Source organism: Saccostrea echinata, unplaced genomic scaffold (genome assembly GCF_033153115.1).
Source record: "Saccostrea echinata isolate AGI-Se365-2 ecotype Australia unplaced genomic scaffold, CSIRO_AGI_Sech_v1 ptg000006l, whole genome shotgun sequence".
NCBI classification, from domain to species: domain Eukaryota; kingdom Metazoa; phylum Mollusca; class Bivalvia; order Ostreida; family Ostreidae; genus Saccostrea; species Saccostrea echinata.
The window spans coordinates 10,284,358-10,356,446 of NW_026889755.1; positions in this window are offsets into that span (position 1 = coordinate 10,284,358).

The window sequence follows — 72,089 nt, forward strand, 5'->3', positions numbered from 1 at the left end:
TGAAAAACTTTAACCTTGGCCATAACTTTTGAACAGTTGGTGCTTGGGGTTTCAAACTTCACATGTGTATTCCTTGTGACAAGACCTTCCTCTGGATATCAACCTCTTTGACCTTAACCTAGGAGTTTGACCTACTTTTAAAAAACTTTAACCTTGGCCATAACTTTTGAACGGTTAGAGCTAGGGCTTTCATACTTCACATATGTAATCCTTGTGACAAGACCTTCCTTTGGATACCAACCACTTTGACCTTTTGACCTTGACCTCCTTTTGAAAAACTTTAACCTTGGCCATAATTTTTAAATGGTTGGTGCTAGGGCTTTCATTCTTCACGTATGTAATCCTTGTGACAAGACCTTCCTTTGGATACCAACCACTTTGACCCTTTGACCTTGACATGGGAGTTTGACCTACTTTTAAAAAACTTTAACTTTCGCCATAACTTTTGAACAGTTGCAGCTAGGGCTTTCAAATTTAACATTTTTGTCTTTTGGTCTGGATTTTGACTTGCATTTGAGAAACTTTAACCTTCGCCATAAGCTGCCATACGGGGGAATCAGTGTTTCACAAACACATCTTGTTGAAAACACTGCATATTTTAGAAAACAGTATGATTATAAATAGCTAATCAAGGTGTTTTGAATAGCAAAATCAAGCTATCAGACTATACCGGTATAGCTAATTCAACCACAGAGCTTATTCAATTTCAAAATGCAATACCTGTTCAACTCTTAATCATTCTCAAACTATTTACATCATCATTCAAAGGAGAACAAGACATATAACTAAAAGACTAATAAAAAAGTACATGTATGTAGTGAGAAGGGTAAATAATGATGACAACTCAGACGGCGGATTAATATTCACAAATTTTAGGAGTTTTCAGCAATCAAGGCATGCAGAGATAACTCCACCCCCCCCCCCCCCATTTCCCTTTCCCAGTCCCCCAGTTTGTTCATGTATGCTAACCAATACTTTGTTTTGAGATATAGATAGATAGATAGATAGATAGATAGATATAGATATATATTCAACAATAGGCCCATGGGCCAAATCGCTCACCTGAATAAGTTTGGCTATGCTGTGCTTTACCAGATCCCCCCTTGTAATACCTACTGTGGCCCCACCCTACCCCCAGGGGTCATGATTTGGACGAATTAATTAGAATCTACGCTACCCCAGGATGCTTCCACATAAGTGTCAGCTTTTCTGGCCCAGTGGTTCTTCAGAAGAAGATTTTTAAAGATTTTTCCTATATATTTCAATGTAAAACTTCCCTTTCGTGGCCCGGCCCTACCCTCGAGGGTCATGGTTTTAATAGCGATTCTCTGTAACCACTTGAACTTGTTTGCCACGCATGGTCACCGATTTTGATGAAACTTTGCCTATTATTACAACTTGACACCAGAAACATATATCAAATAACATTAAGTTGCTATGGGTCTTGGTTGCCATGGTAACAACCAGAAAAGTTGAAAAAATTGAGATTTTCAGCTACATTGAATCTTTATTAAGCCTTAATAAAGACTAAGAAAAACCATTCTCCCAAAAACATGACACCTTGTTGCCACTTATGCTATAAAGAAACTATTTAGAATTTATCTTTAAGTAAGTGGTAACCATGGGTACATTTGGAATACGTTTTAGATGCTGAAAAACGCTCAATATTCACAAATGATAGATGTTACATGATCAAACTCAACCAACAACCTAAGAAAAACAGTAAAAAATATTTGACCTTGAGTAATTAGGTATTGGCAATATTATTCTAAAAATAACTTTCATGGTTGCCATGGCAACACGGTGTTACCATGCAAAAGCTGTTGCTATGATTGGGTTAATGCTACTATCTTGAGGAAAAACAATAAAATTCATGACTGGCACATATACGTCTTTAGGACCTCACAACACCGACAACATAAGAAAAATTGGGTTTAATTGTTACTTTGCAGTGTAACCATGGAAACAACGTACAAGTTGTTTAAAGTGATTTTTTTTTTGCTGCTTTGGGAATTTACTTACCTTTTAATCAAGAAACTTATTATTTGACTCACTTTGAATAGTACTTATCTGGCAGAACAAAAGTTGAATATTATATATTGATAAAGTTTATTGAAAAATACAACACTGTTGCTATGGTTACCAAGAAGAGAAAATGTTCGATTTTGTTAATTTTATGTTAATATTAAACCCTTTGTGCCAGCTTTTTGCATCCATTTAGAGATTGGGTGGTAGTCAAAATTGGAAGTCAGGTTAGTTGTTCATATATATCAATCATTAAAGTTTTGGGAATCTACATACAAGGGTATGTATCCAAGGAAACAGAATATTTTTCAGATATTTGTGCATGTTTTTTCGCCTTATTTCCATAGCAACGCTCTGTCTAAAGACTTGAATTTGAATTTTTTGAAATGTGAAAATTAGGGTCACACCAACGCCTTAAAAAATTGATCATCAGTTACAAAGAAATATGCTTTTTAAAAAGATATGATAGGATTAAAACACTAAGAGAGTAAATTTAAAATCCCTTCGTGGTATTGAAACCATGGCAACCATTGCCCACCTATAAGAAATATCATATTTCGTCCTTGGTATATGTTACAAGGATCTCTTATCTATTATTTGCTTGCATTTCAACCTATAATTGTTTTTCTTCTTAAGTGTATGACTTCATAAAATTAAATGAACAAAATTATTACTTTTGAATACTTTGTTTCCATAGTAACGTATGTAATAGCTGATTTACCAAACATGTTTATCATGCATTTAAGACACCGGGCCTTGAACTTTCAGAAACAGTCATTGCCATTTGTTTGCTTTGCTTCAAACTTTAACTGTGGGACTCTGAACATGTTGAAAAATGCCATTTTTCAAACTTTAGGACATGTTGCTATGGTAACCATGATACGTAGCAACCAATTTTTGCCTGATTTGAGTTTACTGTATCAAAGACTTATATAATAGAGAGTATGGAGAAATTCTGAGACTATGCTTGCCACAGCTCCTATATAAAAGTTCAAGTCATTACAGAGAATGGCTCTTAACAATTTAGAATCTACATTACCCAAGGATGCTTCCACCTAAGTTTCAGCTTTTCTGGCCCAGTGGTTCTTCAGATGAAGATTCTTTAAGATTTTTCCTATATATTTCAATGTAAAACTTGATTCCATATTGTGGCCCCGCCCTACCCCCAGGGGGTCATGATTTTCATAATTTAGAATCTACATTACCCAAGGATGCTTCCACCTAAGTTTCAGCCTTTCTGGCCCAGTGGTTCTTGAGATGAAGATTCTTTACGATTTTTCCTATATATTTCAATGTAAAAATTGGATTCCATATTGTGGCCCCGCCCTACCCCCAGGGGGTCATGATTTTCACAATTTAGAATCTACACTACCCCTGGATGCTTTCATATAAGTTTCAGCTTTTCTGGCTCAGTGGTTCTTGAGAAGAATGACCCCATCCTATTTTTGCCTTTTCTTGATTATCCTCTTGCAATCGGACTTGGCCCTTCATTTTAACAATTTAAACCCCCTTCACCCAAGGATGCTTTGTACCAAGTATGGTTAAAATTGTCCCAGTGGTTCTTGAGAAGAAGTTGAAAATGTGAAAAGTTTACAGACTTACGAACAGACAGACGGACAACGGGTGACCAGAAAAGCTCACTTGAGCTTTCAGCTCAGGTGAGCTAATAAAAAGTGAATATATACAAAAATGTGCACAAAGTTCAATATTGCGTCTCTAATTCTAGGAGGGTGGGTTGACCCAAAATCATAATGGAATGTCAAGCAATCTTATCGGTGATGCACTTTTGAATTTTGTGAACAACTCAAGTTCCAGGAGATAGGGATTACCTCCAGGGGTTTATAACCTTTAGACCATTAGATACATAATTTTGTATGGTCAAGGGTAAATTTTTCAACCATTTTTGAGTTATATGATCATTTGTAGTTTCAGGGACAGAGGGTGGCCACTTTTGTACACTTTTTGATGAAAGCCTTCGGCTTTCATAAAATGTGCGATTCGTTTTTTAGATTAATTTCTCGATGAACAAAGTAATTTATATAGTCAATCCTATATTCTTTAATTTCAGGCTGCTAATGAAATTAGTATATGAAGTACTTACCTAAGAGGCCCATGGGCCACATGTTGACCTGAGCATTTTATGCTCGATTTGACAAATACAATACTATGTAAATTATAGAATTATTGTGCCTTTTTACTTGGTTACCCAAATATGAAAGAGTGTGCATTTAGAGGCATATTAGTGCGGGTATTACTGTCTTATGGCAGCATCTAGTTAGTTTCTGAATTTGAGCTACACAGACAATCCTTGCCCCCCAGTAACAACTGTTCCTTCTCGCCATAATCTTTGTCGGTTCCAGATCTTTGAATGAATAGTAACTTAAAAGTATAGAATTGGGGTGAGGTGGGGGTTCTGACGCAAACAATGCTTGAACGTAAATAAAAATACAAACATGATAGCTTTGGTATAACCGCTTGTTTACAGATTCTCAATAAGAATTTGTGACTTTTTAGGAACTTAGTTTGTGCACCAGTTTATCTATATTCTCGGCTTTGAAATATAAGAAAACGAGACTCGCAGTAATTTTAGCACATTAATATGCAGAGTCCCTACAAAAGAGATTGATACTTCTTTTTAACAAGTCTATGTCGTCCTTCATGGAAAAACGGAACATTTTTCCTCGACATGCTTTCATTTTAGTAATTACTGTTTGTGTTTATTAATACTAGCATTGTAACTGATTATTATTTTCATCATATACATGTACATAATAGGAAGATCAAAGAGACATAAACTCCATATGCAGGTGATAAGGATATATTGCTACATAACTAAGGGATTTGACGAGTGAAAAGTTGAAGTCATAACGGAATGCATTAAAGGCGATTGAACAGGAATTTGGTTTTTACCCAATGTTTTTTGGAGGGACAAGCGAGGATCAGAAAGAGTTTGAGACGATACTGGAATAGTACAGGAACCAGAGGGTTTAATGATATGTAGGCTATATGGAAACGACTGTATTGTCATATTCCATTGACGTAACACGTCCTATTTTAGGACTCATCGTTTTCATCGAAGCAAGGATCATGAGTAAAGACCAGAATTACAGGAATCTTTAAAAAATGGGTGACTATTTTGTGGCACTTTTAGGGAAATGCATATCAAGATTTTTAAGGGACTTTTCTTATTTATGTTGACATACAAGTTTTTTATGCCCCCGGATCGAAAGATCCCGGGGGTATATTGTTTTTGTCCTGTCTGTCTGTTTGTCTGTTGTTAACTTTAACCTTGCCCATAACGTTTGATTGGTTGGAGCTATGACTTTCATATTTCACATGTGTATTCCTTGTGACAAGACCTTTCTTTGGGTACCATCATATTTGACCTTGATCTTGGAGTTTGACCCACTTTTGCAAAATTTTATGAGACTTTAACCTTGGCCATAACTTCTGAACAGTTGGTGCTTGGGGTTTCAAACTTCACATGTGTATTCTTTGTGACAAGGCCTTCCTTTGGCTACCAACAACTTTGACCTTTTGACCTTGGAGTTTGACCTACTTTTGAAAAACTTTAACCTTGGCCATAACGTTTGAACAGTTGGTGCTTAGGGTTTCAAACTTCACATATGCATTCCTTGTGACAAGACCTTCCTCTGGATATCAACCACTTTGACCTTGACCTAGGAGTTTGACCTACTTTTGAAAAACTCTAACCTTGGCCATAACTTTTGAATGGTTGGAGCTAGGGCTTTCTTACTTCACATATGTAATCCTTGTGACAAGATCTTCCTTTGGATACCAACCACCACTTTGACCTTTTGACCTTGACCTAGGAGTTTGACCTCCTTTTGAAAAACTTTAACCTTGGCCATAACTTTTGAATTGTTGATGCTAGGGCTTTCATACTTCACATATGTAATCCTTGTGACAAGACCTTTCTTTGGATACCAACCACTTTGACCCTTTGACCTTGACCTAGGAGTTTGACCTACTTTTGAAAAACTTAAACCTTGGCCATAACTTTTGAATGGTTGGTGCTAGGGCTTTCATACTTCACATATGTAATCCTTGTGACAAGATCTTCCTTTGGATACCAACCAATTTGACCTTGACCTTGACGTTTGACTTTTATTTAAAAAAATTAACCTTCGCCATAACTTTTGAACAGTTGTATCTAGGTCTTTCAAATTTCACAGGTGTATTCCTCGAGACAAGACCTTTCTTTGGGTATCAACATGTTTTATCTTTTGGCCTGGATTTTGACTTGCATTTGAAGAAACTTTAACCTTCGCCATAAGCTGTCATACGGGGGCATCAGTGTTTCACAAACACATCTTGTTTATCTTTAATTCTTACGGAGAAATCTGTAAACAGCTTAGGGTGTAAATAATGGCCTATCAATTAGTATGTTTGTGTTGACATATAAGTTTTATCTTTAATTCTTACAAATAAGGACTGTTCTGAGTTACGTCAAATAGAACGCACAGAAAGACGAAAAAGTGTCTTATGCTTTAATGTTCAATATGACGTATATACAATGGGACATGTGATAGTTTTATAGTCATTGCCCGAAACAATAATTTGAAATGCCAAGAAATGTGAGGACATAGTTTGAAAAAAAAAAATAGAACCCGTATCAGACATTATATAAATGGGGAGAGTCGTCTCATCCGTTTCCAAAAAAATCACTGAAAACCAAAGAATATTAGTGAAAAAAAACTTGAGGTGGATTATCCTCCGTGGATTGTGAAGGAAATTGAAAACCTGGAGAAGGCATATTAGTCTCCGAGGGTCTCTACAGCCCAGTAGCTAAATACTCCGGTACTAACTTGAAAATACGGATATATATTTAACTGCTGTGGTAAAAGTTAGAAATTTATTTCCAAATTAAGGATGATATCCCTCATTCATAGCTCTGATCCTTCGACGTATTTGGCTCCATTCTTTGGCACCTTTTTTCAGCTCTTCGAAGTTTTTTTTATTGTTTTTATAAATACGTTAAGAACGAAGAAAACTTCAGAAATGTAATGAGGTATTATATATGTGCAAAATATTTAAGACACAACGAAAGGATAGACAAGTTTGCTTCTTTATGGTCTCTGCAAAAGGAAAAATACTGAACAAGGAACCTCTGTGAAAGAACCCCAAAATCCGGTTAGTTAATCTTGTTTAAGAATAACTTTCAGAAAAATGAAAAAGGAGACATGTCGAAAACTAGTCATAAACTTTTTAATTTTATTTTCAGCCCGAGAGACGATCAAGACGATCTATTAAAATAAGAATCCATCCAAAACAAAACCCATGAGCAAAGTAAAACCGCTCAATCTGATAGTTATAGATTAGAAAATGAACAAAGTGCGGGAGACGATTCTTCTCAACCGGGTCCTTCCACGTCTTCTTTAGATATAGCGTAAGAGGACCCTAGTCCTTTGTAAAGCGATCACAAAATTAAAAAAAAAATAAATCATAAAAATATTAAAAAAAAAAAAAATTCAGTCACCAAGAGGGCATTTAAAGAATTTAATTTTCCCCTAGCAAACTTTGAAATGACATACGAGGACTTAGAAAATAATTGTAAAATAATTACCGATCTGAACATCATTTTTTAGAATTATGTTTAGGAATTGTTTTAAGTCTGTTATTTTTATGCATCTAAAATATCGCCTTTCTAGAACACTTGCAGATTAAATAAAAGGAAATGGAAATCTTTCAAGAAATTGAAGAAGAATTTCGTTATTTTAATGCATCTAAAAATAACGCTCTCTAGAACACTTGCAGTTTGAAAAAAAGAGGAATATAAAAACATTAATGTTACGGTTACGAAATAATTATTTATTACAGACAGCATTACAATCTCGCCAAAATTCCGAATGTTCGGTATATGTAGTAACCAATACTCGTTGGGTAGTGACCAGACCAAACTATATTTTAGGAGCAGGACAAAAACTTCCTGAGTATGGAAAAAATGTTTTATTCCTCTGAACACGAAAATTAATGACGGGGCTTTAATATAATTATGCGCATTTCATAGTTTGGTTTATCACCGCAATAAGAAAAGAAAGGGATTCCTACGACGTATATAGGTTTGATAGTTTTATAGACATCGTCCGAAAAAATTAATCGTAAAATGACATAAATTGAGGAAAAAAAACGATTACATGAGAGGCAGACCTGCCTACCCTTTCGCTTTTGGCGTAATTCTTCCGCTTTTTACCAAGAAATTACGCTGTTACGCCATGAAATTTAATTTTACGCTTTTAAATATTTTTCCTAGACAACTTAATGAAAGGCTAACTTCGGAGTCAAAGTAAAGGCTTTCCTAACTAAAAACGAGAAGAAGATAATTAATACACTGTACTAATTAATAGAGGGTTTCGATTTTTCACGATATGATAATTTAATATACAAACAACATATGTAATATACTTCGTAGTTATGCCTTTTAAACGGGTGGCATGCCAAAATTACGGGAAAAAACACTTTTGAATGAAATGTGCAATAAGTCAGTTTAATTTTCAATTCCGTTTATTCTTACATTGCTTAGAATAAGATGGAAACAAGTAAATGTAAGTAAATCAAAAACGAAAAGCGCAATAATGTAGAATTTGTATTAACATGCAAATGAATATGTGATTTCTATAAATTTTCCAAAAGTTCATTAGGCATGTAAGTTAAATAAGTTTGATTTAACTACATTTAGGATACCAGTTATACAACACATGGACTTTTTGTGAACACATGATTTGAAAACGGAACAGTCATGCTTACTTTGTTCAATGATGTACAATTACAGGTTTATTTAGACATTATAGTATCATTGCAAAACATCAAACTAGGGAAACATAAAAGATTACGCCTTTACCTCTGAAATTCCGCCAAAATGAGTATTGAAATTACACCCTCGCAATGAAAAGGGTAGGCAGGTCTGGAGAGGAGATGATGCAGAAAAACTTAAAAAATTAACGAGACCTCACTAGAAATAGAAACCGGAGGTGTAAGACCCTTTTATAAATGGGGCTACGACCCCTACAGTTCTCATCCGTTTTCAAAGATGGCACAAAAACCAAAAGAATATTCATGGGACAGATTCGAGGTTCCATTACCCGTCGGAGATAAATAAAGAGATTGGGGACATAGAACAGGTATATTAATTAAGCCATAAAGGTTAGTCATTACATCTTAATCTTTAAGATATATGCTAAGTTAATAACAGTCTGATTTCTTTATTTGAAAGACCATACATATTTTTAAATTTTTAAAGAAAGTATATTGTGCTCTACTTATTGCAGAGCAAGAAGAAAAGTCAGACAGGATCAAATGAGTCTCCGGTTGTGACACCGGTATGAATTTTTATCTTATTGTTATTATAAATATGATAAGGACGACGAGAACATTTAAGAAAATATAATGAGGTATAAAAATGTATCTGTGCAATATATTTCAGATGCAAGGAAAGGAGAGACGAGTTGGTTTCTTTATGGTCTCTCCAAAAGACAAAAATCATCTAGGAACTTCCGAGAAAGAACCCCAGAAACCGGTGAGGAAATCTTTTACAAGAATAACTTGAAGAATAAAATAAAAAGAGATATGTCGAAAAATATTCATTAACTTTTTAAATTTTCTTTCAAGCCCAAGAGACGGTCAAGATGGAATTTTAAAAAAAGCAGAAAAAGTAAGGTTTAGCTATTTTTCTTTTCTTCTTAAATATATGTCTTTATTCTTTAGAACTTTATATATAAATATATATATATATTTTTCTTTAATTAATACCCTCGAGCAAAGTAAAACCACTCAATCTGATAGTTATAGATCAGAAAATGAACAAAGCACGGGAGACGATTCTTCTCAACCGGGTCCTTCGACGTCTAATTTAGATACCCAGTACGAGGATCAAGGTCCTTCCACATCTTATTGAGATACCCCGGATCGTGGTGCGTCCAAGTCTTTATTTTTAGCGCAAGAGGACCCTGGTCTTTCTGAACGCGATCCCGAACTAGATAAACTCCTTAAAAATATCAAAAATTAATTCTTCGAAATCACGAGGGTGTTTTAAAAAAGGAATATACTTCCCCCATAGGAAACTTTCAAATGACACGACGACATTGAGAACCAAAAACAAAACATTTACCGATCTGAACACCATGTGTTTAAAATTAATTTTTCTTTAGGAATTGTTTTAGGAAATGTAGAAGGAGATCTCAGAATGAAAACGCTCTTCTAGAATCCTTTCAGATTTTAAATAGAGAGGATATGGAAACATTAATGCTGCGGTTAAGAATTATTTATGCGTTTTTGGTTGTTTAGCTTATCACTGCATTAAAAACAGAAAGGGGTTAGAGAGGCTTACATAAGAATTTGTATCGTGAGTATTTCGGGAGGAACGGATTAACTCTCAGTGACATCCCTCAATATGAAAGTACTACTGACGTGAACGGAAATATTTTTAAATTATTTGAAGACGACAGTTCTGTAAACATAAACTAATCAAGAGAAATTTTTGCTTACACAATGAAATTATATTTATTTGAAGATCATTTAAGTTACATCAGGAACATGAACATTTACTGCAAAAAAATATGAATGTAGAAATTGAAAAAAAAAAAGAAAAAAAAGAAAGCTTTTTCCGACACAACTTGAGAAGCTCTACACGAAAAACGATGCAAAGAAATTTCCCGGTGGTTATTATGCTCGGCCTCATCAAATCTTTAGAGAAGTAGAATATTAAGATATAAAAATGGACGTTTTTATCATTACTTTATAACTTTTATGAACGATTTTGAATCATTATTACTAAGAGAGAACCTGCCGTCGTGTACGGATAAATCATTATGGAGCCAAGAACAACGTCCTGTTTCATTTTCTATTTATACAAATGTACCCAGTCATATCGATCCCGTTTGCGAAATAAACGTAGACGTGGGTCAGCTACTTCAAGTTTTCTTTTACAAAGAGCGAGTACGATTCAGGCCACTGCTAAGAGGTACATAAGAGATAGGTTTAAAGATGTCTTTAAAAAACACACACTCGAAACAAAAAAATCACAAGAATTATCAGAGGAAATCGCAGCCGAAGACGACTGGTACGGTGACTATGAAGAAGAGAACGAGGAAAATAAACATGCTTTAAATAAACCTTTACTGAGTCATCTAAAACGCATTTGGGAAAATGGCAATGAAATTCCCGTGCTAAGATACAATAGTTCTTAATACGATTTAAATTTGATAAAATAAAAATTTGCTGAAAAGTTGGAATTTGTGCTTTCAAAGAAAAAAATTGTCAAAAAATGTAATCAGTATTTGTGTATAAGCAACGGGCAGTTTAAGGGTTAAGATGCGATATGTTTATAAAAATTTTATGAAATGGACCTTAACAAATCTTATTTTCCGTACGAATTCCTGACCTCTTAAAAAACATCCGCAACAGCCGCCACATAAATCGTTTTATTCGTCCTTAAAGAAATGTAATGTGTTAAGGTCAGACGATACGTTCCTCAAATGTCTGTTTTGTATACCTTTGAATTATTTGGAAAATATTCAGAATTTTAATTACCTTCTGATTTCTAAACTGGTTTCTAATTGTCTTAAAAAAAATGAAACACTAAAAAAATGTGTTTTTGGCTAATTAAGTTTTTTCCAAAGGGATTTTATAGGAAAAACATCCTCTGGTATCTTGCACAAATGCCTGGTAAGGTACCTCAATTTTTTGCGAGTAAACATGTTAAAGTAGCAATACTTCAATGACAAAATCTTAGAAAAAATTATATATTATTGAGAAACGTATCGTCTGTCCTTAAAGAAAGAATACGACAAAAATTAAAAAAAAAATTAAAAAAAAAAAATAATTGACGACTATCCTGTGTATATCGTAATAAAGAAAATTATATAATAAAGAAAAACCACTCACCGATCGTGAAAAATATCATCAAATTTTTTTTTTTGGAAGAAACAAACCTGACCACGTTGAAAGATTCCCTGGCGTGTTATAATAACTTGGACGTTGTATCATTTTGTCAGACTCTGTCTGAAATACTTCGCTTTTACATGTCACGAAATATCGACTTGTTTGAAACATGTATCAGTGCCCGGGAGAGACCAAAGAAATCGTATTTCGATCTGCCACGGGTAAAGCACATTTTTCTTGTTTTTTTTTCTTTTTTTTTTTCTTAAAGAACAAAACTTTTAACAATGTCTTTCGAAAGGGAATGTGTGGGGGACCTGCCATAATTTTAAACCGCTACCACGAAGGAGACCGTACATATAGTTGTAACAATAAAGTAAAACTATGGAAGAAAATGGTTGGTTTTGGTGCCAATCCGCTTTTTTATGGGCACTCCGACAGAACATGCCCAAGGGACTTTTTACCGTTCGAAGGGAGGAGAAGGGGTTTCAACTGATTAAACTGATCGTTATCTAAAAGCGTTTTATTATTTAGAATGGTTAAGACATCGTTATTGGGTTGACATAAACCATTATTTTAATGCTGGAAAACAGTTTCGAGGTCCCTATCTGATGGTTCCTCTAGAGCGGAGAAAAAAGTCTACGAATTTAATGGTTGTTATTGCCATCACCATGAGTGCGAATTAAGGCGCAATGTTAACGATGAAAAATGGTTAAAAAGTACACCAAAGTCTCGTCGACGTGAAAAAGAACGCAACAAATATATTTCAAAAATCAAGGTTATTATATCAAACCGATTTGGGAATGCCAATATGAAGAAATGCTTTAAACTTCAATAGAATTTAAAACTTTCATAGAGAAACAACGTCAACACAGACCCCTGGAATATCGATCAAAAATTGACAAAAACCGAAATTATAAATGCCATACACAAAGATTGATTTAATGTTGTTTTACGTCCCGTTCGAGAATTTTACACTCATATTGAGACGTCACCATATACCGGTGAAGGGCTTCAAATTTAGATCTTTACTCGTCACTCAGGGCCATTGAGCAGTGAGGGTTCTTTATCGTGTCAACGCCTACCGTGACACAGGGCCTTTGTTTTTAAGACCTCATTTGAAGGACCCTCAACTTTCACTTCAAAGTGCAAGGCGAAGGAACAGTTGCTACATATTTTTAGCTCTACTGGTCAGAGACCAGAAGAGCTTATGCGATAGTAAGGTGTCCGTCCGTCTGTCTGTCTGTCTGTCCGTCCGTCTGTAAACAATTTTTCAAAATGCTACTCCTCCTACACTTTTGGTCTGATTTCAGTATAACTTGGCACACAAGTAGACTACACTAAGATACATAATTCTGTGTATCGGTTTTTGATTTCAATGAACGGTGTTGCCATGGTTACTAAAAATAGAAATTTCTGTGAAAAACATTCAAAATGCTACTCCTCCTACAGTTTTGGTCTGATTTCAATATAACTTGGCACACAAGTAGACTACACTAAGATACATAATTCTGTGTATCGGTTTTTGATTTCGATGAACATTGTTGCCATGGTTACTAAAAATAGAAGTTTCTGTGAAAAACATTCAAAATGCTACTCCTCCTACAGTTTTGATCTGATTTCAATGTAACTTGGCGTGCAAGTAGACTATACTAAGATACATAATTCTGTATATCGGTTTTTGATTTCGATGAACGGTGTTGCCATGGTTACTAAAAATAGAAATTTCTGTGAAATACTTTCAAAATGCTACTCCTCCTACAGTTTTTATCTGATTTCAATATAACTTGGCACACAAGTAGACTATACTAAGAGGCGTAATTCTGTTTATCGGTTTTTGATTTCGATGAACGATGTTGCCATGGTTACTAAAAATAGAAATTTCTGTGAAATACTTTCAAAATGCTACTCCTCTTACAGTTTTGGTCTGATTTCAGTACAACTTGGCAAACAAGTAGACTACACTAAGATACATAATTCTTTATATTGATTTTCTGATTTCGATGAACATTGTTACCATGGTTACTAAAAATAGAAATTTCCTTGAAATACCTTTAAAATGCTACCCCTACAGTTTTGGTCTGATTTTAATATTACTTAGCTCACAAGTAAACTACACTAAGATACATTATTCTCTGTACTAATTTCGGATTTCGATGAACAGTGTTGCCATGGTTACTAAAAATAGAAATTTCCTTGAAATACCTTGAAAATGATACTCCTCCTACAGTTTTGGTCTAATTTTAGTATAACTTGGCACACAATTAGACTACACTAAGATACATAATTCTCTGTACCAGTTTTGGATTTTAATGAACGGTGTTGCCATGGTTACTTAAAGTAGAAATTTTCTTGAAATACTTTCAAAACGCTACTCCTCCTACACTTTTTGTCTGATTTCAGTATAATGTGGCATACAAGTAGACTACAGACTGAGATACATAATTGGTGTTATTGTTTTTTGATTTTGTTGAATGATGTTGCCATGGTTACTTAAATCAAAATTTCAGTAAAATTGTTTTAAAAGGCTACTCCTCCTACAGTTTTAGTCTGATATAATAATAAATCTTGCCACAAAAGAGACTAAACCAAGGATCATTATTCTGTTTATTGCTGTTGCAAAGTTTCAAGTCAAAGTGCTACTTTTATCTTCCTTTATAAATACAACCAGTAGAGCTACAGTCTCGTCAGAGACTTCTGGTTTTCTATCAATTTAGGTCAATCGCGGCCATCATTCGAACACACGACCTTCCAATCACGGATTGTTCCACCGTGACGGCGGCCCATACGCGAAGAGAAATTTTTCGGTGAAGAGAAAATTATTTGTACAGTAGGAGTAGATAGATATTCACGTTCCCGAACATCTCTTGATACGTTTTTTTTTTCCAGAAATATCCCTTTTTGTAATACACAAATTCCTTTTGATGCGCTTGGAACCCATTATCAGGAAACAGGTAAACGTTAGAAATGTATCTGAGAAGTCTCGTAATTATTAGTCGGCGGCATGCGCGCGCGCAAAATTCTACTTGCAGATACAATGACGCTTAATTGTAACACTGGGTACGGATCTATGATAATGAATTAAAAAAAAATACACGTGGATATAAGCTATTGGGCCTCTAAAGAGAAAGCTAGTTATTTATATATATCTAAAAAAAACTTTTTCGGTCATTAACCGAACTGGACATCAATCATTTTGAAATTGAATTAGCAAAAACAACAATCAAACTGGATTTACCTTTGCAAATTGGTTACTTTGTACTGCAGTATGCTAAATTGCGAATACCCGAGTTTTATTACGATTGTGTCAATAAATTTTGTAGTCGACAAAATTGTGAATTAATGCCAATGGATACCGATTCCTTGTACATGGCTATATCACGTGAAAACTAGAAAAACTTGGGAACATCCTTCTTAGACGCGAACCCTGTCTATTTAAAGAGTAATTTAAAGATACCGGTACGGTACCTCTTTGCAGCAAAAGTATTTTTTCCAAAATAATATGAAAATTTAAAAAAAGTAAGTTGTAAAGTTCTAAATAAACGATATTTTAGTCATCCTTTATCTTCTCAAAAAGAAGTGTTATTTAATAGATCTTCTGCAGGAACAACAAATCGCGGCTTTCGCCCATTGAAGAATACGATCTTCACATACACACCACAAAGTCAAGGTCTCTCTAAGTAACATCAAAAACACCTCCCCTGTACTGGTAGAGTGCTGTACTAGTGAAGTGCTGTACAAAGACTTTTACTATACATATAACTTAAAAATATATTATACATCTTTATATTGGACTGGTGTTTACGTGAACTGTTTGCTTGTTAGTAGTAAAATTTAAAAAAAAAACTTATATAACGCATTGCCCGTTCTTATAATAGTGTCTGCTAATGAGCAGGTTAGAAAAAATAACTACCTGCACTTTTCAAAGAAATGATCAACAACTTTGGAGATAAACTAGGATCAATTTAAACTTAAAGGCTTTAATATGAACCTTAATTTTTAATACATTAATCTTTGTTACAATAAAAATTTGAACGTGCATTGAAATCAAATATGAAATTTTCTGAACTTTTTTTAAAAACTAATTTTGAAAATAACTAATCAAGAGGAGTATTATGCGCCGCCGAGTCGTAAATATATTTACGAACTCGAATTATTGGAGATGGCACAAAAACCGAAAGAATATTTATAGGGACAGATTCGAGGTTCTCTTACCCGCCGGAGATAAAGAGATTGGGGACATTGGGTGTAAGACCCCTTTGTAAATGGGGCTACGACCCCTACAGTTCTCATCCGTTTTCAAAGATGGCACAAAAACCAAAAGAATATTCATGGGACAGATTCGAGGTTCCTTTACCCGCCGGAGATAAAGAGATTGGGGGCGTAGAATAGGCATATTAAGCCGGAGAGGTTAGTTTTTTAAGATATATGCTAAGTTAATACCAGTCTGCTTTCTTTAGTTGAAAGACCATACAATTTTTAAAGAAGGTATATTGTGCTCTACTTATTGCAGAGCAAGAAGAAATGTCAGTCAGGATCAAATGAGTCTCCGGTAGTGACACCGATATGAATTTTTATTTTATTGTTATTATACATATGATAAGGACGACGAGAAGTTTAACAAAATATAATGAAGTATAAAAATATATTTGTGCAATATATTTAAGATGTAAGAAAAGGAGAGACGAGTTAGTTTCTTTATGGTCTCTCCAAAAGACAAAAATTATCAAGGAACTTCTGAGAAAGAACCCCTGAATCCGGGAAGGAAAACTTGTACAAAAATAACTTGAAGAATTAAATAAAAAACCTGTCCAAAATATTCATTAACTTTTTAAATTTTCTTTCAAGCCCAAGAGACAGTCAAGATGGAATTTAAAAAAAAAAAGGAAAAGTAAGGTTTAGTTATTTTTCTCTTCTTCTTAAATATATGTCTTTATTCTTTAGAACTTAATATATGTATATGGTTTTTTTCCCTGTAAATAATCCATCCAAAACAAAAACCTCGAGCAAAGTAAAACCGCCCAATCCGATAGTTATAGATTAAAAAATGAACAAAGCACGGGAGACGATTCTTCTCAACCGGGTCCTTCGACGTCTTATTTAGATACCTCGTACGAGGATCAAGGTCCTTCCAAGTCTTTTTTATTTTCAGCGCAAGAGGACCCTGGTCTTTCTGAAAGCGATCCCGAACTACATAAACTTAAAAACATCAAAAATGAATTCTTAGAAATCACAAGAAGGGTATATTATTCCCCCAGTGAAACTTTCAAATGACATACGACGACATTGAGAACCAATAACAAAACATATGCCGATCTGAACACCATATGTTTAAAATTAATTTTTCTTTAGGAATTGTTTTAGGAAATGTAGAAGGAGATCTCAGAATGAAAACGCTCTTCTAGAATCCTTTCAGATTTTAAATAGAGAGGATATGGAGACATTAATGCTGCGGTTACGAATTACATGTATTTATGCGTTTTTGGCTGTTTTTGTTGTTTGACTTATCACTGCATTAAAAACAGAAAAGGGTTAGAGAGGCTCACATAAGAATTTGTATCGTGAGTATTTCGGGAGGAACGGATTAACTCTCAGTGACATCCCTCGATATGAAAGTACGACTGACGTGAACGGAAATAGTTTTAATTCATTTGAAGAGGACAGTTATGTGAACATAAACCAATCAAGAGAAATTTTTGCTTACACAATGAAATTATATTTATTTGAAGATCATTTAAGTTACATCAGGAACATGGACGTTTACTGCAAAAAAAATATGAATGTAGAAATTGTAAAAAAAAAAAAAAAAGAAAAAAAGAAAGCTTTTTCCGACACAACTTGAGAAGCTCGACACGAAAAACGATGCAAAGAAATTTCCTGGTGATTATTATGCTCGGTCTCATCATATCTTTGAGAAAGTAGAATATTAAGATATAAAAATATTACTTTAGTTTTTACTAGTTTTTATCATTACTTTATAACTTTTATGATTGATTTTGAATCATTATTACTAACAGAGAACCTGCCATCGTGTACGGATAAATCATTATGGAGCCAAGAACAACGTCCTGTTTCATTTTCTTTTTATACAAATGTACCCAGTCATATCGATCCCGTTTGTGAAATAAACATAGACGTGCGTCAGCTACTTCATTTTTTTTTTTTACAAAGAGCGAGTACGATTCAGGCCACTGCTAAGAGGTACATAAGAGATAAGTTTAAAGATGTCTTTAAAAAACACGCGCTCGAAAAATAATTACAAGAATTATCAGAGGAAATCGCAGCCGAAGACGACTGGGAAGATGACAATGAAATTCCCGTGCTAAGATATAATACATGTAGTTCTTAATACGATTTAAATTTGATAAAATAAAAATTTGCTGAAAAGTTGGAATTTGCGCCTTCAAAAAAAATATTTGTCAAAAAATGTAATCAGTATATGTGCATAAGCAACGGGCAGTTTAAGATTTTAGATGTAAGCAATTTTGTCGCCCCGGTTTTTCATACGATATGTTTATAAAAATTTTACGAAAGACACCTTAACAAATCTTATTTTCCGAACGTATTGCTGACCTCTTAAAAAAAACATCCGCAACTGCCGCCACGTGAATCGTTTTATTCATCCTTAAAGAAATGTAATGTGTTAAAGAAAGAATACGACAAAAATAATAAACAGGATTAATTGACAACTATCCTGTGTATATCGTAATAAATAGAGAATAATACATGGCAAAATCTGTATCACACCCCATAACAACCCGAGACTCCAATATCAGCCTGAGGGCCGAAGGCCAGAGGGCTGATATTGGTCGACGGTTGATATGGGGTGTGATACAGATTTTGTCATGTATTGTTGTTTTAATTACATATTTGAAAATATTGTCTAAAAATCTTGTATAAACTTGTAAATTAATTTCCATTTTTTAAATAATCGAATGTGTTCCGTTGTTGTTGAATTTCCGTTTCTCATTTTTTTCCAAAGGCAATGCATTCAGCGATATGAAATGAAATAATTATAAATTGAACAAATAATTAGTTTGAATAGCATAAGATATCTGATGAAGTAAAATTACAATTTAAATAAACTTTATTAACAAATAGAAAAAGATCCGAGATACTCCAAATGAAAAAATACAGAAATGTTCCGGAAAGGTGTAGTAAAGGGTGTGATAAAGGGTGAAATAAAGGGTGCTGATACAGGGTGTGTAATACAGGGCGCGTGCCTGTGTTAATATCAGGGATGCAAAAATCCTGTATTATATAACAAATATATAATAAAGAAAATTATATATTAAAGAAATACCACTCACCGGTCGTGAAAAATATGATCAAATAATTTTTTTTTTGAAGAAACAAACATGACCACGTTGAAAGATTACCTGGCGTATTATAATAACTTTGACGTTGTACCATTTTGTCAGACTCTGTCCGATATGCTTCGCTTTTACATGTCGCGAAATATCGACTTGTTTAAACGTGTATCAGTGCCCCGGGAGAGGCCAAAGAAATCTTATTTCGATCTGCCGCGGGTAAAGCACATTTTTCTTTTGAAAAAAAGAACAAAACTTTAAAACAAGGTCTCTCGAAAGGGAATGTGTGGGGACCTGCCATAATTTTTAACCGCTACCACGAACGAGACCGTACACATACTTGTAACAATAAAGTAAAACTATGTAAGAGAATCGTTGGTTTTCATGCCAATGCGCTTTATTTATGGGTACTTCAGCAGAATATGCGCACGGGACCTTTTACCGTTCGAAAGGAGGAGAACGGATTTCAATTGATTAAACGTGATCGTTATCTAAAAGCGTTTTATTATTTAAATTGGTTAAGACATTGCCATGGGGTTGGCATATGTCATTATTTTAATGCGGGAAAACAGTTTCGTATAGGTACCTATCTGACGGTTCCTCTAGAGCGGAGAAAAAAGACGACGAATTTAATGGTTGTTATTGCCATCACTATGAGTGCGAATTAACGCGCAATGCTAACGACGAAAAATGGTTAAAAAGTACATGAGAGACTCGTCGACAAGAAAAAGAACGAAACAAATATATAATGAAAAATCAATATTACGATATCAAACCGATTTGGGAATGCCAGTATGAAGAAATGCTTTAAACTTACAATATAAAACTTTCATAGAGAACCAACGTTAACAGACACCGCTGGAATATAGATCAAAAATTTACACAAACCGAAATTATAAATGCCATACGCAAAGATTGACTGAATGTTATTTTACGTCCCGTTCGAGAATTTTTCACTCGTATAGAGATGTCACCATATACCAGTGAAGGGCTTCAAATTTAGACCTTGGCTCGGCACTCAGGGTCATTGAGCAGTGGGGGTTCTTTAACGTGCCGACGCATACCGTGACACGGGGCCTCGGTTTATAAGGTCTCATTTGAAGGACCCGCAACTTTCACTTCAAAGTGCTTGGCGAAGGAACAGTTGCTACCTATTTGTTATCGACTTAGGTCAGTCGCGGCCATCATTCGAACACACGACCTTCCATTTACGGAGCGAGCGCTCTACCGACTGATTCACCGTGATAATTATTTGTACAGTAGGAGTAGATATACATGTATTCGAGGTCACGCGGATTTATCAAATTATTGAATTTACCCCTAACCCTTGTTTTTGAGCTTTACAGAAAAGGTCAGCAATGCTCGCAGATAGGGATCCCGTCTTTAAATGTTTTGCAGATACAGTGCGTACGGATCTATGATAATGAATAAAGAAAAACACGTGGATATAAGCTACTGTGCCTCTAAAGAGAAAACTACTTATGTTGTGTCTTAAATAACGTTTTCGGTCATTTACCGAACTGGGCAACGATCATGTTGAAATTGAATTAGCAAAAAACGAGAATCACAATGGATTTACCCATACAAATTGGTTACTTTGTACTGCAGTATGCTAAGTTGCGAATGCTCGAGTTTTACTACGATTGTGTCGATAAATGTTGTAGTCGTCAAGATTTTTAATTTATGTCAAAGGATGCCGATTCCATGTACATGGCTATATCATGAAAACTTGGAAGACAAGATTAAACCCGAGAAAAGACAATGTTTTGGGAAAGAAAACCATGATTTTCTCACTTACATCCTTCTGATGGATTTATAGGTAACGGTATGGTAGCTCATAGCAACAAAAAGTATTATTTCGAAAATGATACGGAAATTTTAAAAAAAGTAAGAGTAGTTGTTAAGGTCTCAATAAATTTTAGCCATCCTTTATCTTCATATTAAGAAGTGTTATTCAATAGTCCTGCAAGAACAACAAATCGCAGCTCTGGCACATTTAAGAACAGTATCTCCAAGTACACACAGCACAGACAAGGTTTCACATCATTTTATCCTAAATGGAAAGTGTTATTGGACGGCGTGTGACGACGTATTTAGACATTGACCTATGTCAATGGGGATAGACTCGTCCATAAGGAAAAGAGGGGGTGAACACGTTATATATTTTATTGGGAAAAGTTTTTTTTTTTTAATTTTTAGTATGATTTTTATTTTGGTTATTTTCTCCTTTATATGATTACATTTAAGATATTTGTTACACATGATATATGGCACGCTTTGTTTCTCCACCGAGACTCGCGCAGAGAATCACCTCTTGGGGGAAATAAATTTTTTAAAAAATGTGAAAACCTTTGGAAAAAATTATTTCAACCAAATCTTTCGTTTTGATTCTACTTAAGGGGATATATTTCCTTTCTAGTAAGTTTAACGGTTATCATGTTGTTTGCGAGAGGGTAAGTAGGAATCTGATGTCCTTTGACTTCGTGGGGATGCGTCCTGAAAGGTTAACATTGAAAAACCAGGCCATCATATCCATGAACATATTTCCTGACTATCTGCCATATCTTTTATATTTTTGCTGAGTCGCACCATAATTTTGTTTTTAAATCACTTTTCTTTTCAGGTTCATGTACAGCGATAGGCATAATATTTTGTTTTCATATGATGTCTAGGTTTGTTATTTTTTGTGAAAATGTTGAGCAAAAAAAATCTTCTCTTCTTTCCTTTTTTTTTTTTTAAATCGGATGTGACATACATATTCATTTATAATTTATTTATGGTACATCCAGAATGAGATTGGGAAGACAGAGGAGAATCAGAACGAGGTTGGGACAATACTGGAATCGTTCATGATGTGATAAGTCATTGTCAACAAATGTTTCATGTTTTATTTAGTCGCAATCTTTTTACACAAGGGCATGAATTTCGCCGTGAAGGTAATGCAAAAAAGACATTTTAAGTTAAATTTTACAGGTGAAGGGTCGTTAAATGTAAACCTGCCTTGTATCTTTCACAATGTTCATACTTTGTAAACCGTTCACGGTAGCTCAGTAGGTAGAGCGCCCGTTCCGTGATCGGGAGGTCCAATCTCGGCCGCGACTGACCTAAGTCGATAAAATATGGGTAGCAACTGTTCCTTCGCCATGCGCTCGGCACTTTGAAGCACTTTGAAGTGAAAGTTGCGGATCCTTCAGATGAAACCTTAAAAACCGAGGCCCCGTGTCACGACAGGCGTTGGCACGATAACGATCCCTCGCTGCTCAATGGCCCCGAGTTCCGAGTAAAGGTCAAAATTTGAAGCCCTTCACCGGTTTATGGTGAGGTCTCTATATGAGGGAAAAAATCTCGAATGGGACGTAAAACAACATACAACTAGAAATCTGACCAGTCAGCAAGGGCCCCGCCAAGGGGTAGAAATATAAGGGTGCAGATTAGGGGATGAGAATTTTTACTTGATTACAAAAATTTGAAAATATATAAAGAATAAGCAATAGCAACTGCTAAATATCCAACAACCTGTAAATAGTATCCTTGTATTTACATAAGGCAGTAAAAAACATCAGATCTATAATAACTAAATTAAATGTATATTTAAAGAAGAATGAAGCATGCATTTTCTAAAATGCCAACCTTCAGTGAATGCAAATATCACCCAGGCTTGACCTTAACTTCAAAACAAATATCAGTTGCAGACAAAGGTGTTAATTAACCTTAAAGTGACAGAAATATAACCTTCTGAAATTTTCTGCAAACCAGCAAGATAATTAATCCCAGGGGATTAATTATACTGCTCTCTCAACCTTTTCTTCTTCTAAGTTTACAATAAGAACTTTTTCAGCAATGATAGAATGAGGTTATTATCTGACTACCTGTTAAAATAAATAGTTTTCTTAATTTACATAAGGCAGAAAAAAGAAGAAAAAAATAAAAAATAAAATAAAATCATAATAAAAAAGATATCTTTATCTACATGTGAATCTTGTTTTTAGAATTCAATAAAATCATAACTCACTGTGTATTTTACCAAAATAAAGTATGAACATTATTTAAGTCCACATTTCAGAGAATGTAAACATCATTCAGAATTGACCTTAACTTCAAAACAAACTTCATTTACAGACAGAGGTGTTAATTAATCTCAATGTAGCAGATAAAGATTAATGCTTTGGATTTTCTTCAAGAGGAAAGTTAATTAATCCCAAGAGACTCATTGCAGCCTTTCATAGTTTACAATAGGAACATTCTCAGCAGTTATCTCTCTTTGCCCATTCACTCTTATATAAAGTTGAGGAATCTACCGCACCACCCCAGCTCCAAACCGGATGACATAGAGAACCAAACTTAGCATCAAAATATGTCTTACTGCCTCTTCAACTAACATACCAAATTTGAACTTAATTGGTCAACCCTAAAAAAAGTTATTACAAAAAAACAGAAAAATTGTGGACGGAAGAATGACAGACGGACAGACAGTGATTACTATAGGGCACCCGCAAATCCTTGCGGGGCCCTAATCAATCAACCTATCACACTTTATAAGTATATACTTGTCGTTTAGGAAAAGTAATGTGAAAAAAGAGCATAATAATCCCTTTATATCCTGTTATTTAGACGTAACGCGTAACTCCTCTAAACGGCCTGGTGTTCCCGAAATGACCAAGGGAATGGACAATGTTGGCATTTGTTAGGGGGGGGGTTAGCCTTTAATATATATACAGTGGCGCCTCGTTAATCCGGACGCCTCCGTCCCCAACGAAATCGTCCGGATAAATGAATCGTCCGGATAAGTGAATCACTTCTTAAAAGACGTACCCTCTTAAAGCATGAACATAGTGGTATCAAATGTGAAGGCAAAGAAAACACCTTTATTTTACCATGACTTATTGATTTCATTTTTATAGTTTTAAAAGAAATAATAAATATTTAAAAGAGAAAAAAATTAAAATGTAATTTACACGATGAAAAATGGATAGGCAGTTTTATGTTGAGACTTCCTTTTCTAACACAGGAAACTTTACTCGCCTTCTATTTGACGTGTTGTTACATGGGCTGACCAAATTTTGATCTGCTACTGTTTTATTTCGGCACTTTTTTTTTTAATATTAATTTATTCAAGCTCATATTAAGTAGAACTGTTCATTATCACCACTGAGATTGTTCAAATGACTAATCGCGTATATTCACTACATAGGGAAGTAAGTAACTAAATACTGTAATCAGTGTACGTATTGCAAACATTCAACGTAAACACAAGCCATATTCAATACTTTTTCTATAAACTCTAAGTTATATATCTTGAAAAGACGTGATCGGTATTTATAACTAACGCCAGTTACGTATTTCTTAGTGCATTAATAGAAATATATTTTCTTGAATTATGTATCATAATAAATTGTCGTATGAAATGAATAAAAAATGTTTCAAATAATGTACGATCGTATTTTGATAAACTTACGTAACTCGATACCACAACGAAATCTCGTGATTTATTATTCAGTAAAAATTTTATTTACAACTCTCCAAAAATTCTCATAAATTTATACACCGTTAACAATTTAATTAATGCACAGTATAAGCTAAATTCTTCGGGCTTTATAATATAAAAGACGTGTGTTTTAGCTGAGGTAAACACACGCTAATTATAGACGGTATTGTTTAGAGGTCACAGGTAACCGCCTTCAAGCTGACTCCATGGACAATGTTTTTACAATAATTATCATTAATGCAAGAAAGGTGTGAAAAGTCGTTCCTCGAAAAATTACCGTCCGGATAAACGAGTCATTTTTCAATGAAAGATTGCGTTTTGTAGTAGAAATTGACCGTCCGGATCCGGAACGCGAATTTCCGAATTAATGAGACAGAATAACGTGGAAAAAATCGGTTCCCAAAAAATATCGTCCGGAAGGTGAAGCGTCCGGATTATTGGCGTCCGGATTACCGCGGCGCCACTGTATCTCCGATTGGACCGTCAAAACGGACCAAAATACGATACGTTCCAAGTAACATCAATCCCCCCACCCCACCCCCCACCCCCTGTACTGGTAGAGTGCTGTAGTAGTAAAGTGTTGAATTGGTGTACCAAGACATTTATTATACATATAAATTATAAATATATAATATATCTTTATATTGGACTGGTGTTTACTGAACTGTTTGTTTGTTAGTAGTAAAATTAAAAACGTATATAACCCATTGACCGTTGTTGTAATACTGTCTACTAATGAGGGGGTTAGAAGTTGCAGTTTTCAAAGAAAAGATCAACAGCTTTGGTGATGAACTAGGGTCAACTTAAAGGATTAATATGAACCTTAATTTTTGATAAATTAATCTTGGTTACAATAAAAAATTTAACGTGCTTTGAAACAAATAAGAAATGTTCTAAAGCTTTTTTACTCATTTTGAATAAAAAAAAACCTAGTGAAGAGGAGTATTTTGCGCCGCCGAGTCATACATGTATTAAAGAACTTGAATTATTGTAGGGGAAAGTTACGAGGACCTTCGCTTTTGATTCTTCTTTATCACATTTAATCATTGTTACCGACTTATGATTTATTACATCTTCTAATTTTGCCTGGACCTGCTAACAACGACCCCTTTTATTTTAAATGACTGTTTTTTAACTTGCCCAGTTAGAAACATACAAATGAAAATGGATTTTGGTAGTGGTATCAGATTTAATTCGCATGTTACTTTTTGAAGAAATGATAAAAAAAAATTACTAAGATAAATTTTAGATGGATACTCAACAGGAGAATACACAGACCATTGGTAAAGATAAAGACAAAATAGTATAGAGGTTCAGTATCATAATAAAAATTGGGTCAATTAATCATTTTGTTATTCATTAAAATTTTACGAGATATACATTTACAACTATTGCAAGTAACACGTCAAACTAGTGTACTCATTACAAATGAGTTTAATACTAAGTTAATAATTGAGTAAAATATAATGTATGACAACAAATTTAAAATGCTGATATTAATCTAATTTCCTAAGATGTGCATGTTTTCTATACACCAATAGATTTCTGCTGCATATAGATTTTAGGAAATCGTACACTCCTTTAAAATTTTTTTTTTCCAGAAAACTGCCGTACAAAGAAAAGAATCGCAGGCACTCCGACAACACGTCCCCTTACTGTTCTGCCATCAACATTACAATTACAAAAATTCCTATAGATGTTTTTTTTTTCTCCTAAGGAGTACCTTAAATTTAGTTAAGATCGGGTCAATTCCTGTAGGATAATTGATCCTGTAGGATTATTGAACTTCCCATGGGTATATTTATTCCTCCGAGACCCATGCCTCCAATAGGATTATAGTTTCTAGCTGCAAGAGAAATACAAATCATTTGGGAGAACTAATTCCTGGGATGTGGCAAAATTCCTGTAGGATTCTATAGAATCATGCAGGATTGCATGAAAATCCCTCGGGGTTTTTATTTCCAATAGTATTTACTCCAAAATGATTCTTTTTATTTCAAGGTGAGTCTCTCAGCTTACAGGTGAGATAAAACTGTTAAAAAGGTAGTAAGGAAGTCTGCACATCATGGTCTATTAGATCACATCTTTGATTTTGCTGAAAATTGAATGTTTCTCGGGCGTCATTTTGCTACTTCGGATGTGGCAGTTTTATCCCTCAAGCGTTAAGTCTTTTAATTTGCCAAATTATAATCATCCATCCGTAAAATGATTCTGTTTTATATTCAGTTGCGAAATTTGTACAGCAAGCAGATAAACGGTCAAACACAAAAAATTCATTATGAATTAAAAAAAACTTATAATGGCCAAGTGAAGTGGGTTTTTTTCAAAGAAACTCTTGGAATTGATAAAGTTACAGAAATTTTCCTGGAAATTCTTGTCGAAAAAAAAAAACAATATAAGATTGACACCATGGTGATTAATATATTAAATGCAGAACTGTTCCCAGTGTACTCCAACTGCTTTATTATGCTTAAACCAATCATTTTGTGTAATCCGTTTTACTTGAAATCTCTTTTATCGCTACAAAACTGTAGCATATCTTACTATACAAATGCGAAGATTTTGATAACAAAACAAGTACATTTAGCATGGAATATTTTGTGTTTTAACAAAATTTGTTTCTATAATGTATAAATCAAATTTGGTTTTTCTGTTAAATTCGAACCGTGAGTTCATTCACCAATTAAAGAATATTTAATAGGAGATGAAGAACGTTTACATTATAGAATGCGGTAAAGATGTTCTGATCGAATTTAAAGACAAATCGAAAAAGTGCACAAGTCAAGATGTGAAAATGAACGCTTAAAAAGATTTAAAACTCTCTGCAAAACAACATGAAGGAGGTTGTTATCGTTTTCACCTGGAAACACGTATTATTTTTAATATGCAAAGCAATAAGAAAGATAAATCAAGAAGAATTGTAATTTATGTTTATGAGTCTCTTGTTAGCTCTACTGGTCAGAGACCAGAAGAGCTTATGCGATAGTAAGGTGTCCGTCGTCCGTCCGTCTGTCTGTCTGTCTGTCCGTCCGTCTGTAAACAATTTTTCAAAATGCTACTCCTCCTACAGTTTTGGTCTGATTTCAGTATAACTTGGCACACAAGTAGACTACACTAAGATACATAATTCTGTGTATCGGTTTTTGATTTCAATGAACGGTGTTGCCATGGTTACTAAAAATAGAAATTTCTGTGAAAAACATTCAAAATGCTACTCCTCCTACAGTTTTGGTCTGATTTCAGTATAACTTGGCACACAAGTAGACTACACTAAGATACATAATTCTGTGTATCGTTTTTTGATGTCAATGAACGGTATTGCCATGGTTACTAAAAATAGAAATTTCCTTGAAATACCTTCAAAATGCTACCCCTACAGTTTTAGTCTGATTTTAGTATTACTAGCTCACAAGTAAACTACACTAAGATACATTATTCTCTGTACCAGTTTCGGATTTCGATGAACAGTGTTGCCATGGTTACTAAAAATAGAAATTTTAGTCTGATATAATAATAAATCTTGCCACAAAAGAGACTAAACCAAGGATCATTATTCTGTTTATTGCTGTTGCAAAGTTTCAAGTCAAAGTGCTACTTTTATCTTCCTTTATAAATACAACCAGTAGAGCTACAGTCTCGTCAGAGACTTCTGGTGATTTTTGGATTAGCAGAGGGTGTTACTGAAGTAAATTTTACCTATAAAAAAATTCTCAATTTCCATGTTGTCAAGGTATAAATAGAATTCATTTAATTTGCTCCAATTCCTTAAATTTGCTCCAAAACATGCAAATAAGCATCACATAATGGAACACAATAAAAAAAAATCCCACGGCAAACTTCAAGGGAAAAGGTTACCCACCCCTCTATTCTTAAAAGTCTCAAAATTAACCTTCTGCCATTGTGTTGTTTGCTTTCTTCAAGTAACTATTGTTATCTATGACAGAAACAAATACAAGAAAAACTCGTACACGTAGAAATTCACATTCCTAAAACTTTCTATTTTATCCTCATATAGAAAACACGGCGAAATGTAAGCATTCAATCTCACCAAATATTCCCTTCAAAATCTACAACCAAACCCAACCCAAACCCAGTAAAGCAATATTTTACGTGGACACAAAAAGCACGGTCTATTCTCACTCTTTGACCAGCCCATAATGACGACTCCTTTATTCGCCGCATTGTATGAATTGCTGTCGTTTGGCTATTAATATCTGTTTGACCAGTATTCTCCAACACATGCCTGGAGGGCATGAATAAAATAAGGCGCATAGGGCAGTTCGTGGTCACCGATGACACAAACTTATTTTTAGAAATCACAATTAAGCTACGTTCATGTAAAAAAAAAAATGAATAAATTGTGGAAATTCTGTTAGATTTTGTGCTAATGTCATACATTATATAAGTAATAAAACATATGGCACAAACACCGGAGAAAATTTACTCTCTTCATATTTTTGGAATTATGTTATAAATGCCATTTCTGTTCCAAATCACTCAACAGTTTTCGTTTGCGTTATTTATCCTTAATAAAATAATATTCGAAGATAAGTTATTTAATAAAATATATGCTTAATGAAAATTATAACAGTCAATGATTCCAAACAAGAAGAAACTTATATAAATGATTATGTTCCCCTTGTCCAGATATAACAGGAAATTAATATATTTAAATAGGAACGTGGTTCATATATTTGTCTCAGAGATAGAAATGCATGTTTGCTTTCTATTTCATTGTCTTCCCCTCTCTTAATATTGACACTTCATAATTTGTTTGTAATTTATGCAAATGCTATAATAATAATAATAAAATGTGCAAAGAAGATAAATGTTATCTGTTTTAAATTTTAAAAGACAACAAACTGATGTTCGACATAATATTTAGGCAATATTTCTTTAAATAAATATTTTGTCAAAAAAAAAATGTCATAAACTATGAAAGTCAGCATTTTTGATGGAATATTTACGAGAAATGGTGATAACTCGTATTATTAAAATTATATATCCCTTGTAATAATTGTAGAAAATGGATCAAATTACCGCTATAAGTAGAGTTTATCCTTTATTGTACATTTTAGACACAGTCCTCAGTAACACTTTGTAGATAACAGACAAAACACTGTTTTGTACAATTAATTGTCACAAAGGAAAGAATTTCTACGTCGTGACAAAAAAGTTGTGTATATTAATAAGGGTGGGTGCAGAAAGGTAGAATTTTAAGCATCGTAGAAAGTTTACATTTTCTTAATATTTTAGAAATTTATTATTCTAATCATTTACAACCAAAATAAGTAAAAAAATATATACCTATCCAGACATCCTTTTTTTTTGTTTGTATCATCTGTCTGCATCATCTGTATAAACAATAAAATGCTTTCTTTGGTTAGTACGGGAATTAATGTTGCAGCTGTTGCAGGAAAAATGCACAACCCGCATAAGCGGGTTATGTAATTTTTTTCTGCAATAGCTGCAACGTTAATTCCCGTACTAACAAACAAAGAAAGACATTTTATTGTTTATATTTATATCTGTACAAATAATCAATTTAAGTATGATTTAGTGGATGAAAAAGTGTATTTTTGATATGTACGTCATTGTACATTTCATTGATGGGACAGCCACTGCTCAAGAAATCTGTGGAGGTGATATGCTTAGCGGCGTTTACACTGACTGATAAAATGGCAATGGTTTTCTCAAGAAATAAAGGAGATAATATTCAGTTTATGTAAATATTAAGAAATCAAACCATTCTTGATATTGAGAAATTTACTTCAATCTTGCATGAATTTTCATCGCCTGACCCTTTTCCTAAATCATTGAAATTCAATATGCTTTCAAATATATCGCTCTTTGAAGGTTTGTATTTTAGTCAAATTGTAATGGTGATAACATAAATTAACTAGGATTTTGTTTTCAATTTAAGACACATACAAAGGGTACACATGCATACTAATATACAATCTGGATCTTGAAAGATAATATATAAATGGAATTTAAATCCACCTGTGACGTCATTTTATTTTGTTTGAAGACTCCATTATATATATGGAATTGTGCATCAGCGTTTTACATATTTTAATAACAATAATTAATAATAATGTTGGAGAAATTTATTATAAGCAAAATTATTTAACTTATTAAACTGTGATATTTACCGATACATGAACGTCGGACTTTACACAATGACGATTGTTTTTGTTATCGGTATCACTCTTTATATTATTTGAGAATCTCACTCAAATTTCGTTTTTGTGCTGCAGTTGGTGGATTGTAGTTGTGGATGGCCTTCTATCTATGGCTTGTTACTTAGGAAATGTTATGCTTGTCAACGTCGAGATGGTGATGACGCGCGTAACGCATGGTTTGTTTTCCTTGCACTGATGAGAAGCAACATTTGCAAGATGACCTGCACAGAATACCATTGTTCCGCAGTGGGTTTTGTAAGTGGACGAAGATACAACGCGTCACATAATTTTACATGGGGACACTTACCAAGTTATTTTTCATATTTCACTAGAGTTTTTAAAGCATTTGCTATTTTTCTTAAGCTTGAACAGATTTTTTTTTGGGGGGGGGGGGATTTTCTGTCCGCTCTGATTACTTTTTGATGTGTCCTCCATATACTGAGAAACTTCGTCCTCTGAAACAGTTAGTGGAAAATGCTGTTCTTTTCAAAAATTGCGATCTTCCTGTCCCCAACGTAAGGCCAAAAGAAGCCAAATTAGATAGAGTAATGTATGGAGATGTTGTTTGGTAGTGGGGAGTCTACAATCCCCTTAAACCACACAATGTCTTTCTTCAACCTCTGTAATTGACAAAGCCTTTTTTGCCGCCGTCGTTGGTTTCATCTCATTATCTATAAAGTTTTGTTTGTGACCTACTTACGGGGGCAAATTTGAAATTCTTGTATCATTTTCCTTACAGTAAATTATCCTGTCTTGAAATATGTTATTAAAAAAAGTATTAAATAGTTAATTAAACTGTTGTGTTTGTAGTTCTGATATTCCCTTGTCTGTTTTCGTGATACTGGATTTCCTTTTGCACCTTTTCTGCCGTCAAAACAAGTAAATCTCGTCCGTAACGCTAATATTGGAGCACTTTAGCACATACGGAAATCGATACATTTTGGTAATAGCTGATTATTTCACTAAATGGACCGAAGCAATGCAATCGTGTGACCAGAAAGCAGCAGCTATTGTATCTTCTCTAATTAATCGATTCATACGTGTTTAAGGTGTTTCTAATAAAATCCATTCTGATCAAGGAACAAATTTTGAATCGGGACTGCTTAAGGAACTTAGTAGATTGTTAAATATGGAGAAAACACGATCTACACCATTTAGACCTTAATTAGAAGTTATGATTAAGCGTGCAAATCAAACAATTCAAAATACATAAGCAGCTTTCATAGTTTCTATGCAACAAGTTTGGGATATGTTTTTATACCCCCGCTCCGAAGGGGAGGGGGGTATACTTGTTTACCCTTGTGTGTCTGTCTGTCTGTCCGTAACAAATTTTTCGTCACAGTTTTCTCAGCAACTACTCAGCAAATGCTTAAAATTTTAGCACACACTTTGTTGAGGAATGCCATGTGGTGGGATTCATTTTTGTAAGAATCTCATGTCAACTTCCTGTTTATCCGTGCGTCTGTCCGTACCATACCTAACAAATTTTGGTCACAGTTTTCTCAGCAACTACTGATTGCAGATGCTAGAAATTTTAGCACATTCATTGTGTAGGTATGCCATATGATGGGATTCATTTTTGTACGAATCCGATGTCAACTTCCTGTTTATCTGTGCGTCTGTCCGTACCATACCTAATAAATTTTGGTCGCAGTTTTCTCAGCAACTACTGATTGCAGAAGCTTGACATTTTAGCACACTCTTTGTTTAGGCATGCCATGTGGTGGGATTCATTTTTGTACGAATCTGATGTCAACTTCTTGTTCATCCTTGTGTTTGTCCATAACTGAACTTGTGTACATTCACATCAAAGCTGGGGTATTACTAGTGAGCATTGGCTCACAGACTTCTTGTGTTTTTTATGCCCCCGGATCGAAAGATCCCGGGGGTATATTGTTTTTGTCCTGTCTGTCTGTCTCTCTGTTTATCTGTTTGTCTGTCTGTCTGTTGTCAACTTTAACCTTGCCCATAACTTTTGACTGGTTGGTGCTATGACTTTCATATTTCACATGTGTATTCCTTGTGACAAGACCTTTCTTTAGGTACCATCATATTTGACGACCTTGGAGTTTGACGCATTTTTGCAAAATTTTATGAGACTTTAACCTTGGCCATAACTTCTGAACAGGTGGTGCTTGGGGTTTCAAACTTCACATGTGTATTTTTCGTGACAAGGCCTTCCTTTGGATGCCAACAACTTTGACCTTGACCTTGGAGTTTGACCTACTTTTGGAAAACTTTAACCTTGGCCATAACTTTTGAACAGTTGGTGATAGGGCTTTCATACTTCACATACGTATTCCTTGTGACAAGACCTTCCTCTGGATATCAACCTCTTTGACCTTGACCTAGGAGTGTGACCTACGTTTGAAAAACTTTAACCTTGGCCATAACTTTTGAACGGTTAAAGCTAGGGCTTTCATACTTCACATACGTAATCCTTGTGACAAGACCTTCCTTTGGATATCAACCACTATGACCTTTTGACCTTGACCTAGGTGTTTGACCTACTTTTGAAAAACTTTAACTTTGGCCATAACTTTCGAATGGTTGTTGCTAGGGCTTTCATACTTCACATATGTAATACTTGTGACATCACCTTCTTTTGGATACCAACCACTTTGACCTTGACATAGGAGTTTGACCTTTTGAAAAACTTTAACCTTGGCCATAATTTTTGAATGGTTGGTGCTAGGGCTTTCATACTTTACATATGTAATCCTTGTGACAAGACCTTTCTTTGGATACCAAAAACTTTGACCTTGACCTTGATGTTTTACTTACTTTAAAAAAAACCCTTTAACCTTCGCCATAACAGTTACAACTAGGGCTTTCAAATTTACCATTATTTATCTTTTGGCCTGGATTTTGACTTGCATTTGAGAAACTTTAACCTTCGCCATAAGCTGCCATACGGGGGCATCAGTGTTTCACAAACACATCTTGTTTTTTGTTTTTTTTGGTGTACAGATCCTCTGTGCATAAAGTAACCAAAACGCCACCTTTCTACACGATTGTTTGAGGGGAAATAACTTTTACAAGTGATTTCTCTTTAGGCGAAGTTCCTACATTTCCAATATCTGCACAAATGAGATGTGTGTATAATTCTAAAACTTATTGCAGATACAATGAAAAAGAAATATGACAGAAATATCAATTTTCAGGAATATAACCTGGGTGATGCCGTGTGGCTACTTGATCTAAAAAAAGGTTTGTCTCGGAAATTGCGAAATCATTGGATTGTGTTACTTCTTTATATTGTGAAGAAAATTAGTGATATGACAAATAGGATATGAGACTCACCAAGATCAAAACCGAAAGTTGTACATTCTGTTAGGTTAAAACCATATCTAGAATACAATAAACAAAACGGGAAAATCAGTGAATATATGAGTGGTAAGGAAATACAACTGCTGCGTGTGACGGGGAAAATATCTATTTAGGAGAAATTGGGTGGATCTAAGTGATGATGGTTTAGTAACTTCAGATGAATGTGGTTTCAATGGTGATGTGCTACGTGATGAGGAAAATGATATGCTTTGTACTTATACAAATGTGCAATGCTAAAGTAACTCCTGAAGTGCAACTATAGTAGAAAATAAAGTTATTCATGATCAGCGTTGGATATAGTGATATATGCCTTGTTCACAGATTTGTATTCTTTGAAGTTTTCATGAGATCGATCACTGTTCTTTTTACCCTATTTCACATTTACAGGACAAACAAAGTAGGTTTAAATGTCAAAATTGTGATGCCACACTATGTAGTTAGGGTCAGGAACACCGAAAGTGCAAAAGATTCCAGTTTAATGATAGTTAACATTAATACCCGTTATTCTGGAAAGTGGCAAAAGATAATATGTATGTATGGATAATATGTATATATGGATATGGACATTCTTCCTCTTCAAATCATCAAGATTTGTAGTCCGAGACAAATGCCATCAAGTTCAAGATTAAAGTGAAAATCTCCTGTGAGGCATAAAGATTACGGTGAAATTTCAATTGATGATGAGAACGATCAATGTGAAAAGAAAAGACATCAAGATTATGGATAACCTGGAGAAAATGCAGAATTGTAATTCAATTGGATGTAGGGGGTACAAGTATAAAACTTAAAATAGCTTTCATCAATATGTATTGGCATATGAAGTTTGATAATTTCATGATATGTTGCTTTGATACTTAGCTAAACACAAATTTTATAAAAGTGAAATCAAGGGCAAATGAAAGGTCAAGGTCAAAAAATGTTGACGAAGTTGAATAGTTCTCATCAGTTTAGAAAAGAATGAAAGGTCAAGGTAAAAAAAAATGTTGATGTCATCAGTATGTATCAGGGTATATACGTTTTAACGTTTGATGAAAATATCTTGGACAGTTTCTTTGAATTTGAGCTAAATATAAAAAGAATTTGTCAAGGTCAGAAAATGTTGACGTACTTGAATAGCTCTTAACAATATGAATCAGCCTATGAAATTTGATAAAGATATCTTGAATAGTTTCTTTGAAAATAAGCTAAACGCAAAGTGTGACGGAAGGACAAAAGACAGACATAACAAACACTGTATGCCCCGGCCATATTCATGGCGGGGCATAAAAATGGTGAGAGAAAATGGATGAATATAAACGAAGAACACTAGGACGCCGAACCGGGACGGAAGTCTGACAACGAATTGAAATCGGAGTCGGGCTCCGAATAAGAATCTGGTAATGATGCCGAATTATAATCGGAGTCAAACGCCGAATAGAGATCGGACACAGAGTCTAAAATCAATGTAAACTGAAATGCCACGAGGTTCTGAAGGATATAAGAAAACCAGAAATATTAAACGATTATGTAACTAGTATAGAGCTAAAGGATGGATGTCCGAAATTCTGCGATATGTAAACATTGTGGGAAGTTATTTGCAAGTGTGAAAAATATGAAATGGCATGAAAATAAGACACACTGATATTGTAAAGGTAAGGTAACTTCCCTTCGAAAACTGTTATAGCAATACGTTTAGACTGGAATACTTTGTGTCACACCAGAAGAGGTACCAAGGAAAGCGGCACAATGACGCAAAGGAAATTGTATATAATCGATCTCTTTGAACCTAATCAGAGAGAGGAAAGCTTCAGATAACAAGAGGCCCAAGGGCCTTAACGGTCACCTGAGTACAATACAACAATTTGGAGGATCCATAAACTGATAAATGAAGCTTTCTTCCCCAAAAGCAAGAAATATAGTATAATTAGCATCAACAACATAATTGGTCTAGTATCTATCTGTCCCCCATTTATCACTATTTTTTTTTAAACCATTTATTTGAAAACAAAAACATCACATACGTGTTACATTGTACATACAATGCATTGATTTGATTTTTTGAAACATTACTATCTGCCATTTTTAGAGTCATATAGAATAATTTATCACAAATTATCAAAATGAGAAAAAAAAAAAAGACAAACAAACAGTTGTTTATTATATGTATAATATTGTATAGATACCCTGTTATATCTGCGAGACCACACCTCCAGCACAGATACAGTCTATTAATTGTCTCCCAGATAAGATTTGTAGAACAACAGGCTTATTCTACAATGGGTTAATGATTCATAATTTGTCTTTAATACATTTTATGACATTAAAATATTTTTTATGGTGAATTTTCTTATATACCTCAGAATAAACATTCAATATACTTTTAATATGATAACATATTTCTTGAGGCCTCTCCTGTTTGTTTTCAAGTCTACAGTACATTTTGTATTTGTAAATTTTACAAGCAATCAGGGATATTATGCTATTCAAAAATAATATCTTTTCATTTTTTTTCATTATAAAATCCAATAACAATATTTTTCCATGATATATCAAATTTCAAAACTTGCTGGACAGTATTCCATATACGAGAAACATTCTGACATTTTAGAATAAGATGTTCATTGTTTTCTTTTACATCTTTACAAAAAACACACATTTTATTTTCAACAATTTTCCATTTCTTCAACATTTCTCTATTACATAGTAAGTTATTTAATAATCTATAGTTGAAGTCTGATATGCCTCTATCTGCAATAGCTAATATTTTTTGTTCATATATAGATTTCCAAGCTGTTTTTGGAATTTCAAACATTTTTTCATAATAATATTGATGTAATGGAGGTTTAAATTTATCATGACATAGGATATTATAGATCAATTTTGAAGTAATATCATACAATTTAACTTGATGTTGGTATAGTAATTCATATGAAGTATTTTTATACTTGATGTTTTCATACTGTATATTTGTATATTCATGATCTGCAAAAGCTTTAAAAACTACATTTTTCATTACCACATATTCACAAATCCAGTTTCTCTTACATACAATTTTATCATAAAACCATTCTATAGGTTGCATACCATTTTTGTCTACAATATCACCAATATATTTAAATCCACCTTTTAGCCAATTTACAAAAAACAGCGGCTTGTTTTTGTTCTTAATTTTATTATTACACCACAATGGTTCCTTTAATAAAGCGTTCAGACTCAGTTCTCTTTTGTCTCTTTTACATTCATTAAAAAATACAAGCATTTCTTTGTAAAGCAAAGGAAAGTTTTCCATAATTCGATAATCTTTTGTATCAATAATATTTGTTTTACATAGATATTCAAAATCAAAATTTCTTTCCTTACACAAACTATCTACAAAAAGGAATAAGGAATTTTTTTACTTAATATGTTCTTAATCCAAGATACTTTTATGGATTTTAATTTTAAAGGTACATCAACAATACCAATTCCTCCATGTTGGACACTTCCAATCTGCGTGTTTCTTTTAATTCTGTCTTTTTTGTTCCATACAAAATTGAAAAATAGACTTTGTAATTTCTTAACTATATATTCATTTGGAAAACTTAAAATTGACCCAACATTTATAATCTTTGATATTGCTAAACTATTAATTACACAGACTTTGCCAAAAATTGTTAATTTTCTTTTTTTTCCAAGATTCAAAAAGTTTTTCTAAATCATCTACAATTTTTGTCCAGTTTTTGTTGTAACATATTTCTTTGTTATGTCCTATGTAAATCCCTAGAGCTTTTATGCAGGAATTATTGACGTCAACATTTTCTATTTTCTGGTACAAATTTTTCCACTGACCTGTTAAAAGACACTCTGTTTTGGTCATGTTTAGTTTCCTGCCAGATACATTACTGAATTTTTTTATAACCTCCAAAGAATATTTAAGGGACTTCTTATCTTTTAAAGGAATTGTGCAATCATCCAGGTTTTTGAAAACCCTTTATGTAAGGATTTGATCTAATAGCAATGGCTAATATTTCTACTACAAATAGGAATAAAATTGCAGAAACAGGACATCCATGTCTTATACCTCTATGCATATCACATGTTTTAGATATCCACCCATTATTTTTTATTCTAAATATAGGCTTATTATACAATATGGTGATCCATTTTAAGAATCTTTCTCCAAAATTGTATTTTTTATGAACTTTCAACATAAAATTCCATTCGATAGAGTCAAAAGCCTTTTGGAAATCAAGAAATAATAATATTGAATTCAGGTCATTTTCTTCACAATACTCAAAATATCAACAATTAATCTTGCATTTAAAGCTATATTACGCTCTTTTATATATGCTGATTGATTTACATGTATTGCATTATCCAGTATTTTTTGTAGTTTGTTAGCTAAGATAAAGGCAATTATTTTATAATCAGTATTTGTTAGACTAATAGGTCTATAATTTGTCAGATTCTTAGAGTCTCCTTTTTTAAATAAAAGAGTTATTAAAGATAACCTTTGTGTATATGTTATTTCGTTTTTTGCAAAAATCTCCTTGAGAGTCAGATAATAAAAATCTTTAATGTTTTCCCAGAACGTTTGATAAAATTCACAAGGTAATCCATCAAGTCCTGGTGATTTAGTTTTCTTCATTTTAAACACTGCTTCTTTACAGTCCGATATTGTAGGATGTATATCTAGTTCTTTTTTTTCCTTATCATTTATAGTATATTCTAACTGTAAATCGTTGAGATATTCATCTATCTTATTATCAGCTTCATTTTTTGACGTGTATAATTTTTCGAAAAAGGTGCATGTTGACTGTAATATTTCATCTTCATCAAAAACAGTACTGTGTTCAGTATTTAAAGATTTTATTTTATTTGATATCTGTCTTTTCTTTTCTAAGGATAAGAAATATGAAGTATTTTTCTCTCCATGTTCAATCCAGTTTGCCCTTGATCTAACTTGAGCACCTTTTGCTTTTTTGTTAATCAGTTCTGTTAACTCGTTTTCTAATTTTATTTTTCTATTCATATCTATTTTTTCATAGGGTAGGCCTTCTATTTTATTTAATTCGTTTTGAATAAAATTTATTTTACTTTTGTAAGATTTTGAAAGACTCTTAGAAAAATTTATACAAAATTTTTTAATATTTCTCTTTAAGACTTCCCAAGATTCTGTTGGATTTTCTCTATCAAAATTATAATGTTTGAGAAAGACGTTCATATCACTGATAAAAGTTTCATTTTCAATTAAAGATGTGTTAAATTTCCAGTATCCTGGACCTCTAAGTTTTCATTTCCTAACATAGAAAAAATTATACATTTATGATCAGACATTCTAGTACCATTTGAATGTGAACCAGGAATGTTTTGGAGTCTTATAGTTTTACATTGATAACAAGAAGTATTTGAAAGTAAAATATAGTCAATTCTACATGTTGGAGAATTTTCTCCATTACACCAGGTATATCCTTGTTTATCACTTTTCATAGTTTTCCATAAATCATGCAAGTCTAAACTATTCAATAGTTGTTTTAAGGAATGAATACTTTTATCTTTATTATTGTCTGATATACAGTTCAGATCTCCGCATATCAAAATATTTTCAAAACTTTCTATATATTTACTTATCCAGTCTTTAGCACGTTTAAAAAAATCCGATCTATTATTAACATCGTTCGGTGCATAAATATTGACGAGTGTTATAATGTTCTCATCATAATCTACATTCACCAGAAGTTTTCTACCATCGTTTGATCTATGCGTGCTAATTATTCTGATAGGTAAATCTTTTCTAAATAGTATTGAAACACCCCTGCTATATTGGGAATCTGAGCAGCTGTGACTAGATACACCTTTCCAACGAGCATCATATTTTAAAACATTCTTTTCGATATAATGAGTTTCTTGAATAAATATGATATCAAACAGACAATCATTTATCCATGTATTAAACTTTACTCGCTTTTCTGCAGTATTTAAACCTCTGCAGTTAACTGAAATTATATTTGGCTTATTCATTATTTTCTAGTTTTACCATTACTGTATAGCTAACTATGATTTTTTTCCTTTGTTATTCCTCGCCGTTCTGGTGCTGCTACTGGATCCTGATTTTAATTTGGCGGCCATACCGTCGAGCAGGCGCCCGAGTCTATTTTGGCCCGGCCAATGCTGCATGACTGTATGCGATGTTCCATTAAAGTTCAGCCCACTACCCCAATACTCGTCCCATGTCGATTCCACCAGGATATCCGTTTTTCTTACTTTTTTTAAGGAATCCCTAAATTGGGAGCACTGTTCAAGTTTGGCCTCCAGAATTTCACTCATAACTGAATCTTTAGATGATAACCATGCATCTGACTCAAGACCCTGACCTCCTATGCGCTTGGCTTCTAAGGCAGTTTCCGCTTTATAAACGGCTTCTGCACGGCTAAGGACTTTATATGTTGGTAGGCATGCTCCGCTGATTGGTACGATTGTTGGAAAACCTTGATTTCGGTGGGAAAGAAGTTGGACAAAGGATTTTCCTGCCCAGAAAAGCACATATCTATATCCTCTTGATTAGCAACATATGACTTACAATGATCAGATCCCGGAAAATGACCAGGCTGTTTACAAATCCCACAGCACTGTTCGAATTCACAGTTGCTCCTAAAATGGTCATCCGCCCAGCAATTTGTGCATTTCTTCTTTTTTTCACGAACAGGCTGACCTTTATGAGATATGGTACAGCGAAGACCAGCGCATGTGGCAGAGCGCGGTAGGAACTTTCCATTTTCCAAAGGTGACATATATGCAAAACGGTTTCCATTCAAAATTTCAGTCATTCTGTGAGTTTTAGGGTTTCTAATTTTTTCATATTTGATGTCACTGGTTAACTTAGCACCAAAGCTTTCAAGCATGCTTATAATACACCCATTTATCACTATTACCATGCAGACTATTTCACAAAATGTCTATTTTTAACTCCATATTATTGCTTCTCACATTGGCCTCTCTTGGCCTTTGAAGAACTTTTATAAAGATAAGTTATTTTTGTCTCGCTTATTCATCTATTATTTCCAAGTCTACCTGATCATTAAAACTGTGAAAGTACTTTTTGTATTTTACAATTAATATTCTTGCATTCTCGTTTTCTATTAACCTTTGAAATACATTGATTACAGTGATTAATTATCAAAGATGAATGGCAAAGGGGAATAACTTTGCCCAGCAGAATACAAGTTAATAGAGCACTGGGCAGGACTAGAACACTTGACCAAATAGTCCAGGTGTTCCAAATTCTGGTAAAAATACCTTTGCATATTAAAACTACTACTCTGTTTGCCTCGAATATGCCCAGAAGCATAGAATTTCAAACAAATACATTATCACTATATTAAATAAATAAAGCCCCACCCTTACACCAGAACATCAGACCCAGGGGCCATGAACTCACTATTCTGGAAGAAGCACCCTTGCTCATCATAACTATACACTTGTTTCTTTGCTTTATAACCAGTAGTAGAAAAAATATTTTGAAAGAAATTATGCATTTTCAATATATAATCAATAGGTCCCCCCCCCCTCCCTCTTCACCTAACCCTGACCCAGGGGTCATGAATTTCACAATTTGGGAGAGGCATTCTTCCTTATCATAACCAGTTAACCATGCACTTCCTTTGTTTGAATAATACCAAGGAACAGAGAAGAAGATTTTGAAAGAATTTATGCATTTTCCCTGTATAATCAATAGAGCCCCGCCCTGACAACAGAACCCTTGACCCATGAAATTCATAATTTTGGAAGAGGCAACCATGCTTATCATTACTCATCATCACTATGTACTTAGTTTATTTAATATCCAGGAGCATAGAAGATGATTTTCAAAGAATTAATGCAATTTAACTATAGAGCCCCGCCCTAACACCTGAACTCTGATCCAGGAGCCATCAAATTCACAATTTCTGAAAAAGCAGCCATGCTCATCATAACTATGTTCTTAGTTAGTTTATTTTATATCCAGGAGCAGAGAAGATGATTTTCAAAAAAAATTAATGCATTTACACTATATAGTCAATAGAGCCCCGCCCTTACACCAGAACACCTGACCCTGGGGCCATGTAGTTCACAATTTTGGAAGAGGCACTCTTGCTCATCATAACTATATACTTAGTTACTTTATTTAATACCCAAGGAGCAGAGGAGAAGATTTCCAAAGAATTTATGCATTTTCACTATATAATCAATAGAGCCCCGCCCTAACACCAGAACCCCTGACCCTGCGGCCATGAATTTCACAATTTTGGAAGAGGCACTCTTGCTTATCATAACTATGTACTTAGTTACTTTATTTAATATTCAGGAGCAGAGACGAAGATTTTCAAAGAATTAATACAATTTTACTATATAATCATGAGAGCCCCGCCCTAACACCAGAACCCCTGACCCAGGGGCCTTAAAATTTTCACAATTTTGGAAGAAGCACTCTTACTTATTATAACTATGTTCTTAGTTTATTTAATATCTAGGAGCAGAGAAGAAGATTTTCAAAGAATTAATGCATTTTCACTATATAATCAATAGAGCCCCGCCCTAACACCAGAACCCCAGACCCCGGGGTCATGAAATTCACAATTTTGGAAGAGGCACTCTTGCTCATCAAAACTATGTACTTAGTTACTTTACAGGTCAAGTTCAAATACAAATTTAAAACTAAATATGGCATTTGAAATTTTGGCTGCCAGCTGGGGGAATTCATGGCATTGCAACACATCTTGTTTGGTTTAGTTTGAAAGAAAGTAGGAGGTTACAAAATTAAAGTGTCTTATTCCAGTCCTGCAGACCTATTCCAGGTAAAAATGTACAGGATGGGTTGAACGGCACTTCATATATATATTTTTTTCATCTGTAGTGGGGGGCTTGAACAACTAAATATGTATGGGTGGTTGTCCTCACTCAATATATTTTTAGATGGGTGGTTTTATTTGCCCTCTTTAGTAAATTTTAATCAACTGAAAAGTACTTCTTTCCTTTTCATTTTGTATTAATCTGTAAATGCTGATTTTTTTTAAACATTTCCCTTAACAGCTGTGAAGTGTGTACAGTTTACATCGAAAGTGAAAGTATCGAACAAACCGGTAACAAGGGCAGATAACTAACTATAAAAGCATGTGGTACTTAAGGAAGATGAGATACAGGTTGGGAAAAAAATCTATGTAATGTCGCTTATATACCATTGCCCTTAACCTTTTAAGGAGGGATTCTTCCCTTATTCTACTCATATTTCTTGTATTTAAAGATTAATGAAATTTTCATAGATTCAAGAAGATAATATCACTAAGTGATGGTATCAATTAGATTAAATTTTACCGTTTTATTTTAGAAGCAAGGTCAGGAACCAGACAAGAATCCCTCCTTAAGTGATAAATGCTCAAACTTGTACCTATGGTCTAAGCTGTGAGGTGGGATTAAGACTTCATTCAATATTTTTTTTATCAGTTTTCAATAAACAGACAATGCCCCATATTACTTAAGTATGTTTAAGCCCTTCATACCCCCCTCTCCCCCCCCCAACAAAAATCGGGAATCATTTTGTAATGAACATGGTGAAAAGCAACTGTTACATGTAAGGATAGGCTTTAATTTACATTTTATATTTAAATTGTTGGAGTTTTATTTCTAGTGTATGATGACCGTCAAGCGAAAACCAGGCTTAAGTGAAAAATATCACTTTTTCAGATTTTTATGGGTTTAAATAGAGAATTTTCTCCTCTTTCTTTTGATATATAGCTTAACGTTCAGAAACAACGATAATTACATAATTATTCCCCATGAAACTTGCTTTAAACTCACATTAACGTCATAAGTTTCGGGGGATAACGTCGCATATTGTTATGACGTTGTAAATATTTATAAGAAAACAGGACACATATTGAATGATAAACAATTTTTTCACCTGATAAATGCAGATATTTATATAAAAACATTCAGAAGCTTAAATTTTATTTTTACAGTTTATAATTTTTAATGATCAATGAATGACCATTCAACATTCGTTGATTAGTTTGTCGACAGCAGTTACATTACTCTTCCTGGGCATCAGGGGAAGGAGCGACGGCGTCCTTGTGCGAGGCCCTGACAAATGGTCTGATAAATTTAAACAAGTATTCACTTCTTTCTCTACTTAATCCAGCTGCCGGAATAACATTTGGAGGTTGGATGGTGCCTAAATCGATCCCCTGTTTTAGCAGTTGTACTTCTGTGCCGGGTGAATCTAGTAATTCTCTGGCTAAGACAATGCCTTAAAAATTTTTAAAAAATCTATAGGAGAAAGGTACATCAAAGAAACTTAATTCAACAAGATTATCACGTAGATTTTTTTAAACGATTAAAGTCGTAAGACTTACACAATCTGAAGGCGAGTTGGAAGACTAGGCTGCCACCCCCTTTTTTTCTTGGGGGGGGGGGGGGTCGACCCAAATACATTATACAAAAAATATATTAAAATAGGAACGTATTTAAAGCTGACATGAATTCTTAAAACGCAACATTTGCATCAATGTACGACTTGTTTCATACCAACTATTCCGCCATATTTCTTTCAGATACCTTGTCTTATTGTAACGATATATACCCAATTGCCCTCGTTACACTTGAGTGAATTTTTGGTTTGGCTATCGACGCGTGCACATCTCCGATAGTAAAGTATTTGGGAACACATGAATTGATGAAAACATTTTAAAACCAGAACAGATAAAAACAGTCATAATGATAATTATGAATAATTATCGTTTTGAATAACATAAATGCAAGTTTGGAAGAAAAAACATAGTTGCGCGTGTTTTTTAAAAGCATACCAATATATGCACAATAAACTTGAAATAATACACAGTAAAACTCGTACAAACAATTTGCAATAATCTATCGTAAGAATGGAACAAACCACCACTTCACCAGCGTATTTCCTATGCATGTCCATATGCATTCAAATACAACTGATGCATATCCAGAGAACACGTCGAACACTGTAAACTTATTCATACCTGGAAATAGACCACTGTACCCGTTCGAAGATGTGCACATGCCGAATAATTTACACCTTGTATTCCATTTATTGAAATATGCATCACAAAAAGTAATAAACTCCATAAATAATCAACAGTAAACACATTGTCACTTCATCGTACAGCCTAGCCTAGTCCGTGCTGATCAGATTCTGGTCAGGGAAAATATCAAAAGTAAAAAAGGGAATAAGTATTAGCGCGACTGGGTAAAAAATAAGAAATCACTAAAAAAAAAAGTTTGATTGCTGATTATCTGAAAACTAAACTGAGTAATTTGGTGTAAAAAATGATTTAGAACACGACATGAGAGCATTTAACCAGAACACAAATTAACAAATATACACATATGTGGAGCGGGGGGGGGGGGGGTACTCCCTTTTTTCAGAGTGTCTTTCAGGCACGTAGCATCTAAAAAATAATTCACACTTTACCTGTAAAATCTTTGACATGCAAAAAAATTTAATAATAAAAATTATAATAATTATGGATGGGGAGGGGCAACTTTTTCAAGGATTTGACTATAGTGCAACAAAAAGTGGAGGAGATCAGCCTTTGAGTGTGTACTAAACAGTAAAACATTATGTTCGGAAAAATGGGGCATCCCCCACCCACGTGTCCGACAGGGATTTTTTTTTAATTTTAAGACTGGCTGCCCCCCCCCCCCCCAACTCTAATCCAACATTATTGTACATTGTACTCAAATATTTTTCTGCCGAAAATGTTAGTATGAATAGAATCTGTCCCTCCCCTGACTACGGATTTTTTTAAATGCCTGCTTTCCCTCTTCATTCCCCCCAATTTTTAAGTGCCTAAAGTTTTTTTTGCTTGTCAATCATTTTACTGTCCCCTCTCCCCCTCGCATACACACATTTTGAAAAACGGTGCTACGTGCCTGTTTTATATGCATGTATAGAAAGTCTTTTCACATTGGAGAGTTTCCGCAGATAGTCTAAAATTGGGTACCTATTCAATTTCTTGTATTTTGAGAAAATCTTAACAGATAGTTTAAGGATTACTTAAAACCTAAACCGCAAAGTTATAGATAAATATTTTTTGCATTTTCATACAAGTATACTCTCTCTCTCCCTCTCTTTTATATGTAAGCATCCATACATGTATATATGTAAGAATAATAATGCATATAAAATCCGATGTAGTAAAAATCTTGGAAATGATATAGTCTTTAAAAAGGCAGATTGAGGAATTTTTCTGGGGCAGGGTGGATCAAACCTGCTGAAAAAAATCGTTTCCTTTTTTTGACAAGCCAAAAAAAAAAGGGGGGGGGAAGAAAAGAAGAAAAAAAACCCTACATACCCAAACGAAAAGGGAACAAAACAATTGTGAAAACTATATTTCACGGGAATGGAAACATGTGGACCCTTCTCGTGTACTTTCCAGGGGAAACAAATTCAGTTTTTTTGTTTCTTTATACCTCCGAAGAGCACAGAGGGTTCCTACCAGAAATTTTTTTAGACAAGAAAGAAAATATCAAAATAAAAAAAAAACTTCTGTGTGTGTATGGGGGGGGGGGGGGGCACTGTCAGGGGCACATTGTTTTCCGTTCCTATAAACTTTGACTATTACTTATATAATATTTAAAGAAATAATACACATGCACGCAACCATATTTTAATCATTCAGTCACATCACAAAATTTCTTTAAATATCTAAAACGTGTAAATATGTGTAGGTGTTAAAAAAAAAACTTACGTAATGTAATAATTAGTACTTTTGCATCGCCTCGTGATATCTTTGGCAATGCGCTCGAAGATTGTTGAATCACACCACATCACATTTGGGTACACGGTAGAACTATTTCAATTATCAATATTACTTTGACATATACTAATAGTGTAATACTTACTCAACTTCAATATATACAAAAATATGTACTGTAGATTATTTTATATACACATAATTATGTCTGTGCTTGTTGGTAATTGTATCAATCGTGCTTGTAATTCGTGACGCCTAAAAGGGCCCTGATTTGAAATTCTCTACAGAAACAAATTATTCAGTGTGTGTTAATTTAAGATATATCAGTTTTATATCTAAAATAGTTGAGGCCTGTTCATTGCAAGTATTTAAATATATTTGATCAAGGAAAATCCTACCTTTTTCGACGTTTGTTTAAAATATATTGAAAAATGTATTCTACATATCCCCCCCCCTTTCATTTTCTTTAAAAGATGTAAGATCCGTAACAAGAATGCATGTTTATGTAATAATTTTGTTGTAATAAAGTCACATTCATGAACATATTTACTACATGTACTGACAACAGTTACTTCGATTTCTGAAACGTTTTATTTGCGTGACTATATTGTCTAATCAGGCAAATACCAGTGTCATTTCCACCTTCGATATTTTCCCTGACCAAAAATGCTGATCGGCAGGGACCACGTGTGTTCAAGTGCTAGTGACAATTTGTTTACCGTTGAGTTATAAATGGAGTTATTTCTTCTGTGATGCATATTTCAATAAAAGGAAAATAAGAAGTAATTCTTTCGACATGTGCACATCCTTGTAGCGAGCTCTGTATTTCAGGCAGATGAGTATAAAGCGTTCGACGCGTTTTCTCGGCATGCATGTATTACTTCAATGCGTAAGTTGCATAGTATGTGTTTATACCGTGAAGCATGCATAAAGCTCAACAGTACAGTGGGGTTTTTGTTGGAAAAAAATACATGTGGTCGCTTCTTTATTGTTCAAATATATATGTAATGTATATCAAACATGCATTTACCGTTTTGATTTTTATGCATTGCATCAAAATTATTCAAAATTTATATATCTTTCCAGTTTTCAGTAAAATTCCTAGTTTTGGTAGGATTGTTAGATTTATTGCATGTTCCAAACCTTTGCTATCGGAGATGTGTACATGCCGACAGCCAGGCTAGAAAATCACTCAAGTGTAAAAAAAGGCATCAGGATTTATATAGCCGGTAAAATAACTGAGCGAATCTGAAAGAAATATGGCGGAAAAGGGAGTGCGGGAATGAAATAAGTCGTACAAGGATGAAAATATCACATTTTTAAGAGTTCATGTCAGCTTTAATTTAGCATATCGATAATACAGGAACGTATAAACATTCCCAACATGTAAGTGGAAATAAATCAAATATTTTTGCCAATTATACCTGGTTTATCTGCTTGGAAGACAAAGCGTCTATATTTTCTGATGCCCTTGAAAGGAAAGAAGTGTCTTCCAATCGAGCCATTCTCCGCCAGCCCCACCAAATACAATGACTTCATTGGATCTCGCGATTTTCCTAACCACGGATGCTAATTGCTCCAAAGAGTCGACCTCAGCCCTTCTGTATGATTTTTTGATGTAGGCAAAACCAGCATCTACCAGGCTTTTGCCATGATAGGGAACTTGCATATGCAAATTTATTTTGGAATGCTTGCCAGTCAGCATTCTCCACATTAAATATGCAAGCATGAATTTGTTTTTGCTTTCCCCTTAAAAGAGAAATATATGCACTTCAAAAAATAATATGCAAGGGTAATATTTTGTTCATATTGCGGAATCATCATTGTTCGTTGGTTCATGGATTTCAACAGTCGTGGGTCAACCCTTCTCCACTAATTATAGTCCCCTTTGTCAACGTATCGCTCCTTCTTTTAAAGTACGAGTTACAAGATTACAACCCCACAAACCAATTAGATTTGGATTGTCCCTGAACATTGCCCCCAACGAATTCAAATGATTCCATAGTATTTTTTAAATTAAAATCTTTCTAATTTAATTCTGACCTGAAGCATTATCACAGTGTAAGCGACATTCTTTTTCACCCAGTCCAAAATTCTCAAAACAGTAGTAAAGCATTGAAATCACGCCAATTGCGCCCTTTACCTTTGTTCCGTTTTCCCCTGGTGTTGAATTCTCGTCTTTAAGAAAGTTAAACTGCTTCCTTATACCTTTGTAAAATGCAATCATTATTGCTAAAATCCCCTTCTGATTTTTTTTTTCTCTTGGGGGGGGGGGGGGGGGGGAGTGTATGTTCTTACAAAGACAGTATCGAATATATAACAATTTTAAATATATTAAATACAGAAACTAACCTTCCATAGCAATTCCAAACAGCTGGACCTTTCTAGGAGTAGCGAAGTATAAAGGTCCGACTTGGCATACGTGATGTGGGATAGATACAGCTTGAGAGTAGTCGAATGTATAATGAACATGTTGTAGGTCCACCGACATTCCTGGGGCTGGATTTACCGGTACGGGTTGCTCAGCTATCTCATCTCTTGCATTTGTAACACACTGGTTATACAACTGTCATTTAAAAAGAATATACATGTATATTTTTTAAAGATTTGAAATCGTCTAATGGAAAGAGAAAACATATTTTTTTTCTAATGCAGCTTATATCGGAATATCAACCTTTAAAATATACAATGTACTTGTAAATCGTACAGTATATATTGGAATATTTTCATCAGTAATTAAATGAAGGTTAATAACGTGGAACTGTAGTACCTGTCGTTCTGCTTTAACTTCATGCAAGTGTATACTATATTGGTCGAGCGCCGCTAACTTTTCGTTTTCCGTCATCGCCGATTGAATGTCATCTTGTGCTGTTCACAGACAGGACACACGTCAGTCTGGGGGGACATAAATTTTATATAGGGACAGCAACTCTGTCAGACTCCTTTAAAGGTTGTACGTCCTACTCCTGTAAAGACATCAAAACTGTATGCATTTCTCGGCCGCTTATGTTTATTTCCATGAGTTCGCGAAACCAACCCATCTGTTGTAAGATGACGAAATGGAGATTCTAATGTAAATTTGCCAATGTTGTGGGTAATCAGAAATGTTTGTCGGCAAACTTCAACATCTTTAAATTCATAGAGGTATCCAAGACGTTTTCTAGTTGCACCTTCATCTTTTGACTGTCTGCGCCTAGCCTTTACCTTTAATTTCGCATGATGTAAAAATCTCTTTCGTTTTTTGTCATCTCGGATAAGGAAATAACATGTTCTCTGATATCCGAAAAACTAAATGTAGAAATACAGTTTTTCGCATATCCACATCCCTTTTCAATCAAAGTGCGCAATTTTGCATCCTCAATGCATGGATAATCCAAAACGTTGATATCGTCTTCATCGTCACTATTATCAGAAAGATTTTCGTTCATCTGCTCTTCGACGTACATGTGGATCCGTGCCTCTAAATTTGCTGAATTGTCATCTGATTTGCCTTCATCGCTGGTATCATTGATAGAACACGTATCTTTGTTCTGATTAATGCGATTTCTTGTGGGGAAATATTCTGTGTTGATATTTTCTACGCAGTACAGTTAAGGTGCGCAATGGAAATATCAGCACTTTTTATAATTAAAAATATATTCTTAATCAGAATGGCGATTCTTTTCAGTACTTTACTTATATTGGACAAATGTAATTATGGTTAATAATTACATATTGAGGACGAAAAGATATATTATTTAAACTTGTCACGTGATGCGGCAGTCACGTGATACAGCGCATATACTTGCAGTATCGAGGTCACCTATAAATTTCACTAGTGCAAGGGCATAATCAAGTTAAAATACTAAATTTAGTGTAGAAATTTTTTCAACAGGCATTGTAGTTTCTGAAAAGTGCTGCGATCCTCTATAGATTCTGCTATTTCATTGTTAAAATCATATTTATACATGTATGACTGCATGATGTATTTTTTTGCTGGTCAACGGCATTAAATATAGATATAATTAATTAACCTTCAAGATTTCACCAGGATCGCAGCACTTTTCGGATACCTTTATACTTGTAGAGTTTATATGTAAAAGCTTACTGTGATCCATTGAGTGTATGTCCTTGCAGTAGATCGATTTATCATGACCCTTACATTACCCTCCGATGTACTTGCATACAAATATACGGCAGTATCAATTATATAGGAGATGTACGGAATATATACGAATAAAATCATAAAGAAGACATTGCATCCAAGTTAATGGCCTCTTAAATATCTTCAGATAAAATTTTATTTAATTATAGAATACATTTTTCGTTGTGAAAATATTACTTGATCCGCCTCTCACTGCATACAAACTGCGTCAAGTTTTACGAAATGACGTCACATCGACACGTGCATCACGATCAGTGACTTGTTTATACCTTGCTATGTGGGATTTAACTAAAGACAAGTACGTTTTGATGTAGTTTGATGGTCTCCTATAGTTTAAAATAGCAAATCATTTCATTTTATAGTATTGTTAAGAATTGTTGGTTTTGTATGATGTCATAGTTAATATTTCCCGTACAAGTTAGGCTCCGTCCCCTTTTTGTAGCCTTAACTGTGCTGCGTAGGTCCTAAAATTTGTATTATTCAATTTAAAAATTTTGAATGTATTTCCGGCATTATCAATCAAATCAATGTCTGCTTTAAATTTAGTTTTTTTAAAAATTTTTGTCAGTAAAGCTGACGAATTTACCCCAATAAAGATCGTATTCATTCTCTCACAATGTTTATAACTTATATCATTATTCTTATTTTAACAAATAAAATATATATATTTTTTAAATTAAGTAGCTTTTCCAGAAGCGGATGCAGTGGGAATGGAGGGGCGGACCCCCGCAGTTTTCAGAACCCCATCCCGGGAAAAAAATCTCTTTTTAAAATTATGTGGAGAAAAAAAGCGGGTTGTAACTGATCAGTAAAAAGTGTCCTAGCACCCCCTTCTACTCAAACATGTAGTATTCCGGAATTCTGTATACTTGTAATTTTTGGTTTTAAATGTTACTCATGTACTTCCGTAATAAATAGTTTGTAACCGCATGGAGCTGTGTTATAAATCTCATTTATTCGAGTGAATACACAACATATCTGGCGACGAGGATGGCCACTGGACGTATAGGAAGAGTCGATGTGTTCGATCCGGCAATCGAAACATGGACAACCTACGAAGAAAGGCTGGACAATTACTTCACAGCAAACGCAGTGGACGACAACAAAAAAGTTCCCGCGCTACTGAGCCTCGTGGGCCCCAAAACATACGCATTGTTAAGAGACTTAACAGCGCCTGAATTACCCAAGGCTAGGACGTACAAGCAACTTACGAAAGCACTAAAGGACCACTATTCTCCAAAACCGTTGGTTATAGTAGAAAGGTTTAGATTTCACAAGCGGGACCAGCAGGAGGGTGAGAGCGTCCGTGAGTACATTGCGGCTCTTCGTAAACCGAGTGAATTCTGTGAATTTTAAGACGTCCTTAATGACACACTACGGGACAGATTTGTTTGTGGATTGAAAAATGAACATATTCAAAAGAAACTTCTCTCGGAGAAAAACCTCACTTACCAAACTGCGCTCGAGATAGCCATTCCGATGGAGAAGGCGACTAATGACGCCCTGGAGATTCAAAGGAAACACCTTTCCATCACGTCCGGTGTCAACAAACTAAGTGTACCCCAGGGTAAGAAAAGAATTCAACAAAAACAAACTACGGTAGCCCAGAGGTGCTACAGATGTAACGGAAACCATACCTCAGATGACTGCAAATTTATCCATGAAACATGTCGACGGTGTGGGAAAAAGGGGCATATACAACGAACATGCCGTTCCAAACCAGCCACCATGAAACCACTACATACAAACAGTAAACATGTTTATGAAGTGGAAGTATCGGATGATTTCGAACCAATGTTTTCACTATGCTATGCTATGGGAGGACTAAAGGATGCAATATGGATAAAGCCCCACGTGAATGGTCAAGAATTTCCCATGGAACTGGACACGGATCAGCGATTTCAGTAATCAACCGGAAAACTTATCAGCAAAATTTTTTTCCAGTGTAAGGTTGATAGACACCGACATAAACCTAAGAACATACTCAGGAGAAAATATCACCCCTCTAGGTGTATGTTCAGTCAACGTAGAGATGGATGATCAGCAACAGCAGTTAAACTTGTATGTGGTCGACAAAGGGGGACCACCTTTATTTGGTCGAGAGTGGCTAAAGAACCTCAGACTAAACTGGGCAGATATCAAGACATTAGAAACTAGAAAACAAGGCGTAAGCGAAGTGATTGAGAAGTACAAAAACGTGTTCACTGATGACCTGGGCAGGCTAAGGGACATATCAGCCAGAATAAAAGTAGAGAAGTCGGCGAAGCCCAAGTTTTGCAAAGCTCGTGTGGTACCGTATTCGTTGCACTCCAAAGTTGATCAGGAACTGGACCGTCTTATCAAGACTGGAATTCTCAGTAAGGTAGAACACAGTGAATGGGCTACTCCCATTGTTTCAATACCAAAAAAGGATGGAACTGTGAGAATTTGTGGTGACTTCAAAGTCACAGTGAATCCCGTCTTGGACATAGACCAGTATCCTCTACCCAAGATCGAAGACATATTTGCAAGTCTGGCGGGAGGTCGACAGTTTACAAAACTGGACTTGAAGAATGCTTATCATCAAATGATGGTGAGAGAAGAGGACAGACATTATCTCACGATAAATACTCACCGTGGTCTATTTCAGTACAACAGGCTTGTGTTCGGAATAGCCTCGGCACCAGCGATATGGCAGAGAGCCATGGACAAAGTTCTTCAAGGAATTGAGGGAGTACACTGCAACATGGATGATATGATCATTACTGGGAGAACACCTGAAGAACACCTGAAAAACTTAGAACAAGTCTTGAAGGGACTTGACCGTTGCGGGTTAAAAGCAAATATTGACAAGAGTGAGTTCCTAAAAGACAAAATTGAATTTTGTGGCCATGTGATAGATGCAGAAGGACTCCACAAAACATCAAAGAAAATCGAAGCTGTGCTAAATGCTCCAGAACCAAAGAATGTGTCTGAACTCAGAGCTTTCTTAGGACTCGTAAACTACTATGGATGATTCATGGAGAACTTGTCAACTCACTCAGCGCCCTTATATGACCTTCTGAAGGATAATTCCAAATTTGTATGGTCAAAATCATGCAGAGCATCAAGGAACTTGTGACGTCAAACCAAGTGCTCGTACACTATGATCCCCAGAAGCCGGTAACACTGGCAACAGATGCTTCTCCCTATGGACTGGGAGCCGTGCTGTCTCACGTGATGCCGGATGGTTCTGAAAAGCCGATTGCTTTTGCATCTAGATCACTTAGTCAAACAGAGAGGAAGTATGCACAAATTGATAAGGAAGCGCTAGGATAAGTGCGGGGGGTGAAGAAATTTCACGCATACTTGTATGGGAGAAAGTTCACCTTAGTGACTGATCATCAACCTCTAGTATCTATTTTTCATCCCGAGAAAGGACTACCTGTGACTACAGCAGCTAGACTACAGAGATATGCGATTTTTCTGTCAGGATTCCAATACGATATTCGATACAAAAACACAAAGAAACACAGCAACGCTGATGCCTTATCAAGACCTCCTGTTCCAACAGAAGGCGAAGGATCCAATGAAGAGGCTTATGATGTAACTGAACTGTATATGATTCAGCAACTTGAAAGCCTACCTGTTAGTAGTAAAGAAGTTCAGAGAGGAACCGTAAAAGACACCACTCTGAAAGTGGTATATGACATGACAGCTTCAGGATGGCCAGCATCTGCAAATAACCTAAGTGAAGAACTGAAAGCATACTTTTCTCGCAGAAATGAGATCTCAATTTATCAGGGATGCTTACTATGGGGAATTCGTGTTATCATTCCCCAGGACCTTCGTTCGCGTGTCCTAGAGGAACTTCATGAAGGACACCCGGGAATTGTCAAGATGATAACTGTGGCTCGAAGTTTGGTATGGTGGCCAGGTATCGACAAAGACTTAGAAACACTGGTGAAACGCTGCAAGGGTTGCCATGAGAACCGACCCATGCCACCAGAAGCACCTGTTCATCCGTGGGAATGGCCCCAACGTGCATGGCAAAGGATACACGTAGACTTCGCTGGCCCGTTCCAAGGAAACATGTTTTTTCGTCGTAGTCGATGCATTCTCAAAATGGCCCGAAGTTGTCCAGATGTCGACAACAACTGCAGACCGCACAGTGGATGTACTGCGTAGGATATTTTCAAGGAACGGTCTACCAGATCAACTAGTCTCGGACAACGGACCGCAGTTTGTCTCAGAAACCTTCCATGACTTCATGAAGTACAATGGAATTCGTCATACTACGTCAGCTCCGTATCATCCGAGAACAAATGGGCTAGCAGAGAGACTAGTCCAGACTCTGAAACAGTCAACGCGTGCTTCGAAAGTGGAAGAAACTTCCATCACTAAGCGTCTTGCCAACTTCCTACTCACATACAGAAGTTCGCCGCATTCAACAACAGGGGAAACACCGGCTAAGCTTTTCTTAGGACGTGAACTATGTACAAGACTCACACTACTGAAGCCGAATGTTCGCAACACAGTGGAAGCTAAACAAGAGAGCATGCATTACCGCACGACCGAACCCGTTCGACAGTTCAATACCGGTGACAAGGTTGCTGTGCGTGACTATCGCAGCAATAATGAGAAATGGGTTTCAGGGACAATAGACTCAAAAAACAGGACCTCTTTCGTACAAAGTGGAAATTACACCAGGGACAACATGGCGGCGTCATACAGACCAGATAAGATCTGCAGATTTCACCAACTCTGCGCAAATACCAATTCGATCGAATGATGATACATTGGCGGCCGAAACATCAGACGATCATGATAGTGATCAGCAGAGCAAGGACAAGTTAATCGCCACCCCTACCAAGAAACAATCACCAGAACTGACCCCTATACCGACATATGCATCCGCAGCAACTTCCGTGTCCGAAAAACGCTATCCAACCCGCACCACTCGAAATGTTCTGCCAAAACGTTACCAGTAGTAATGATAGACTGACAATTTTATAGATGCATGCAGTGTTTGATTATTAGAAACTGTAATGTTTTGTGATTTTTTATGTTACATGTAACCAAGTAGTGCAAAAATGTTCACTTTTTTTATTCTTCTTAAAATATGAATTTAGATTGTTCACAAGTCTAGTCAAAGTCTAGTCATGAATGTATTTCGTCAAGTCAATATGCAGATGTCCATTAATATTGATATTCCTTCTACTAGTCAAAATTTGATTTTTTATTAATCATTGAAGTATGAACTATGTGTCCATCACATTTAAAGGGGGAGGAATGTAGTATTCCGGAATTCTCTATACATGTACTTTTTGGTTTTAAATGTTACTCATGTACTTCCGTAATTAATAGTTTGTAACTGCATGGAGCTGTGTTATAAATCTCATTTATTCGAGTGAATACACAACAAAACACACACGCACAAAATAATTTTTCACATTGGCGTTACTTTTTCTTTTTTTCTTCTTCCTTTATTTACCACTGTGCTTGTCAAATAATTTCTGATTTTTTTTGTTTTTTTGTTTTGTTTTTTTTTGTTTGTGGTTGATGATATCATCTCTTCCGTGAAAACTTACTGGATCCGCCCTTAATTACATAGATAATTATTTTGATATTTACTAAATGACAACGGCAAAAATCTGCAAAACTGCAAAAAACAAAAATATAATGTTAATTCTAAAATCCAATTATAAACCGTTTCGAAACGTTGACACATATTTCCTTCCCAAAAAAAACTTTATTTACACAACGCGAACTAACGATGCTTGATATAGCTACAATTGAACGTACCGTGTAGCTAGGCAATCAAAAGTTATCTTATGCTTTGATCGACTCTGGATATTTGTGAAAATGTTGGCATTTAAAGAGAAACGTGTATTTTTATAAACATGTCAACACCACAAACAAAAACTAAACAGATAACTTTGTTCATATCCCGATCTTTTTTTAATACGTCACACAAACATTTTCATAAACAAATATTTTTCATATTAACATAGAGTAATTAAGTGTTATTTTCATGTCTACACTTCCTGTTAAACGCTGTGGAATTGAAACATGAAGATAGCGAAAAAAGATTGTGAAGAGTGCAAGCTAGCATGTCACAAAGTACTGTGAATGATAGGCGAAAATTGGCAGTTTAAGTTTTAACATGTGTTTAGATGTTTAACATCAATTTTACACGCGTCAACGGATAGACTAATGACCCTCTGAACATGTAGGCTTATAACAGTACTTACGGACAGTTTCATGATCCCTCAAGTAAATCATCAAATCTCAAAGATGAAACAGGGTTGCAGAAAAAGATTCCATCATGACGTTAAAATATGACGTCGACTTTACCGCTTGATTTCTCGATAACGTAACAATGCACTTAAGCCTGGTTTTCGCTTGACGGTCATCATATTTGTATAAGAATATTAGTTTTACTTGAACTTTAAAGATTACAGTGTCATGCGTCAGAACAGATACGCAAATCACTACAATTAAGGCTTTCAGTGTTGTGTAGGAACCCTGCTTTAGATAGATGCCAAAAACCAACACTCAGAAATCAGAAAATTACAATATTTGAAAAAAGTATATAAAACTCTCTCTCTCTCTCCTCTCTATTATATAACTAAAAACCATATTTTTTAAAATTTAGATGGGTGGTTGTATCAAAAGCATTTTTAATTTGATAAGGGGAGGGGAATTAAAACTAGATGCTGTCATGAGACAGTAATACCCGCACTAAGGTGTTTGCCTCTAAATGCACACTCCTTCATATATTGGGCTTACCAAGGAAAAAGTCCAAATAATTCTATAATTTACACAGTACATGTATTCGTCAAATTTGATAAAAGGGGGGGGGGGGTATAAATTTTTGGCCCATAATTGGAACTTTTTAAATTTATTTTCTCAACAACAAATAATATTATTTTAGTATAAAGCGTTTTTGATGAATTTATCAAAATGTGCAAACTTTTCTTAGTATTTGATTAGGCAAAAACCTCCTTTAAAAGCCAAACCAAATCAATTTTGTCACCCCCCCCCCCAACACACACACACAATTTGCCTGTTTTTGGAAATAGGCCTAGATGGCAAAGTTATGTTAAAACATCGTTTGTTATGTTAATTTAAAATTTGTTCTTTTACTGTACATGTATGTGAACACCTTTTTGAAAATTTCTACATCACATTGGGCTTGCGTCACCCTACCAGTACTAGTACTAGTTTTACCATTATCATTTTTAGATTGCACATGCCATGTGACATGGTGCAGTGTTACATGTATATTAGTGGAAATTAATTCATTTCGTGTTTTAATTGGATTATATTTCATGAAGTTGACAGGACCTATGACAGTCGGTAAGTAAAAGTTTAAGTATAGATTGGGGTAAAATAAACCGAAATGCAAATGGTTTGGTTAAAGTTTAAAAAGGATCAAAGATCATCGGCAATCTCCTATGCAGAGTTGTCGTTCGTTTCTCTCTCAGACACTGAATGTATGAGCCAATGGTTAGAGAGTGGATCATCGGATGCCACAATAGACGAATTTCACATTCTGAAGAGTTATCTCCCGTTGTCGACATTACATTCAGTTACGGGCACAGTTCCGGGAATTTTTCCGGAGGGGGGGGGGGTCCACACCTCGGTCCAAAAAAATTCCAGTCCAGAATTTCCTGAGGAGCAAAAATAACAAAATAAACACAATGATGTTGGGGTCCATGTTTTTAAAGGGGGAGGGCATCCAAAGTCATTTTTATTTGCTTCTGTAAATCAGTATATAGTCCTATTTAAATAACTCTGCAAATTCCAGGGGGGGGGGTGTTCCAATCTCCCTAGCCGCTCCCTGTCCCTGAAATGACAAATGATCATGTGACTGTGACTCCTAAATAGTAGAAAACTTTTCCATTTGACTATACATAATTTTGTTTCTTGTGTTATTTTGTTATGTACATCTAATGGTTTAAGGTTATGAACCCCTGGAGGTCATCCCCACTCTCTTAATGAACTGGAAATGTTTATAATATGACTACATCAAATTAAATAAAAGTGCATCAATGATAAGATTACTTGACATTTCATTCATGAATTTGGGTCAACCCATGCACCCTCCTAGAATTAGGAATGAAAATCATTCAAAGAGATGGACCATTAAACTATTTGTATATATTCACATTTTTTTTTATGTCAAACCAAAGTATTAGGCTAGTTTGCATACATGAACAAACATGGGTCTGGGAAGGGGAAGGGGCAAGGGGAAGGAGTTATCTCTTTACGTTGTAATTGTTGAAAATTTCTAAAATGAATGTTAACCTCAAATCCGACTTGTACGTCTTCATTATTTTTAAGTGGTGGTGTCTCCGTATGAGTGAAAAATTCCGAAGAGTGGTGTCTCCGTGTGAGTGAAAAATTCCCAAGAAGGACATTTAACAACAAACAAACATTAATGACTTAAAAAATACAATATACATGTACATGTTTATTACTTCTGATCATATCTCTAGTTCTCCCTTGAATCAGAAATGATGATATAAATATTTTAAGAATGATGAAGAGTTGAAAAGGTTGTGCATTTTAAAAATCACTAAGCCCTGTGGTTGAATTAGCTATACCAGTTTAGCTTATTTTGCTACTCAAAGCACCTTGATTAACTATTTTTATCATACTGTTTTCTGAAATGTGAAGTTTTTTCAACATGGATACAAGTCATACCTTTTCAGCTTCTGAAAACAATGCATGAAAAAAAACTGCTTTTCAAATACTGTAACTCTTTCCAAGTACTTGTGATCATCAGTTTTTAGCTCACTTGAGATTTTCTGGTTTTCTGATCACATTTTGTTTGTCATCGATCTGTCTTTGATCTGACCTTGATGTTTTACCTAATTTTCAAAAATTTTAACTTAGTCATTTTGATATGGAAACATCCTCATACAGTGTAGATTCAAGTTTTTTATGCCCTGCCATGAATATGGCCGAGGCATATAGTGTTTGTCATGTCCGACTTCAATAAAACGTCATATGCTGATACATACTGATGTAAGCTTTTCAACTGCATCAAAATTTTTGACGTTGACGTTTCCTTTGACCTTGACCTTACTTTTCTTAAATTAGTGTCTAGATCAGTTTTGAATAAACAATTCAAGATATATTTATCAAACTTCACATGCTGATATATACTGCTGAGAGATATCAATTGCATCAACTTTTTTGACCTTGACTTTTCCTTTGACCTCACTTTTTTAAATAAGTGTTTATCTACATTTTAAATAAACCATTTCTGATATTTTATTGAACTTCTATGCTAATAAAATTATAGTAAATACATACTGATATAAGCTTTTCAACTGCATCAGCATTTTGACCTCAACCTTTCCTTTGACCTTGACCTCTCTTTTCTCAAATAAGTGTTAAGCTCAGTTTTAAATAAATCATTCAAGATATTTTTATCAAACCTAATATGCTGATATGTATTAGTGAGAGCTATGCAACTGCATCAAAAACTTTTCACCTTGCACTTTCCTGTGACCTTGACCTCCCTTCTCTTTAATTTGTATTTTGCTTAGTTTTAAAGAAACAATCTAAGATATTTTTATGTAAGCATGCACTTATACATAATTTTGTGAGAATTTATCATCTATATCCATTTTTTTTTTTTTTAGATTTTGGTTTCAATTTTAAAGAAACTGTTCAAGATATTCTCATCAAACTTCATACACTCATACAAATTTTCATGTTGCATTAGTAATATACATTCAGCGGGGCATTTATGTCCTATGGACATATTTCTAGTTTTCAAATCATGACCTCCGAGGATAGGGTCAGGCCACAATAAGGGATCAAAGTTTTATAGAGATTTAAAAGTAAAAAAATCTTCAAAATTCTTCTTTTTAAGAACAACAAAAGCATGATTAATATGGAAACATTCCCAAGAAGTTTAGATTCAAGTTTGTACAAATCATGACCCCATGGGTTAGGGAGGGGCCATTTTTTTCCTGCCCCTATTTACTATCCACATGGAAATGCAAATTTTAAAACCATTTTACACATCCACAGGACAAAATGAGTCATCTTCCAAATGATCATGATTTAAGGCTAGTGCATAAAATATAAGGGAAGTTCTGGGAACCAGGATGTTTAGACATGTTAAATATTTTTTTTTTAAAAATTGACCCCATTTGACCCCCAGGGGGAAAATAAGAATTCTGAAACCTTACTGCACATCTATAGGACACCACCAACCATCTCCCAAAAGATGATTAGGCTACTGTGTAAAATGTAAGAGGGGTTCAGGGAACCAGAGGCTTTTTGCATTAAAAACGTCATTTTTCGACCCCCATTTGACCCCCAGGGTGAAAAAGAAAATTCCGAAACCTTACTGCACATCTGCAGGACACCACTAACCATCTCCCAAAAGATGATTAGGCTACTGTGTAAAATGTAAGAGGAGTTCAGGGAACCAGGGGCTTTTTGCATAAAAAACGTCATTTTTCGACCCCCATTTGACCCCTAGGGTGAAAATGAAAATTCCGAAACTTTACTGCACATCTACATGACACCACCAAACATCTCCCAAAAGATGATTAGGCTACTGTGTAAAATGTAAGAGGAGTTTGAGAAATAAGAGTGTGACAGACGGACGGACGGACAGACATGAGTAACAACAACATACCCGAACTTTCTTTAGAAAGTGCGGGTATAAATATGGGTGGTGGGGTAAAAATAAAAGTGCCTTCCAACATTCCCATACATTTTTTATCTGGAATAGCCCTTATGAAATAAACCTTTCCACAAAGACAATAAATGAATGTAACTTGATCAGTAATAATCCAGAAAGTGATAATTGCTGTCAAAAAATATAACAGTAATAGTGGAAAAGTTTTAAACAGTTTCTCGAAGTTGTTTCCTTATACCCTTATTTCTGATTAAAGATAAATCGGAGTATATGACTTTTTACAGGTATGAGGCATCTACCACACTCCCTATCTCTTCAAATATAATTTTCCAATCCTTTAAATTTTCGGCTTGTATTCTACTGTTAAGGCAATGAGCCTCTTGCATTCAAAATAGTTTTTAGAATCGGGAAACACAAGGCTTATCCAAAGCTTATCTTCAACTCGTGTAACAAAACCAATTTTTATCAATTTTTTTTTAAAGGAAACCTATCAGAGAGAGTCTCTCATTTCAAATCTCAACCCACTACAATTCAGGACAGTTCTGTGACAGATTTTATAGATGTAAATGATGATTGTCTCAAGTAGTTTTAAATATGATAGAGTTTCAAAGTGAGAAATATGATAATGATGATGATAAGGAAAATGACCCAGATTTTGTTTGTGATGGTGACTGACAATTCAAGTGCAAGTTCTGAAAGTTATATTGTTTCAAATAAACATTTTTAAAAAATGTTTGCGGCATAAATCAAAACAATTTTCCATCCCCTGTGAAGATAAAAAGCAATGGAGGAGAAAATCATAATGAAATTGAAGAGGACAGTAGGAATCCATCAGAAGATAAAAAAAAAAGTGAAATCACTGAAGATGATGTTGGTGCACCTTCTTCCAGAAGCGTTGCAGATGAAGAATGTATCTTTGATAAAAAATACGAAAAGATATACACCAAGCTCTTTAAAAAGGCGAATACCAAATCTAAAAGTGGAAGGAATTATGACAGAGTACATTCATGTTTGTTTTGCTCGAAACTATCACAAACATACAAACACACCTTGAAAATAAACATCTTCACCATCAGAAAGTGAAAGAAATCTCAGATCTGAAAAGAAACCTTCCAGTTCCCCAGAAAATCAGTTACAGATTAGAAAAGAAATAAGAAGGAAACAAAGTCTGATCAGATATGAAGGCAACAATCGGCATAACATGAAAGTTATACAAGCAAGGGAAGGGAAACTCCTTATTTCACGAAGAAAAGGGAAGTTTATGGAAGAAAATTTGGGCCATGCCCAAACCGCAAAGAATGGATTGTTTTAGCCCCTGTATAACTAAGCATAACAGAGTTTGTCCAGCATATTTATCATCACCATGCTCTTCAGAGTCCCCCCAAAATACAAAAGGCTTCATTATAATACAGTCAAAAATGCTGATGGGAAATATTTCACAGGAAGTCTCATCTAACCTTAAAAAAGAGGTATTTTCCATTATGAAGCAGGATGAGATCACAAAAACAGTCATGAAACACCCCCTAAGTTTAGCCCTTGGAGATGTCTGGCTGATGAAGAATGTGGATAATAAACGGAAAAGAAAGTACTATTGCAGTTTTCGCATGAGACTCTCTGCAAGACTTCTGCACATTCTCAGAGAAGAAAGTAAGGAATTTGAAGCATCTTTGGGGGACTTCTTAACCCCTGCTTACTTTGCTCTTGTTGCAACTTGTGCTCTTAAAGCTTGTATTGAAAAAAAAAAATGGAGAATGATCCATCCGAGCACAACAATAAAACTTGGTTTAGCTGCCATAAAACTTGGATGTTGCATTAAGAAAGGGTTGCATGTAGATAACAAGATAACAACTGGTTTTTTGAAGTTGGTAGATATGGAATGGGGAACAGAGTTAAAAAGCTCGCCAGAATCACTATTAATGAAAGACGTTTCTACAAGTCAATCACCTTACCAGATGCTCAAGATGTATGCAACTTGATCAATTACATCACGCAAGAAATAACAAAGCTTAACACTATATAACACTATAACACTATAACATCTCTCTGTACTCCATTTAGCAACATTTCGCAGAGCAGCAATACTGACTCAAAGCAGGCTCTTGCTCTAAAATAAAAGGAGACCCGGGGAACTCGAAGCTTTAAGGTAAAATTGAGATTTTTTGTTTGGTTTTTGAATCAGGAATCAAATTACTTCACTAATGTAGGTGTTGCTGTCCATCTTGATTAGTTCTCTTCAATTAGGTTTGCTAAACATGTAATTTTACAACATTTTTAAAATGTTGTTATTCTTAAACCAGTACAAAGTAAATATGTAAAACTTAGGTGTAATAGTTATTAATTTTCTTTTATATCAAATCAATGTGTAAGCTAAAAAACAAGTCAGTGCAGAAGAAGACTGTCATTCATTCCAGTAATAAGTTGTCTGATTAATTTATATATTTCCATTTTCCAAGCTGCAAACCTCCCCAAATTCAGTTAATCCCATCATATCTAATGCAAAGTTGAAGATGTCCTTACTTTTCAGATACAAAATTATATCCTATATATATTTCCCCCTAAAATAGGATGTTGCGTTTCTTGTGCGTTTCAGTATATTTTCTTACCAATTATGTCATGGTTCGTTTAAGAGTAGGTTGGCAAGTGTTCAATAATTTCCCTCACTCCCTAAAGAATATATCAGAATCTTAAAAATTCTTTGATAGACATGTACTAGGCTTTGCACTGTATTTTCAAAATCAATTGAGCAGAGAGGAAATTTTTGCTTTATTGATCTTAGCTTACTTGTGTATATTTAGCTATAGCAGTATTGCAGTTCACACCTTTGACTATTGCGGCCCATGGGCCCCCTGTTGAAAATATTCTTAATGTGTGTTAAATGAACAATCTTTGTACATTCATAAAAATTCCTAATACAATGGATTTTGCTTAAACTGACTGTCCAAATGTCAGAAGAAAAATATCAGATTAACTGAGCATCAGATTAAGCAGTTTTTGTGGCCTTTAGATGGCTGTAGAATAGTCCATAACTTGCAAGCCCTGATTCATTGGTGTCGAGAACTTTTCTTAATTCACAGCAAAATCATTATAGATAAACAAAAGTACAGTATGATGACAATGGAATTTGCCTATTATTTTCTGATATTGTTTATGTTTATTTATATGGCAGGAAGAGGTGTACAAATATTAATACCTGCAGATGTGAAGTTGGCCATGAAATTTATTGTAGACCCAGACATCACAAAAATCTGTGGAGTGAAATGTGAAAAATATTTATGTTTTTGCTAACAAAGGTAGGAGCTTGAATACATTTTTAAGTTGCTTAAATTGTCAAGTGACCTATTGGGATCAAAGTTCATATTTAAAGCAATATTTTGATAGCATTTTAAAACAGTCAAGTCAGCTGAATTATTTGGGTAACTTTAATATTGCTGTCTTTTTGCCTGTTGTCGGTCGAAAGCTTTTGAACATTTTTAGCTTTTTACCTCACCTAAGCCAAAAGCTCAAGTGGGCTACTCTGATCGAAATTTGTTCGTTGTCTGTCGTTGTAGTCATCTGTGTTTTCAGGTGACCATTAAGTAGTAGTTGCACAATAGGTTTTATTTGGTTATGTGCAGAAGGACGAAGGCGGGGCAAAAATGTCACGAGGACGCGCAGCGTCCGAGTGACATTTTTGCCCCGCCTTCGTCCTTCTGTACATAACCAATTAAAACCTATTGTGTAAGTCACATGTATCAGAGCCATACAAAGTATCTTGCACGTGCAAAAAGAAATTTCGGCGGTTCATTTCCTGCTTAGAAGTGAATGTGGACGGTTGATAAAGCAGAAAAATGGACGTGGACGATACCTGCGAGGGTTTTTTTGATTTGTGGAGCATGTGGGACACTACAATTGACATTATTCTTTCAGAAGCAACTGAGCACCTATGGGACACTACAATTGACGACATTACTCTTTCGCAAGCAACCGAGCAGATAGAGAAGGAGATTGAGTGCGAAAATTTGCTAGAGAACATCACCCTATCTCAGGCAATCACCCTGTACAACCCCGGACCCGATGACATGGAATTGGACTACGCGGTTGATTTTGATCTGCTCGCAAAAAAAGGGGAGGATCTAAGATGCCGGTGGGTCGTTATGATCATTTTGTAAATGACAGTGATTTAAACGAGTTGGTTAATTCAACAGAGAGCAAGAACACAAATTGGTCGGTAATTACTTTTAACGACTGGCGCTCTGCTCGGATGTTGACAACAGGCGACCAGATTCCGGATATTCTGTCGTTCTCTGCAGAGGAACTTAATTTTTGGTTGTCAAGATTTGTTGTTGAAACGCGACGCAAAAATGGCAAGGCGTACCCTCCAAAAGCACTTTACATGCTGTTTACTGGACTTTTAAGACATTTGCGAGAAAATGGTGTGCATTTGAATTTTCTAGATGAAAATTTTTCGAATTCCGGAAGACTCTTAGCGCGCGAATGGCAGAACTTACCGAACAAGGAGTGGGGACGTCTACTAAGCAGGCCGAGCCGATTTCTGAAGAGGCAGAAAATGTTCTTTGGGAAAAGAGTCTCCTCGGCAACAGTACAGGAGAATCTATGCTAAATACTGTCTTTTTCTACAATTGCAAACTTTTTGGTCTGAGAGCTGTTGACGAACACAAAACATTATCTGTAGACCAGTTTGAGTTGGGTCAAGACCAAAAGGGCAAGTTCATAAATTTCATAGGAAGGGCTAATAAGACATACAAAGGTAAAATGATTTCCTAATTTAAGCACAATACAAATTGTTTATCGGGTTTGTAAATGCATGGGGCGCAAAATGCTGAAAAAAATTTTAATTTCTATATCGATCTGTTAATTTACTTTTGACCTTATATAGAATTTAGATTAATAATTACGAATACATTGTTGCGAACAAAACTATTGATAAAACTAAGTTGTGCAATGTTTGTTAAAATAATTACAATTTGAATGTACAATGTCATTTTTTTAAGGTGGGTTGTATCAAACACATGTAAGCGCGAAATCGATAAGACATCACTTCTAGGGCGAAAAGGTATACAATATGTACAAGGAATACTTCAATCTGGTGGCGGTTAATTCAGAAAATAACAGATTTTACCGGCGACCATTGGCAAACGGAGAAAACAGCGAAGTCCGTTTCAGTGTACAACCCATTGGAGTCAACAAATTATCTACAATTATGAAAAATATGTGTGATAAAGCTGGAATTCCCGGATTCTTTTCTAATCATTCGAGTAAGCGCACTTGCGCAACCGCTCTCTACCAAGCTGGGGTACCGGAACAGGAAATTATGGAACGTACAGGCCACAGATCTATGGAGAGTGTCCGTAAATACAAGCGTCCAAGTGAGGAGATGCTACGTGACATTTCCAATGCACTGGAACCAGATGAACCGGTCGGCAAAAAGGCATAAACCTTGGACGAAATTGAATATTCAAAGCATGGAGATTGCGAGTGTAAAAACACATTGAACAATTGTCAAGTATATATATCAACCTTTAAAAAGGGTGTTCAATGTAAAAGTAGAGATTAAGTATTAAATTTTCATTTTATATAGTGGATCATTTCTCCTCCGACAGAAAAGGCGGACTACAAATGTATGTGAATTCTTTGTTAATTAATTTTGAGGAAAATGTACCTTTGCAAAGTTAGAAATTAATGCAAATGAATTACGTCATGATTTTATGATATCAGTTTTGCCACGCCTATTGGGTATCAATGGTTATGTACAGATACCCACAGTTAAGATCAAAAGAAAATTACCGCTGCTATGGTACATGGCCCTTTGGCCTCCTTTATTTGGAAACATTTTTAACATGAAAACACACTTTTTAACTGGATAAGAGCTCAGCAATATTCTCTTGTCCATAATTTTTTTCCCTGATACTGGACAAGTGTTCATGTTGAGCCCTACTTTTTACACGTACGAGGGATATTAAATACACGTGAATGTGAGCGTAAGAATAAAGTATTATACCATAATTTTTTCTGTTATAGCACTTGGTACTTTGCGAGCTGGGGACTCTTTGGAGGAAGTGAAAAGGGAGATAGACTTGCAATACCCAGAGAGAATATTTCCTACAAACATGCGTAAATATACAGCAACACTTGCCCGGTACAATTTTGTATACCATTTAAATGGTTATGTAATGCACAAGATTTTCAACATAAGATAATTTAAGTGTTTTAAGTTCACCTTGACAATGCCTGAGGGTTTTTTGCCATACCTGTCCCAGATTAAAGTTAAATTACAGTAGATCTGATTTTCAAGTAAACCTGTGATCTTTATAGACCAGAAACACTTGGTGTGGGTGATGTTAAACATTTTGGTTAAAGTTTTAAGATAGTGTCCACTTCTACATATATGTGACTATGTTACCTACATAATCCAAATTTGCATTTATGATGTATTGGTGAAGTAACTAAAGCATTTGTGTTTTTGAAACTGCATTTAACAATTATTTTCCTTGTTTAAGATTGTTTCCCCACTTTCTTGTAGTTATTGAATGTAGTGTACAATGATAAGAAGGTTACTATCATGTATTTTGAAGTAGATGGGGAGAAGAGCTAAGATCAGTTGCATATTACGTAGATAATTCACGTTCCTCTGAATAAAACTGAAATTATCTTACTATTATGCATGGTCCTTGTTGAAATATCGGACATGGATTCAAATGTCCTCTTGGAAGCATTTGTGTTTTACAAACATATCTTGTTTTGTTTTGCTCTTGATACCAGAAAATATGTAAAATGCACGTGGATGATTATGCTCACAACATTTCAAAACCTTTTTTGTATTGGAGCAAGATTTATATTTCCTTTGAATAACCTCAATAATAATCATGTACATGTAGTCTGGTGTGTATATTGAAGATACATTTGGTCAAGATTTTTTAGGTCACCTGAGTCACTCAGGTGACCTATTGCTATCTGCTTTCATCCGTTGTGCATTTCACATTTTCGACTTCTTCTCAAGAACCACTGGGCCAATTTCAACCAACCTTGCCACAAAGTATCCTGTGGTAAAGGGGAGACATGTTTGTTCAAATGAAGAGCAACGCCTTCTTCCAAGGGGAGATAATTAAGAATTGGTTATTAAATTAATACTGAATAATAATTTGTTTGATAATACCTCAAAGTGTCCTTATGATCTACAATGTAATGGGTTAACATAAAGGACATACAATTTCAGAGATGAAGAACTTATTGGAGGATAATGGTGATTATGCATGTAGTTCTTTACCCCAGATAAAGGGGCAAACCTTGTAAGTTATTTTGATATGCTCATTTACTTTGACATGTATAAATATGGTGTAAAATTTCATTTGATACCATTTTCAGAATACCTGAGAGTTTCTCATAAAATCTGTTATTATTTGTTTTGGTCTGTTAGTGAACTTCAATTATTTTTAACAACCTTGTCAATATTAAATATACACCTCTGTCCTTTGAACATATATGCTAGTACTTTTCAACCATTGAAATGTGTATTGTAAACATCTGTTCATAGAGTTTGTTATGACTGGGGTTTCCATTGCACAATACTTCATGCATCATAGTAAAATGAAGCGGATTGACTCTTTCAATGCGATTTTCTTCACATAAATAAATTTTAACAAAATTTAGAAATCACAAATTAAAAAATCTAATTACAATTTTATGTACCTGATATTTTAAAACGATGTAATATTGTGTTTGTGACGTTACGGTAAACTAAGTTCTTTAAAAGGGGGTCATAAAAAGTGTTATAAAAGAAAAAGTATAAATTATAAGCCTTTGAATTTTTAATTGCAGAAATTTGAAAATCGCAATTATTTTTGTTATTTTTAGGTCACCTGAAGACAGTATAGGGGTCACACTAATTAACACGTCACCGGTCCATATCATTCTATTGTAAAGATGACAAACAATCCTGAGTAAATCAAATAATCACTCCATTCATCTTAAGGCAAAGATTATAATATTTTATCGAAAAAGGACAAAGAGATCTCAGGCAGTAGTAGTAGTTTAGCATTAGAGTAGAGAGTTTAGAAGCAAGGGAGTGAGTAGTTAGGGCTGGAGCAGGCAGCTAGCAGACCCAGTCTTGGATGTAATTACTCCTTTAATAAAGACTGAAAAGACATTTCTTCTTATGTCTTAATCCTTGACAATTCCATTCAAGGGCAGTAACCATGTCTAATGGTTACTGCATGACCGAGTGTTGAGACCAGGTGTGCACGTGTATGCAGTAGGGTGCACTACTTATTCCGGGTAGACCCCTACCCTCCCTTGGCGGCGGTCACATGGAATCGTCATCCTGGTCATACTTCTTATAGGTTTTAAGAAATCTAGATAATCGAATGCTGGTGTTTTACAACACCAATATTTAATATCATTCTTAATTTTTTTTTTTTAAATTGATCCTACTATCAAAGAAACCAATCAACGCAAATCCGATCAAAACTCATCCTCAAAAACACTAAAGAACAGCCATTACGTAACCCTACAGAACCGGTTACTAAATTTAACCCTTGCATTAAAGGACTGAAAAAAACGAATTCTGAAATATTGGAATACCATTCTTAGAAATCCAGAATGCAAAACTTTATTTAATTCTCAACCAATCATAGGTTACAGCAAACACAAGAACATAGGTGACGAGATAATCAGGTCCCACCTAAAATGAAGATCATATTATTTGTCTGTGACCCCTGATGAGGCTACTTAACTGCCGAAACACTGTACAACTACTTGCATAATTTAAATTAATCTGCTCTTTGCAAAACACATACTTACTATAAGTGTGTTTCGGAGTGTCGGGTCCTAATTAATCTCTTACAAGTCTGGTTGATTTATGTCGCTAATTTTCACACTTTGACTAGGGACAATGTCCCACCGGCATCATCCCGTGCATCGCCCTCCCTTGGACAGCGATCGACTTGTGTGGTTTATTTGGTCATCCAACAATCCGGCCACACTTTCTGCCTCTATTGTCTTCTGAGACATTTTATTACCAGTACTTCCTTTACCAAATTAGAGGGATGAATTGCAACTTCAAAAGATCGTTTATTACGATTCTCTTATAGATCAAATACATCGACTTGCTCAAGTATGCTGACATGCAATAGTACCCTTCATTCTGTTCCTATGTACCAACGTTTCACGTTTGCTCTAAGAGTCGCGGAGTAAGGAGTTGTTCCTTACGTCGCGGGTTCGAATCCAACTGCGGGACGTGGAGACCGGTCCTTCGGATGAGACCGTATAAACTGAGGTCCCGTGTCGCAGTAGGTGCTGGCACGAAAAAGATCCCCCACTGCTCAATGGCCCTCAGTGCCGAGCATAGGTCAAAATTTGTAACCCTCCACCGGCAAGTGGTAGCGTCTCCATATGAGTGAAATATTCTCGAGAGGGACGTTAAACATCAAACAGACAACCAAACAAACCAACTTTTCAACAAGCTCTCTCTCAAGAAAACTTCTACCACAATGTCAAATTGCGAATATATGGATATTTTGAAGGACCAGGTCCCATCAAACCAGGAAGCCATCATAAATGATCTGGACATGTCTATTAATCTGCCCGAGTCCGACAAAGCACTGGCTGCCACAAACTCAAAAATTTTGGACTGAATTAAAGGAATCTTATCCAGCCGCTTATTATACGCCAAGCGTAAGGAAAGCGTCTCCCATGGTTTAAGATCGGGCAGGTTTCAGTCTTGGTTCGGAGCTTAACTCCATTGTGAACTGAACCTCCCTAAAGAGGAAAACACGAATTTTAACAAAATTCTTCACAGAACAGCAGCAGGAAACTACCAAAGCTTTCGGCAATTCTGGGATATTTCGTGAACGTTCGATCCAAGAAAAGGAGACAGAAAACAACAAACTGAGAGCAGACTTCTGAAGACAGAGACAAGAGGAAACGGACAGCTACACCTTCACTTTCAAAAAAAAAAAAAAACAAGCTGGATGATGCTGTCAAAGCCATCACCAAAAACACACATCTGAATTACAAGACCATCGAGTAAAACTTCAGACTCTGCCAAGCTACCCGTCTAGACCTAGCCACTCAGCCAACAGATGGGCTAACAACAAAAACCATGAACGATCGAGGAATGAAGGTCACTACCATTACCGCGGTCGCCGCTACATGCAGAGGAAAAGCCTTATTAACTTGCATATACCTGCTACTATCTCTATATTATATACATAGTGACGGACTCTAAAACGATATCATGCCTGTATATAACATTACTATTCAGCAGAAGTGAAACTATGTTTCTGTATTTGGTTTCATGATTAAATAAATTCATGTAAACATCATTACTATGTCTCGTATCTTATACACAAGTTCATGTATGGTTTATA